We start from the raw sequence: 72,089 nt of genomic DNA, 5'->3' as shown, positions 1-72,089 counted from the left end.
GACTTCTAGGGGTTGTCAAGCCCAAGGTTCATTTCACATTCTTCTTTTCCTAAATAGTTGATCCGTTGACCAACCCTATAAAACAATTAGTAGATCATACCTCCACTTGCTAATCCCCCACAAAGGGATTAGTTCCTCATGGCTTTCATAGACAATATGAAATCGATATAAAGAGAAGCATGTTAATTAAATCGAAAAAATAAAGTAAATGAAAGAGCCTGATTGTATTGAAATTCAGCAAAAATCCATAAAGTTTGAATGCTTCCACAATTCAAATCTCTTGAAATCAACAAGAACAAATAAAATAAATTTAAAACCTAAGAATGAAAGAAAACTAAACTAAATTTTATAGAAAGAATCTAGTCTAAAGGAATGATGTTTATAACAGGTGACAAATGAGGCTATTTATAGCCTTCATATGGTTGTTCTCCTTAACCCTAGGTTAGCTAACCTACCCGAGCTTAAAGTTGGGTTTTGCAAACCAAAATACCCCTGCTTCTTATTTTGTTTCTGTCACAAAGTCGATGTCGCAACACACCAGGACCTGTGTTGTGACATAGCAATCAGTATACTCATCTGCAGCTATCTTCAGGGGTATGTCGCGACACCCTCATGTCGCAACATTGAAGGCAGTCTTAAGCTTTCTCAGTTCTGCTCTCTATGTTGCGATATCGAGTCATCCATGTTGCGATATAGCAACCAGTATTTGTTTAGTGTACATTTTAATGGTCTCTTACACACTTACAAAGTGCATTAGCTCACCCTTAGGCCTCATTCGGCCCCTAGGATCAATAAAAGACTCGATTTACATAATTTATTAAATGTAAATAAAACTATGAAAACTTAAATAAAACATAACGAAAATGCTTGTATTCAAGATCCTTAATGTGAAAACTAGTTTAATCTGCTACACCGAATTACGGCAGAACCCACTACAAAGAATCTGGTTGAAGCATTGCCAGAGTGGAAGGCTAACTTGATTCTCCATGCCCAACTGGCCAATGGTCCTTTGGTCTTGAATCGAGTAGACTTTATTTTCCTACGATACCTTTCTACCAATTCTTTATGCTTCAACATTTATAATCCTAAAGGTAGGTCATGGGATGAATTTCAGACGAAGTAGAAGCACATAGCAGGTTTCTTCATCCCTGACTCACTTGAAGAAGAAGGTAGAGAGGATCTTGAGGACCTCAATAACCCAGAGTAGTTTTTGAAAGATACAGAGCCAATAGGAGGTTACCGTCGAATCTACCGGGAATAATTCAAAAGGGGCTACTAAATTTTCCCTATCCTTTCTTTTACTTATTATCTTGTTGACTGGTTAGGTGCAAGCATATTAAAACAATGAACTTATATAATAATTTTTAAAGTTCAGTTTTAATGCAAGCGTAAAGGTCAGTTGTAATATTTATAATATTACAATGAAACACTGAAGTATTCCAAGGACCAAACCCAAAGGAAAAGGCAGTTGAGAAAAAAAAACTAGCATACACAATAGAGTTTAAAGGGCTATTAATATGATTTTATAGGAGGTCGTCCATAAAAGATTATTTTTACAAGAACATTAATTATTCTAGCTGAAGGACTAAATTACAAGAAATGCAAACTAAAGGGACTATCCAATAAATAACTAATGGGAATTGGTTAACTTCGATGTGGTTCACCAAATTTCGGACTCGGGACATAAATCGCTTAAATTACTAAGTGGGTCCATTTTATTTTTTGATCTCAATTTTAACAACTTAAACGAATTAGGTCCAGCTTATCTTTCAACCTCACCGGTTAACCCAAGATAATGAATGGGTGCATGACAAGATTACCTTCCGGTCTCACTTTATCTTAATATTAATTTAGAGGCGTCACTACCTAAGTTCTTAGTTCTATTCAAATTAGTCAAATTTATTATGATTTAGTCCTTTGTCCAAAGAGTTTAGTTTATCCACATCTCTATCAACCAACCTTCTTAAAGGTTTAGCTACACATGCTCAAAATGAAGAAAATAAATATAGAAATGGAAAACAATGCAAACATGAAAGTAAAGCTTCAGAAAAATATAAAAATTGATATTTTTATGCAAGAAAACTAAAATAGCATGAAACCAAAAACATTTAACAGAAAAATCTAAAGCAAGAAACATAAAACAAGCTTTGACGGATTTAAAGTCAAATAAACTAAAATACATTAAACTAAAGCTTAGAGAGTCTTAAAAGAGAAGTACAGGGATTGGAAATATAAACAAATCTTAGCTATAGTGTTCACCAACTTAACTAACATAAAGAACAACAAGAACAAGAGTTAAATGTAAAAAAAATAAACTCTAATATAAAGTAGAAGAAGAGAAAAATAAAAACCCTAGAAAAAGTGCAAAGGAAACTAAACGTAAAACTAAGATAATGTGTGTATCTCTCTTCTTCATTAATGTTTAGCTATTTTGAAGTGTATTCTGATGACTTTTCGATGCCAAAAATGCCTCTACACGGGCCTTGTGTGGTTGGTGGGTCGGGTAGACAAAGGTTACCTTTTTTTCCAAGTTTTTCCCCCGACGAAAGTGATCTCGTGATATCTCAAACAGTGTTGAAACTTGGTGTCTTCCTTGGGAGGTGTATATCATGATACCCAAGGGGATATTGCGATACCCAAGGGGATATCACGATACCGCTAATGGTAGTCCTTGGTCTTCTACACTGTAGGAGGTATTGCGATCCCAAGGGTTGGATATCGTGATCCTCTTGCCCTCAATGTCGATCTCACTTGTTTTTTTACCTCTGACATGTCCCTACCTTCAAATGGCACTAGCGGCTAATTTGAGTAAAAAAAAAAGAGACAAAATTGAAACATTTTCACTTATCGTCCAAAAATAATGAAAATAATGAAAAACTACGCTTAAAACTCTATTTTTCTTAAGAAAAAGCTCTTTAAGTGCGTCGAAAAAGCCTAATTTGCCACGTCGATTTGTGGCAGATCAACTCCCCCACACTTAAGTCTTTGCTTGTCCTCAAGTGAACACACAAAACATGCAAAAAGACAACTCTTAGACTATATTAGGTAATTAAGTTATATAGTCGTACAACATCAAATTTGTATAAAAATTACTTCACATGTAATTTAAAAATGATATCTAGCTAATTTACTAACTCCTAATGTGAACATTATTAGTTCAAGAAGTTAAAGTGTTAATAAAGGTAGAGACAATGCAAATGAACATATGTAGGAATGTTATCGATCAAAATAAATTATATAGATCGCTCATAGATATTTAAAAAGAATTATTCATGCTCGTTCTAACAAATGCAAGCTATATACAAATTAATGTGTCAGTGACTTATTCGGGTCCCAAAGGACTCTTGAGCTTGTAACGTTCTGAGGTTAAGGTTGGTACAGATTCAAAAGAAGTTCATCTCAAAATGGTTCAAGCATTATAAATAGTATAGCAAACGACATTGTTCCCAATTCCCCCCAAATGTGATCATTACATCTCACCACATTATTTTTCTTTCTCTCATCTTCCTTATTTCTTCAATAATGTGGAAGAGAATGGTCAATATTAGCTCATTTTTGGTGCACTATGATGTCGAGACTATTTTATGCTCCTATTTTTTTCTTGTTTTTGAGCATTTTTATACTTTGTTCTTTTCCCTCACAATGCTTTTGATCCTCACTTTGATTTCTTTCAAAATTTTCTTTTCTTTTTAAGCACTATTTCTAGAAAGAATCAATTACGAGCTAAATTGACCCCTCTTCACTAATCACTCAAGTACATTTTTTTTGAGAGACCTCTGTAATGTTCCTACCTAAGCCTCGATGTCAATGGCCTGACGTCCATTCAATAGTGCATTATAAACTTCAAGGGCTATGAATAGATGAGTTTCAAACTCAATTCTGGCTCAAGGTTTCAAATATAAAAGTTCATTAAAAGGGACAATGTAAAGCTCAAATTTGGGAACTAGGGATAGTATCATGTTTAAGGTTGGTCCTTTAGGCTCAAGGCTCTACAAACAATGCCTAAGGTCTTTCTCGGATTAGTCACCTAGCAACAATCTATTAAGCATGCATCTCTTTAAATGAACAATTAGCAATTCAAATTATTTACTGATCTGCCACAAATTGATGTGTCAATTTAGGCCTTATTTTTTAATTAACGAGCTTATTTTTAAGTGTTTTTAATGTATTTTTCATACTTTTTACATAATTCCAGTTTTTACAACTAGATTTGTGAAATCGCCTCTTTTCCTCATTTTATAGTCCAAAATGGTTATTTGTGCCATTGGGGAACTTAATGGTTGATTGAATGTCGTAGGGAGTCATCGAAGGCCCAATTGTGAGTGAAAGCATCACTTAGAAGGGGGTATTGCAACACTGAAGCATGAAAGTCGTAAAATCTCTGACAGGACAAAAATGAAGAAGAGAAAGATTCCTCTACAGTGGTATCATGATACCTACCCTTGGTATCACAATATCCACCACAAAAGGCCCCTTACTTGTAAATTGTTGTGAGTATCGTGATATCATTATTTGACGTGGAGAAAAATTACTGCAGGGGTTTTTTTTCCAACCAACATGGTAAGTCGTAATTTTTACATATTTTTATCCTATTCTTAGCACATTTTTTGATGAATTATCATTAGATTTGTGGAATTCGATGCTCCTAATTCCTTAATTTCATGTATTATACTTAGGTGAGCATAGGAGAGTAAAAAGAGCAAGAAACGGGCCAAAAATGGAGAAAGTGGGTCAACATAGGAAATCAACACGGCCTGGACTTCCCCTAACAGGTAGACCACATGCCCGTGTCTATTTACCAGACTCTAACACAACCTAAGCCACCCCACACAGGCGTGCCCCTGTCAGGCCCAAGTCTAGTTTTATTCGGAAAAGGGCACTTTTGAGGGTTTAGAAGCATTCTAAAGCCTATATAAACACCCTAGAAGGGCACCTAGAGGACACACAGAGTAGAAGGCAAGGAATTACTCGAAGAAATCCAATTGATCCATCTCAGAAGCCAGATTCTCCTTCAAGACTAAAGATCTCCCTTCAATTTCCTTCAGGATTTTTGGGTTTCTTTATGTTTTGTTATCATTATTCTTTTGAGATGTTTTCTTTTACACATATGAACTAAATCCCCTAAATACCTAAGGTGAATGAAACTTAAGATGGATCTTGTTATTATTTTCTAAATTATATGATAAATACTTGATTTGTTCTTAATTATGTGTTCTTAGTTCTTACTTTAATATTCCAAGATATTGATTCAAGTATTGATGTGCTTATTCAGAGGAGCAAAAGTCATTGTCTAAAAGTAGATCTAGCATAATTAAGCGGAGTTGATTGCACCCCTAGACATAAGGCGACATAAATCTACCGGATTAGGGTCAAACCTAATAAGGGAATCCATGCAACACTAGGGGTTTTAATTAGAAAGAGATTTCAATTAATCAACCTAGGGTTAGACGTTGTTAGTCTCTAGAGATAATAATATAAATTAGGGATTTCTACGGATCAAGTCAAGTGAATAAAGTGTCTAATTCAGAGTCAAATAACAAGTGAAGTCTAGGTGAATTTTTCCTTGGGTATTGTCTAAGTCAATCAATTTTCCCAAAAATATTTCCCCAATTTACTTCCTGTGCATTCTTAGTTTAGTTAATTAGTTTAGATAAAACAAACCTCTTTGTTTTTAGGATAGATAAAACAAACATTAGTGCTTTTAGTTCCTGTGGGTTTGACATTCCGGTCTTACTATAAGCTATACTATTGTTCAATAGGTGCGCTTGCCTTTATTGTGATAATAGTTAGGTTTCAAGTACGATCAATCATAAATATAAAACTTATCACGAGACATTCCATCAAGTTTTTGGCGCCGTTTCTGGAGAACTAAGATATTAGGAACACTTAAATTTCATTACTTTAGCCATTTATTTTATTGCAATTTAAATTTTATTTTAATTTTGTTTTGATTTACTAAATTTTCTTTTATTTTCTTCTGACAGGTTTTATAGTTTATGACTAGAAGAAACCCGTCGGGACCATCACTTTTTGATAGTGAGATCAAAAGCACAGCTTGTAGAAACTAAAGAGAAATAAGGCGAAACCTAAGAAACATAGAGGAAGAGTGAGAGGACGATATTCACACCACAACCGAGGAGATGGCTGAAAATCAGGAAAATCCACTACCTCTTGTGATTGCTACTGATTTAGTAAATCAGAATCCTGCTCCTCGTACTATGTATGATTATGCTAAACCTACTTTAACAGGAGTCGAATCGAGTATAGTTAGACCTGCTATTGCGGCAAGTAATTTTGAATTGAAACCTAACACGATTCAAATGATACAACAGTTTGTTCAGTTTGGTGGTTTGCAGGAAGAGGGTCCAAACACTCATTTGGCAAATTTTCTGGAGTTTTACGACACTTTTAAGATTAACGGCGTTTCTGACAATGCCATACGCCTTCGGTTCTTCCCATTCTCATTGAGGAACAAAGAGAAACAATGGTTGAACTCGTTACCACGACTGTCAATCACTACTTGGGAACAAATGACCGAAAAAATTTTATTTAAATATTTTCGCCGGCTAAAATAGCTAAATTGAATAATGATATCTCTTCTTTTGTGCAGATGGATCTAGAAACTCTTTATGATGCATGGGAGAGATACAAGGACTTATTATGAAGGTGCCCTTACCATGGGTTACCTTGATGGCTGCAGGTTCATACTTTTTACAACGGTGTGAACCCCTCAACAAGGCAACTTATCGACCCAACCACTGGTGGAACTTTAAACAACAAAACACCTGAAGAGGCTTACGAATTTATTAAAAAGATGTCACTGAATAACTATCAGTGGCAAGTCATAAGAACAAAGCTGACAAAAGCAGCTGGTGTTTTCAACCTCGACGCGGTTACTATGCTATCTAACCTGGTAGAACTTTTAAATAAAAAGATTGACGGTTTATGTGGTTCTACTCAAGTACATCCAGTGATGAGGTGTGATTTAAATGGAAGAGGAGTACACACAGAATATCAATCTTTCAACCATAGCACCGAGGAGGAACAAGTTCAATATATGGGTAACAATAATTCTAGACCTTAAAATAACCCATACAATAATACTTATAATGCAGGTTGGAGGAACCATCCCAACTTCTCGTGGTGTTGTCAAGGAAATCAAAGGCCACAACATCCCTCAAGCTTTCAACAACCACCTTACCAGCAGGAAAAGAAACCGAACCTTGAGGAAATGCTAATGAAATTTATCTTGGTGTCAGAAACTCATTTTCAGAATATCGAGACAACACTTAAGAATCAACAAGCATCGATCCAAGGGCTCGAAACTCAAATATGCCAGCTTGCTAAATTGATTTTTTAACAACCACAAGGTAATTTGCTGAGTAATACTGAAACTAACCCAAGGGAGCAATTTAATGCGATTATCGTTCAAGCTGAAGAAGGGTTAGTTGAACCTGAACCAAAACCAAGGCAAGGAATTGTGGTAAGTAAAGGTAAAGGTGAGATGGACCACAATGAGCAAAAACCGGTAAGTAGAGACTACAAACCTCGTGTGCCATACTCCAGTGTGACAAGGAAAGACCACACAGATGAACAATTTGGTAAATTCCTTAAACTATTAAAGAAATTACACATTAACTTATCGTTTATTGAAGCTCTTTCGCAGATGCCAAACGTAGTTAAATTTTTAAAGGAGTTTTTAGGAAACAAGTGGAAGTTGGATGAGGCGTCGCATGTAGAGTTGAACGCAGTTTGCTCAGCCATTCTATAGAATAACTACCTAACAAGTTGAAAGATCCAGGGAGTTTTACGATTCCTTGTTTCATTGGTATTTTAAACGTTAACAATGCTTTGGCTAATTTAGGGGCTAGTATTAATGTCATGCCCTATAAAAGGTTTAAAAAACTAGGTCTTGGGAAACCCAAACAAACTAGGATGAACATTCAATTGGCAGATAAAACAATTAGATTTCCTAGGGGTATTATTGAAGATGTACTTGTTAAAATTGACAAATTTATATTCCCAATTGATTTTGTTATTCTAGACATAGAAGAGGATAGTAACGTGCCTTTAATTTTAGGAAGGCCCTTTTTAGCAACTGCTAAAACTATTATTGATGTTGGTACAGGTGAACTCACACTTCGTGTGGGTGATGAAACAATCACTCTTCAAGCTCGTAATTCTACTAATACTGATCATGTGGTGTAGCCTTCTTTGCAGGAAATATGTTCGAAGAGCATATATGAGCCATGTTCAAGTAACAACAAAGGACTCAACTATGAAGAACGAAGGCTACAGATAAAGGAACTAGATGAATGGCGTACACAGAAACCGAGAACACACGATAAACCAAAACCACGCCATGACGGACTCAATGTTTCACCAAATCAACTTAAGGTTGGAGACGAAGTACTATTAGATGTAGCAGTCCCTCGCATTCCCACTTCTGAACCTAATGGAGCAATCCCTTTTACGGTACTTAACATTTTTCTATACGGTACAGTCAAGGTAACTCATTTCAAATTCGGCACGTTTAAGATAAACAGTTGTCACCTAAAACGTTATTTTGATAAAATTGATAGCAGGAATGAGGAGTGTACACTCCTCGCACCATTATGACCACACAACAGAGAGGTAAATCGAGCTTAAACTCTAAATAAGTGCTTCTCGGGAAGCAGCCCGAGCACTAACAATGTTGATTTCCTTAAATTTTAGTTTTTAACATCTAGATCATTAACTGAGTCATTGAACACAAGTTTTCCAAATCCATATGGTTAGGCACACGGACGTGCCTTAGGCCGTGCTCATACCAAGGGAGGCGACACAACCGTGTGATACGACGTGTGAAAATAGAGCAAAATTTTTCCCCAACACGGGATTCGATACATTGCCACGGTCGTGCGACATAGCAGTGGGAAATCCTACCAAATTAACACGGGCGGGTGACACGCCCGTTTCTAGAAGCCATGGTAGAAACTAAAAAAGTAACACGGGGGAGCGACGCGCCTGTGCCCACCACCTGTGGTCGAGACTGTCAAAAGAACACAGGCGTGCCCATATATACACGGGCATTGGAGAAGCGAACCACATAGTGCACGGTCGTGCGATATGACCATGTGACCACACGGCCTAGACACACAGGCGTGTCCTTAGGCCGTGGAACGATTCCTCATTTCGTGATAAACATGGGCTGGACACTACCCACATGGCTGTGCATCTTTTTAAACTTATATTATTTTTATTTTTACTTTTATTTCTATTTATTTTTGAAGACTCATGTTTATATTTTTAAACTCTGCTTATCTTTATAATTATTATCAAATTATTCCCTTAATTCTCTTTCACAGTGGTGTCTTCTCATTTATCCCTCAGAATCATGCCTTTCCTTCAGCTTTATCTTCAATTCTCGTTCTCGCTAATCTAGGGATTTCATCCACAATTTCAGGGCAGTTTCACTTCTCTCCCTCTCTTTTGATATTATCTTTGTATATTGAGGATAATATACATCTTAAAGTGTGGGGGGGTTATTTATATCATTACCAGAAAACCCCAGAATTTTTATCTTGTCTCAAATAATTTTCTCATATCATTATTAGAATAAATTTTGATTGACCCATGATTTTTATTGATATGTTTTGAATTAAATCATAAGTAACTGTGCATTGATTGTTTAAACTTTAAGACATTAGGGAATCAAATATGATAAGTTGAAATTTTTTAGCATTAAAATTTCTAGTTTGTTTCCCTGAATTGAGGTATTATCTTAAAGTTTTGAGTTTACAGGTTTGACATCAAAAAGCCATAATTTTTGTGAGCTCTTAAGCCTTTAGAGCATATATTATTTCTTTCATTCTCACTTTTATTGTTGCTATGAGTGCATCAATATTGATTTGTTATTCTAGAACTTGCTTCGATTATGCATGTCAAGACCACACCATTGATTTGATATGTTGAGATGATAAAGGCACTTAGGTTTAACCCACTCACTCCATAAAAGTCTACCTTCATAATTAACCCTTAGTGAACTCCCTTGAGCCTAACAAGCCATTCATTGATTTACCCTCAATATTAACCCATAACCCATTATTGTTGAAATCCCCTCAATTAATTTGATCCCCATTTTTGTCGAGATTTGATTTGAATAAATTGCTTAGCTATGTTTTATTTTTAATAGTTAGCAAAGTTCTATGTTACTTGATTTGTTCTTAAAAAAATGAAGTTGCTGCAACTGAGATGGTCTAGCTTATTACGAAATTATGTAATGCTTGGATTAAAACGATGTTATCCATGAAGAAAAGCTCAATTCTAGGATCATCTAATTTGGAATGTAATTTGTTAGTTTTAGTATTTTTTTAGTTAGGTAATTTTTCAATTCAATCTCGATTCTAAGCTTTTTTTTCAGCTTGTGACCACACCCCCTAACCAAAGCCAGGTTACAACCCTCTAAAGACCTTTTGATTGATGTATCACCTTAATATATAGTGGTAGAGATTTGATTTTCACGCAAGCCTATGGTAATAACTTTTCATATTGACTGATGAGTGCTTAATTTTTTGTCCTTAAACACCTTGAGTGATTTGAGTGAATATTTAGTGAGGATGTTGAATTCTGTGATATTTTGAATCAAAGGTGATTACTTAGATGAGGGGAGACACTTATGTTTTCGTGATAAAATGCTCAACTTGGAATGTTTGGAACTTTATTGTTCTTCTAGTTGAGTTATCAATGTATGATTACTAATGGATTATTTTGAGATATTATTGATAGGAATTATAAGCTGAGAAAAATGAATTTTTAATTGTGAATTGAGGATTTTGCGTGAGGACAAGCAAACGCTTAAGTGTGGGGGTATTTGATAAGTCGTAATTGATACATATTTTTATCCCATGCTTAGCACGTTTTTGGATGAATTATCATTAGATTTTTGAAATTCGATGCTTCTAATCCCTTAATTTCATGTTTTATAATTAGGTGAGCATAGGAGAGTAAAAAGAGTGAGAAACGGGCCGAATGGAGAAAATGGGTCAACATAGGAAATCAACACGGCCTGGACTTCCCCACACAGGTAGACCACACGCCCGTGTCTATTTAGCAGACTCTAACACGACTTAAGCCACCCCACACAGGCGTGTCACACAGGCATGCCCCTCTCTAGCCCAAGTCTAGTTCTACTCGGAAAAGGGCCCTTTTGAGGGTTTGGAAACATTCTAAAGCCTATATAAACTCCCTAGAAAGGCACCTAGAGGACACACGGAGTAGGAAGCAGGGAATTACTCGAAGAAAGCCGATTGATCCATCTTAGAAGCCAGATTCTCCTTCAAGACTGAAGATCTCCCTTCAACTTCCTTCGGGATTTTTGGGTTTCTTTATGTTTTGTTATCATTATTCTTCTGAGATGTTTTTTTTCTTTACACATATGAACTAAGTCCCCTAAATACCTAAGGGTAATTAAAGCTAAGATGGATCTTGTTATTATTTTTTGAATTATATGATAAATACTTGATTTGTTCTTAATTATGTGTTCTTAATTCTTGCTTTAATATTCCAAGATATTAATTCAAGTATTGATGTGCTTATTCAAAGGAGCAAAAGTCCCTGTCTAAGAGTAGATATAGCATAATTAAGCGGAGTTGATTACACCCCTAGACATAGGGCAACATAAATTTGTCGTATTAGGGTCAAACCTAATAAGGGAATTCATAGATCAAGTTAATGCAACACTAGGGGTTTTAATTAGAAAGAGATTTCAAGTAATCAACCTAAGGTTAGACATTATTTGTCTCGAGAGAGATAATAATATAAATTAGGGATTTCTACGGATCAAGTCAAGTGAAGAAATTGTCTAATTTAGAGTAAAATAACAAGTGAAGTCTAGGTGAATTTTTCCTTGGGTATTGTCTAAGTCAATCAGTTTTCCCAAAAGTATTTCCCCAATTTACTTCCTGTGCATTCTTAGTTTAGTTAATTAGTTTAGATAAAACAAACCTCTTTATTTTTAGGCTAGATAATAAAAAGAAAGTTAATACTAGTACTTTTAGTTCCTGTGGGTTTGACGGTCTTGCTATAAGCTAAACTACTGTTTAATAGGTGCGCTTGCCTTTATTGTGATAATAGTTAGTTTTCAAGTACGATCAATCATAAATATAAAACTTATCACAAGGCATTCCATCACAACACAAACACCACTCAAAATTCAAAATCTAGGGGCATTTTGGTAACTAAAAATTAGGTTGTAATCAGCTATTTAAAGCCATTTTTGCCTAAGAACAAAAGAGATGGTGGTTTTAGGTTAGAAAGCTCTTTGGTTTTAGGGTTTTCTTTCATCTTTTAGCTTAAGAGTATGGTAGTTTTCTTCTCTATAGTTTTAGGGATTTAGTTTATGTTTCTTTCTGGTTTTATTTAGTTTCATAATTGTTAGTTAAGTATGTTTTTGTTGTAGCTTTGTTTTATTTACATGTTAAAGACTTTAAACTTTGTTGTAATCACACTTTAATCTTTGAGTTAATGCTATTTAAGTTTTCTTTCTTCTTATATGTTAAAGCTCTCATCTTTAGTGTTCTTGTTTCTTTATCTTTATGTTAGATTCTTTTCGTTTTAACTTTATCAAGTTAAAAATCAAAAATTTCATCTTTTTGTTCAAGTTTATGTTAATGGCTTCCATAGTTGTTTCTTTCTTGTTTGTTAGCTTTAATATGGTAATAGGTAATTAAAACCAAAGCGGTTGGTTGATGGAGATGTGGGCAAGTTGATTTTTGGACAAAGGATTAAATTGTAATAAATTAAACTAAATCGAATAGAACTAAGAACTTAGGTAGTGACGTTGTAACAGCCAGTTTTCTAGTAGTGTCGGAAACAATGGTTTTGGGACCACAAATTTGACGAGTGAGTCTGTAAATATTATTATTTAATATTTACAAGTCAAATATGGTAATATATAGAATTTTGATCTAATAGACTTTAACTTATTGAACAAATAGTAAAAATAAGTTGTTTGTCCCTAAGTCAAGTGATTTAAAAAATGAGGTATCGGGACCTCATTTCTATAAACCGAGCTCATAAATTTTTTTATTAAATGTTTAGGAAGTGATTATATTGTTGTATTAAAATTTGGTTAGATAATTTTGATGTTTAGATAGTTAATAAAATAAAATGACTCAATTGTAAAAAGTGCAAAAGTTAATTAATATTAGTTTAATTGAGTCAAAGAGATGGAAAATCATCATGATAGGAATTTATATGACAATTAAGCCATTTCTAATTTACTAGACGATATGTATGTATGTATGTTTTAAATTAAAAATATTTTAGTTAATGCCATTTTGTAATTTAGTTAAAATCATAAACAAAGTAAAAACAAAATAAAAGTTATCATATTTATTCTTTTTCTTTTGCAAAAATAGAATACACCATGGAAGCACCTCCAACCTTTTGATCATCATAGTTACTCTTGCGTCGTAAGGAATTTTAAACCGTTTTTCATGATTTTTATGGTTTTGATATTGTTGTAGCTTAATCTAGCTAGTACAGGGACTAATTTGTGAAATTATCAAAGTATAGAAAATATACCACTGATGATTTTAAATTATTTTTATGTTAATTGGTAGAATATGATGTTTGGGTGTTTGATAGAAATATTTTGTTAAATGATTTTGCATAATTTTCAAGTTTAAGGGTTTAATTGAAAATGAATTAATTTAGACATGATTTTTCTTGAAATTTGAGCATGTGAGGACTAATTTTGGATATTATAAATTTGTTATAATGGTTATAAAGTTTAATTTTAGAAATAATTATGTTTTGGTCTTAGGAACCAAATTGAATAAAATGTGAAAGTTTAGGGTTAATGTGAAAAATTGTAAATAGAAAGTTATATGTATTAAATTGAATAATATAGGAAATTGAGGCTAATAATTGAAATAAATTATATTATAGATCAAGAAACAGTAGATAATCGAGGAAAAGGGAAAGTTGTTGAATAGTCTCTAAACTTTTGTTATCTTTGCAATTTAGCCCTGGTAAGCTCATAAGATTTAATTTAGAATAATTTGCAATATTTTATTGACATGTGATTTGATGATGTATTGAATAATTATATATTTAATGAAATAATTATAAAGGTGATTCAAGATGAGAAATGTAATTGAATTGTAAGTTATTATGCTGTTTTGTATATTGAGCCCTAATGAAATATGATAGGATACAATTGGCATGTCAATAGGTTATATTGCGCGTTGTACAAGTCTGACTTGAGATGAGATGATGATTCCTGATTTATTCTTGTCCACTGAATATATCGGAGTCCAACATTTGTTGTAGATTATTGTGTTATATTTACAGTGTTCCTGGCGTGTTACTAAGGGCGAATGTAAAGCCCTTGGGCTTGGCACTTGGTGCCGAGGTGTGTTTCTAGAGGGATGTTAGCGTATGGGCTAGGCACTTGGTGCCAAGGTGTGTTCTTGATTGGTTTGGCTCGTTGGAGCATTTTGGTATGTTTCAGTGGATAACCGCATATCCATATCTATTATATTATATCTTCGGGCAGATTTTTAAATGGTTAATTGACTTGCATATTGAATTGTATAAAGGTTCGCTTGATTTGCAATAGTATATCATGATTTCATATTGACTGAATTTGTATGATTGAATCAATTATATAACTTGTATATTGGTATAACTCACCACTGATTGATTGAGGTTGATAGGAATAAAATCTATTAACATTGTTATTAAATGAATTATTATGTTTATTTGGTAAGTTTTATCATTTTAACCTGTGATGTAACACCCCATACCCGAGTCCGTTACCGGAGTCGAACACAAGGTGCACACAGACTTAACTTAATTATTTTCACAGCCCATAAAAAAAAATTTCCGCATGTTGGTTATTGCATCACTGTCGCCTTAAAAATCATATCTTGAGTTTCAAAGCTCGAAAATCAGTTTCGTAATTTTTCCCTGAAACTAGACTCAAATGTCCATCTACATATTTTTTCTATAATTTTTGGTTGGGCCAATTAGTACAGTGTATTAGTTAAAGTCTCCCCTAATACAGGGTTCGACTACACTGACCTTCACGCATTACGAATTGGATATCTCCCTGTACAGGGATTCAATACTGATGCCATTTGTTTCTATAGAAACTAGACTCAAGGAGGAATCTATACATATATGGAATGACTCCTAATTATCTCTGGTTAATTTACAATGAATTTCCAAAGTCGGAACAGGGAATCCAGAAACCGTTCTGGCCCTGTTTCACGAAAACCTAAATATCTCTTAACATACAACTCATATGACCGTTTCGTTTCTTCCATATGAAAGTAGATTCATCAAGGTTCATTTACACAATTTATTCACTATTTAATTCCATTCCTGCTATTTTTAGTGATTTTTCACATCCACACCACTGCTGCTGTCAGCATCTGTTTTCAAGGTAAACTTTACCTATTTCGTGGTTTCCATGGACCAACTAGAGTTTTGTCATACATAGGTCCACATATGATCATATTTAGCCATTCCAAGGGCTGATCATTGCCCAACACTTCCATTCCAGTCCATAGTCACATCATGAAACCATATATACATACATAAACACAAATGGTCTAATGCCATACTCCACTTCTACGAGCCATTTTCGCATGGCCGTACACACATACATCACAAAAAGTACTTGAAAAACAACAAAGGGTAGTCCTATACATGCCATATCCAGAGTTCAACTAAAAGAGTACCAAAAGGGCTTTGATAGTGTGGATGACTTCGACTTCGATGATCCCGAATCCGATAGCTAACGAGCAAAATCTATAAAACAGAGAACAAAGAAACGGAGTAAGCAATTTATGCTTAGTAAGTTTTGAGCAAGGGATTCCAGCACAACAAAAGCATAGCATTCATATAGCTAAACGGATAATTTCATATGCACACATTCTCAATATCATACTTACTTCACATTACCAACCCTTATGTTCATACACAAAGATCAACTTAGCCAAAGGCCGGTAGCTCGTTTATCAACTGAGCGAATACTTACTTGTAAGGGCTCAACTAATTCAAAGCACATACGAACATACCTCATTGCTGGAATTTTTGCAAGCGTATTAACTGAAATTTTTTACAGCAAGATTGCTCATTCCCGAATCACGTACCTTCGGAATTTAACCGGATATAGCGACTCGCTCGATTGTCTTCGGGACATAGCCCGGTTATAGTGATTCGCACAATTGCCTTCGGGAATTAGCCCGGATTTAGTAACTCGCACGAATGCCTTCGGGACTTAACCCGGTTTTGGTAACTCGCACAAATGCCTTCGGGACTTAACCCGATTTTGGTAACTCGCACAAATGCCTTCGGGAATTGACCCGGATTTAGTCACTTAGCACAAAAGCCTTCGGGACTTAGCCCGGACACCATTCGAATAAACATGCACATTTAACACTAAATCATGACACATTCGTATTTCATTTTCATTAGCAAAACTCAAATACAATACACTTAACACTCTTGCACATTTCGGTTCAATATCCACACACAAAGAGCATGATTTCGATTTACTTGAGACATGATCTAATCAAATCATAATTTAAGCTCTATTACTCAAGAACTTACCTCGGATGTTGTCGAACGATTCCGATGGCTATTCGACCACTTTTTCCTTCCCTTTATCGGATTTAGTTCCCCTTTGCTCTTGAGCTTAATTTAACAAATAAATTGATTTAATCATTTGAGCATCGAAAAGAGGAATTCAAGATACTTAGCCCACATATATTCATTAGACATTAAAGTCACATATGTACAGATATCATGAATCAAACTCAACACATTAGTTAGTACTCTCCTTAGCCGAATTTTCTAAGTCAAGATAAAGCCTTCAACATGCTTACCTATGGCCGAACAACACATCAACCTATGTACTCAATCATGTGGCCGAATATGCATGTTGATGTTGAGGCCAATTACATGTTTAATACCACACATGAATGGCATACATTTTACTAACTAATGCATTACATATTGTAGCTCAATACACATCTATCATTTACTTCATAACCAAACATCATCATAAGTAAATATATACCTTGAGATAGTATATATGTCATACCAATACATCATGTGCAAACATATATACATATAGGTGCAAGGGCGAATCTCAAGTTGATTATAACCAAATATAAACATATATCCAAAACACAAATCTTACCTACCATGCAATAAGCATAAAGCATTCTTATGGATATACCATGGCGAATACTTCACAACACCATACCATTTCAATTTTGGTCATGGTTAAACAAAGAACTTAATGTCTCACTCAAAATGCTAAAAAGAAAATCCAAGAGTCATCAATCCACCATCACATGTATCATTATCAAGCTTCATATTTAGCATGCAATGGCATTAACACAAAATCCACCTTGGTCGAATATCATCCCCATGACATAGCAAAGATTTGAACTATGGGCTAATTAGAACTCAAGCTAGCAACTAAAATCATGCATGAATCTCATGGCACAACCTCAAACATACCTTAATCTAGACACAAGTATGGCCAAACCTCCTCCTAATCCTCTTCCAAACCAAGCATGAAGCAAGAACTCCTTCCTTCTTCCTTAGGATTTTCGGCTCAAAAAAAATGAAAAAAGGATGAACAAATTTTTTTTTTCTCTTTTCTTCAACTCACGGCAAAGGGGGGGGACACTCACCATTCTCTTTTTTTTTCTTCCCTTTCATTATTCAATTCCCATGCTCATTATTTTATTTTTTTCTTACATACACCATTGTCACAACATGTTTTATGACATGTTTTTGCCCATAATCCCTTGTCATGGCCGGCCACTACCAATTAGGGGGGGAAATTTGACATGCAAGTCCCCCCTTTTGATTACATGCACTATTAGGTCCTTATAGATTAGCCTATCACATTTCAAAAGTGTCACACAAGTCCTACTAACTGAATTCACATGCAATCGACTAAATCAAAGCTTGAAATTTTCACACATTCATAATTACATATTATAGACAACAAATATTACGTTCAAACATTTCGGTGACTTCGGTTTAGCGGTCCGAAACCACTTCCGACTAGGGTCAATTTTGGGTGTCACAACTCTCCCCACTTAAGAAATTTTCGTCCTCGAAAATCTTGCCGTAAATAGGTTTGGGTAACGCTCTTTCATAGAGTTCTCGGGTTCCCAAGTAGCTTCTTCCATCCCGTGTTTGAGCCATAACACTTTTACTAACGGAACCCTTTTGTTTCAGAACTCCTTCACTTCACGAGCTAGGATACGAATCGGTTCTTCTTCATAACTCATATCGCTTGAATTTCGACCTCGATGGACTAATTATGTGCGATGGATCGATCTATAGCGTCAAGCATCGAAACATGGAAGACGTCGTGAATCTTTTCGAGTTCGGGGGCAAAATCAAACGATACGAATCGACCAACTCGTTCAAGATTTCAGATGGCCCAATGAATCTCGGCTCAACTTGCCCTTACGGCCAAATCGAGTATCTTTTTCCAAGGCGAAACTTTAAGAAATACTTTATCTCCCACCGATATTCAATGTCTTTTCGTTTCAAATCCGCTGCGACGATTTCGACGATCCGTGGCGCCTTCAGACTTTCACGGATTACCTTTACTTTCTGTTCAGATCTTTAATCAAATCAACTCAAAATTTTACTTTCACCGAGCTCGGTCCAAAACAATGGTGTACGGCATTTACGACCGTACAAAGCCTCGTAAGGTGCCATCTTAATACTTGATTGAAAACTATTGTTGTGCGAATTCAATCAAAGGTAAATACCGCTCCCATGAACCACCGAACTCGAGGATGCAACATCTCAACATATCCTCAAGTATCTCGAATTATCCGCCGATTGACCATCGGTTTGTGGATGAAAAGCGGTGCTAAAATGCGCTTGGTACCAAAAGCTTCTTGCAATTTCTTCCAAAATCGCGAGGTGAATCTCGGATCTCTATCCGACACAATGTAAATCGGTACCTCGTGTAATCTCACAACTGAGAAACGTACAATTCAAATAGTTTATCCAATGAAAAATTCAGACGACGGGATAAAGTGAGCCGACTTAGTCGGTCTATCAACAACCACCCAAACCGCATCCTTCTTACTTGCGGACAATGGCGATCTGGACACAAAGTCCATTGTGACTCGATCCCATTTCCACTCGGTATCTTGATCGGTGAAGTAATCTCAAGGCACTTGATGTTCCGCTTTCACTTGTTGACATATTAAACATCTCAAACAAAGTCGGAGATGTCTCGTTTCATACCATGCCACCAAAATTGACGTTTCAAATCGTTGTACATCTTCGACTCCCGGGTGAATTGACATTCGGCTACAATGGGCTTCGTTCGAATCATCGAAATGAGTTCAATTCCTTGGAACACACAAACGACTTCGAATCTCAAACAATCATCATCATCAATTTGAAACTCCGATTCCTTGTTCGAACACACTCAAATTTCGCTTTGCAACCAATTCATCATCGACTTTCTCGAGCTTCACGAATTTGATGAATCAATAATGGTTTGGCTTTTAATTCACTACTAACACATTGTCGGGTAGAATGCACAAGTGTACATTCAACCTCGCAGCGACAAAGTGATTTTCGCTTAAGGCGTCCGCAACCACATTAGCCTTTCCCGGGTGATAATCAATGACCAGCTCATAATCTTTCAACAACTCAAGCCAACGCCTTTGTCGTAGATTCAAGTCTCTTTGAGTCATCAAATATTTGAGACTTTTGTGATCCAAAAATACATGGCACTTCTCACCAAATAAGTAATGTCGCCATATTTTCAAGGCGAATACGATGGCAGCTAATTCGAGATCATGGGTCGGATAATTCTTCTCATGTGGCTTTAATTGTCTCGACACATAGGCCACAACTCGACCCTCTTGCATCAATACGCAACCTAACCCAAGTAGGAGGCGTCACTATAGATGACAAACTCTTTGCCCGATTCGGCCGCACTAAAATTGAGCTTCCACAAATAAGTTTTCATTGATCAAAACTTTTCGACATTTTTCCGTCCATTCAACTTAACATCTTTTTGAAGTAGCTTCGTCATGGGTGTAGCTATCATCGAGAATCCTTTTACAAACCGTCGGTAGTAACCAAGTCCCAAAAAGCTCGAACCTCAAGAATATTTCTGAGGCTTCCAGCTAAGTATGGCTAAAATTTTGCTCGGTCGACTCGAATACCCGATGCAGATACCACATGACCCAAGAAGCTAACCTCTCTTAACCGAACTCACACTTGCTGAACTTAGCATATAACCGCTTATCCCGTAAAATTTGCAACACTAATCTCGTGTGTTCAAAGATGTTCGGTCTCATCTCTTGAATAGACCAAGATGTCATCAATGAACACAACTACTGAACAGTCCAAATCGTTCAAGATCCGATTCATCAAATCCATAAATATCGCAAGGGCATTAGTGAGCCCGAACGGCATCACTAAGAACTCAGAGTGACCGTACCTCGCTCGAAAGCAATTTTGGGTACATCCAATCTCGAATCCAAGAATCGATAATAACCCGATCTCAAATCTATCTTTGAAAACACCGAGGCTCCCTTTAGTTGATCAAACAAATCATCAATACGCTGTAACGGATATTTATTCTTTACCGTCACTTTATTCACCGACGATAGTCAATGCACAACCTCATGGTTCCGTCCTTCTTTTCACAAACAATACTGGTGCACCCTAAGGTGAGAAACTTGGTCGAGCGAAACCTCTATCCGTCAATTCTTGCAATCGAGCTTTCAACTCTTTTAACTCGGTTGGTGCCATATGATACGAGCTATCGAAATCGGCGTAGTCCTGTACAAGCTCAATACCAAACTCTATCTCCGAACAGTGGCAAACCCGGTAATTCTTCTGAAAACATCCGGTATTCACAAACCACCGCACAGATTCGGTTTTATTTCTAACTCCTTATCATCAAGTACATACGCAAGGTATGCTTCGCACCCTTTCTTACATATTTCGGGCCAACATTGATGATATTACAACCGGCAACCCTTTAAGTCCGTAGACTCAACTCGGATCATCTCGTTATTTGCGCACCTCAAATCAATAGTCTTGCTTTTGCAATTCACAACCGCATCATGCACGGTCAACCAATCCAACCCAAGAGTAACATCAAATTCATCGAACGGCAAAAGCATCAAGTCCGCGGAAAACAGGAACCTCGAATTACTAGGGGACATTTCTTACACACTTTGTCGACTAGCACGTAACGACCCAAGGGATTTGACACCGAATTACGTAAATCAAGAGACTCAATAGGTAAAGTCTTACCGGATGCTAAGGTTTCGCATATATAAGAGTGAGTAGAACCGAGGTCAATTAAAGCAATCACATTAGTATCAAAGAGAGTGAAAGTACGGTAATAACATCCGGCGAGGAAGCATCCTCGCGTGCGGCAGATAGCATAAGCCCTAGCAGAGTGCGAGCCTCGGATCCGGTCGTAGCATCTCTAGATCCTCTCGACCACCACTAGCATTGCCCGTATTTCCAGATGGTCTACCTTGAGCAGTGGTAGCACCCGGTTTCCCACTCTGATTTATATTCTGTTCAAGCAACCTCGGGCAATCTTTAATAAAGTGGTCGACTGATCCGCACTTGTAACAGGAGCGGTCACGAAACCTACAGCTTCCAGAATGCCATTTGCCACAATACTGGCATTCCGTTCTATCTCGACGATCATTTCCAACACTGGCGATCGAAGTGACTCGTGTGCTCACAGGGGGTCGATCGCGATCTCGTCTAAAAAGGCCCGAAGTGCCTCTAGACCAGCCCACATCATCACGAAATTTCTTCGATGCCTGTTGAAGAGACTTTCCCGAGGATCTTTTACGAAACTCTCCAGTTCCCACATCAACTTTTTGTTTTTCTTTTCTAAGCTCTTCTGCTTTACAAGCTCGCTCGACAAGTACTACGAATTCTCGTATTTCAAGAATGGCAACGAACATTTTTATATCTTCATTCAGCCCATCCTCGAAGCGTTTACACATGATAGCCTCGGACGAAACACATTCCCGAGCGTATCTACTAAGTCTAACAAATTTTCGCTCAGAATCGATGAATCGATAGAACCTTGCTTAAGCTCAAGAAATTCCTTCCGCTTTTTATCAACAAATCTCGACTAATATACTTTTTCCAAACTCGCTTTGGAAAAACTCCCAAGTTACTTGCTCTCGGGGCACAACAAGTCGAGTACTCCACCAATAGTAGGCGTAATCGCGTAGCAAGAAGATAGTACACTTTAGGCATTCATCGGTGTACAAGATAGCTCATCGAAAATCTTGGATAGTGTTGTCCAACCAAAATTCAGCTTGCTCGGCATCGTCGCTATCCGTAGCTTTAAATTCAAGAGCCCCATGTTTTGGATTCATCAACTGGGGCTTATTTGACCTTATTTGGTCGATTCATCGGAGGTATTGTAGGTGCGGGGTGGTATTTGTCGGGAATGGAGGTTGTGGAATACCAGATTAGTTCGAATGTATTGGTTGAACCAATCATTCATCACGCTATAAAAAGCTTGCCTAGCCTCATCATTCGGATTACTAGCATTAGGTTGAGAGTCCGCCATTGCGCTGTCCCTTGTGCGGGAGCAGTGCCACACTCTCCACATCATCACTATCGCTTTCGGTTGGGATCGGATCCATTACTATAAATAAACACAAATTCAAATGTCGAAATCACCACACTATCAATTAATCACATAAAATGGCATGTATAGCTAGACCCAAACGCATTACGGTAGTCTTAGAATCGACTAAACCGTAGCTCGATACCAATAAATTGTAACACCCGTGCTCGAGTCCGCTATCGAGTCGAACACAAGGCACACAGACTTAATTATTTTCACAAATCCATAAAAAAAAATTTCCAGACAAGCTGGTTACTGCATCATGTCGCCTTAAAAATCATATCTTGAGTTTCAAAGCTCGAAAATCAGTTTCGTAATTTTTCTCTGAAACTAGACTCATATTTCCATCTACATATTTTTTTCTAGAATTTTTGGTTGGGCCAATTAGTAGAGTTTATTAGTTAAAGTCTCCCCTAATACAGGGTTCGACTACACTGACCTTCACGCATTTTGAATTGGATATCTCTCTGTACAGAGCTTCAATACGGATGCTGTTTGTTTCTATAGAAACTAGACTCAAGGAGGAATCTATACATATATGGCATGACTCCTAATTATCTCTGGTTAATTTACAATGAATTTCCAAAGTCGGAACAGGGAATCCAGAAACCGTTCTGGCCCTGTTTCACGAAAACCTAAATATCTCTTAACATACAACTCATATGACCGTTTCGTTTCTTCCATATGAAAGTAGATTCATCAAGGTTAATTTACATAATTTATTCACTATTTAATTCCTTTCCTTCCATTTTTAGTGATTTTTCACATCCACACCACTGCTGCTGTCAGCATCTGTTTTCAAGGTAAACTTTACCTATTTCGTGGTTTCCATGGACCAACTAGAGTTTTGTCATACATAGGTCCACATATGATCATATTTAGCCATTCCAAGGGCTGATCATTGCCCAACACTTCCATTCCAGTCCATAGTCACATCATGAAACCATATATACATACATAAACACAAATGGTCTAATGCCATACTCCACTTCTACGAGCCATTTTCGTATGGCCGTACACACATACATCACAAAAAGTACTTGAAAAACAACAAAGGGTAGTCCTATACATGCCATATCCAGAGTTCAACTAAAAGAGTACCAAAAGGGCTTTGATAGTGTGGATGACTTCGACTTCGATGATCCCGAATCCGATAGCTAACGAGCAAAATCTATAAAACAGAGAACAAAGAAACGGAGTAAGCAATTTATGCTTAGTAAGTTTTGAGCAAGGGATTCCAGCACAACAAAAGCATAGCATTCATATAGCTAAACGGATAATTTCATATGCACACATTCTCAATATCATACTTACTTCACATTACCAACCCTTATGTTCATACACAAAAGATCAACTTAGCCAAAGGCCGGTAGCTCGTTTATCAACTGAGCGAATACTTACTTGTAAGGGCTCAACTAATTCAAAGCACATACGAACATACCTCATTGCTGGAATTTTTGCAAGAATTAACTGAAATTTTTTTACAGCAAGATTGCTCATTCCCGAATCACGTACCTTCGAATTTAATGGATATAGCGACTCGCCGATTGTCTTGGGACATAGCCCGGTTATAGTGATTCGCACAATTGCCTTCTAAATTAGCCCGGATTTAGTAACTCGCACGAATGCCTTCGGGACTTAACCCGGTTTTGGTAACTCGCACAAATGCCTTCGGGACTTAACCCGGTTTTGGTAACTCGCACAAATGCCTTGAGAATTGACCGGATTTAGTCACTTAGCACAAAAGCCTTCGGACTTAGCCCGACACCATTCGAATAAACATGCACATTTAACACTAAATCATGACACATTCGTATTTCATTTTCATTAGCAAAACTCAAATACAATACACTTAACACTCTTGCACATTTCGGTTCAATATCCACACACAAAGAGCATGATTTGATTTACTTGAGACATGATCTAATCAAATCATAATTTAAGCTCTATTACTCAAGAACTTACCTCGGATGTTGTCGAATCGATTCCGATGGCTATTCGACCACTTTTTCCTTCCCTTTATCGAATTTAGTTCCCTTTGCTCTTGAGCTTAATTTAACAAATAAATTGATTTAATCATTTGAGCATCGAAAAGAGGAATTCAAGGTACTTAGCCCACATATATTCATTAGACATTAAAGTCACATATGTACGAGATATCATGAATCAAACTCAACACATTAGTTAGTACTCTCCTTAGCCAATTTTCTAAGTCAAGATAAAGCCTTCAACATGCTTACTTATGGCGAACAACACATCAACCTATGTACTCAATCATGTGGCGAATATGCATGTTGATGTTGAGGCCAATTACATGTTTAATACCACACATGAATGGCATACATTTTACTAACTAATGCATTACATATTGTAGCTCAATACACATCTATCATTTACTTCATAACCAAACATCATCATAAGTAAATATATACCTTGAGATAGTATATATGTCATACCAATACATCATGTGCAAACATATATACATATAGGTGCAAGGGCCGAATCTCAAGTTGATTATAACCAAATATAAACATATATCCAAAACACAAATCTTACCTACCATGCAATAAGCATAAAGCATTCTTATGGATATACCATGGCCGAATACTTCACAACACCATACCATTTCAATTTTGGTCATGGTTAAACAAAGAACTTAATGTCTCACTCAAAAATGCTAAAAAGAAAATCCAAGAGTCATCAATCCACCATCACATGTATCATTATCAAGCTTCATATTTAGCATGCAATGGCATTAACACAAAATCCACCTTGGCCGAATATCATCCCCATGACATAGCAAAGATTTGAACTATGGGCTAATTAGAACTCAAGCTAGCAACTAAAATCATGCATGAATCTCATGGCACAACCTCAAACATACCTTAATCTAGACACAAGTATGGCCAAACCTCCTCCTAATCCTCTTCCAAACCAAGCATGAAGCAAGAACTCCTTCCTTCTTCCTTAGGATTTTCGGCTCAAAAAAATGAAAAAAGGATGAACAAATTTTTTTTCTCTTTTCTTCAACTCACGGCAAAGGGGGGGGACACTCACCATTCTCTTTTTTTTTTCTTCCCTTTCATTATTCAATTCCCATGCTCATTATTTTATTTTTTTCTTACATACACCATTGTCACAACATGTTTTATGACATGTTTTTGCCCATAATCCCTTGTCATGGCCGGCCACTACCAATTGGGGGGGAAATTTGACATGCAAGTCCCCCCTTTTGATTACATGCACTATTAGGTCCTTATAGATTAGCCTATCACATTTCAAAAGTGTCACACAAGTCCTACTAACTGAATTCACATGCAATCGACTAAATCGAAGCTTGAAATTTTCACACATTCATAATTACATATTATAGACAATAAATATTACGTTCAAACATTTCGGTGACTCGGTTTAGCGGTCCCGAAATCACTTCCCGACTAGGGTCAATTTTGGGCTGTCACATGTGAACTTACTAAGCTTAGTAAAGCTTACTCATGTCATTTTCCTATTTCCTTGCAGATAACATTTTGCGAAGTTGGCAATTGGATCAACGCGAATATCACACTATCCAAATTCCTTTGGTAGATTTTGAAAACATTTATTTTGGGGATATGTCGCATGTAATAGGAGTATCTCATATATGTTTTAAGTACTTACTACAAGTGGTATGTTTATACTTGTGTGATGAATGTATGCTTTAGTTAATATTTTTCTTGATCATGGTTTGGCATAAAAATACAAATATGGTATGAAACTTGTCATGTAATAGGTTAAATTGTGTAATTTTTGATTGTGTCATATATGTGGTTATGGTTAGATTTATGAAATAATTTTTGTGTGGTTATTTAGGTGGTTAATTTATGGTACATTTGAATGTGAATAGATGAGTAGAGGAAGGGTAAGTTTTGTCTTGAATGTAAGGTTGTTTATGAGCTTATGTGCTACCATTTGATATATGCTTATGACGTGATAACATAGCTTTAAATTTTGGATTGTTTAGATGTTGGAATTGTGGTGTCAATGATGGCATATTGGTTAGGCACATAGGTTGGTTGTTTTGGGATATTTGGAATATGTTTGATTGTATTTTGAAGTATTGTAAACATATATCTTTGGTATGTCTTGGAACCTGGGAAAATAGGTTGGAAGTAGCTTGTTTTAGGGGTAATCTAGGCAACATACGGCCTGCGACCCGAACTATCACACGACTGTGTGCCTCACACGGCCACCCTATACGGTCGTGTGTCATTATTGTTTTATGTGTAGGTTTCACATGGCCTGTGACACAGCTGTGTGTCTCAAGTCAGTATGTAATACGGCCTACAATACGGCCATGTAACCCAACCTCAGATACACATGGTTGGGCACACGGCCTACAACATGACCGTATGGCGCTATTTAAATTATTCACACGAGTGGATGCACGGGCTAGGACACGGCCAGGTGTCCATACTTTGAGTACTCACACAGTTGAGCTATGTCACATGACTTGGTCACAGTCGTGTGACCCCTGTTTTCCAAATTTTCCAGATTTTCCTATTTTGTTTCAAAGTGATCTCTGATTGTTTTTAAATTATTTTTAAGGCATTGTAGGCTCAATTTAAGGTTCATAAATGTATTTCTACCTTGATTTATATGAATTATTAGATGTAAGATAAACTGTATAAACTGTATAATCCACCGACGGAGATGGGTTAGGGGTGTTATAAACACCCCTAAGGGAATATCAAGATAATGTAAGAGCGAGAGCTAATCTTTTCACGCACCCATTCGTTAGTCTCAGCTTAACCTAAAGGATCGAGAGATAAATCAGACCTAATTTGTCTAAGTCTATAAAATTGAGATCAAGGATCAGTGAACCACATCAAAATCAACCAACCACTATTGGTTATTTATTGCATAATTTCTTAGTTTTTTATTCTTTACAATTTGTCTTTGAGATAGTTAATTTAGAAATTAGTATTAAAAATCTCTATTTATGCTTTGTCGTACATAGAAATTAGTAAGTAGCTAGCTAGGCTCCTTTCTTGCATTTATTTTTCAATAGAAATCTTTCAATCATCGACTCCTTTGGGTTCGATCTTTGGAATACTTCGGTGTTTCATTGTAACACTATAAATATTACAACTGACACTGCACGCTTGCAGTAAAACTAGACTATAAAAATAGTTTCATAAATTTAATGTTTTAATGCACACACGTGCAGCCGATCAAGTTGTTGGTTTTATTGCCAGGGAATCGATGTAAGATTCAGTGATTTTTGTTTGATTATTGCAGGCTCATTAAGGAGATAATTAGAAAAAATTAAATTTATAGATACAACACTTTTTTTATTTTATGGTTTTCTTGTTTTTGTCTTGTTGATAGTTGTGATAGTCATGTTTAATGACGATTATAGGTGGCCCGAAGGTCTGTTCGTGTCTAATATGGTTGGCGCTTCAATACTTAGCTGAGATTATTACGGACCTTCTTCAAAACAAGGATAAGACTTCGACTATAATTGGTATACCTACTCGTATCTGGTTGCTAGCAACAACCAGGATTTGGAGGTGCTTAATGACAATCACGACCAGATCCATTAGGATAATGCTTTCGAGAATGGAATGTCAGAATACAAATAAAACACGGAAGCTATCAAGAACCAACTGGGCCAAATACTTGAACTCCTTTAACACCAAGCTAGGGAGCAAGTTCTAGTGGACGAGTGTGTCTAGTTGGACAATATTGAAGTGGAGGAAAATGTCCCTTATGAAATTATTGAGAAATAGAACTAGAAGATCAATGTCCAACAAAGATAGAGGTTGGAGACTTGAGTGAAGTATTAGGCGTTAAAGAGGAAATCTCCGACTCTAGTGAGGTAAGTGTAGAGGAGCCACCACACTTCTTGGACGTTTTAGAAGGAATCCCACGACAAGAACTGAATGAGGAAGTGCTCCAATAGAGGCATGCTCAAATGGAGGTGAAGAACTCAGAACATGTTAAGTTTGTGACCCCAACATTGATGGTTCTTCTAAAGGTGCAATGGAGTGGGTTTAGTTTCACTAAGAATTGGCTCAAAGTGCACATATCGACACGACCTAATTCAAGGCAAGTTTGATATTTTCATTTGCTGAAAAAGGCCCTTATCAACCCGAAGATGAACAAGAGAAGGGAAAAAGTCTCCAGGACTTCGTGGAAGTTCCACTTTGAAGCATGAGGTATAGTCAAAGAGTAATTTTATGTTCAAATTCGTTTTGTAAATAGTTAAATTGATTTGAGCATAGACTCCATTTATTTTGCTTGTGTAGATTAGGTTTAAATTCATGCAATTTTCATTTTTAGACTTAGTAGATTTAATTTTGCATGTTCGGGGTAAAAGATGAAGTTTTCCAAAAATTTTGGGGCTTCATCCAATGGTATCGTGATATCCAATGGGAGATATCGTGATACCTCCAAAAATTTCAACTGAAAGGCCAAAAACCTTATGGATATTGTTATACCCAACCTTGGTATCTCAATATCCCTTAAAATTTCCAAAATTATAATTTTAGGGGAAACACAGTGGTATCATGATATTCATCACTAGATATCACGATACCATCGACAAATTCAAAATGGAAGGTTCAAAATTATCAGGATATTGTGATATCCACCCCTGGGTATCGCGATATCCAAGTCAACTCATGCCAAAATGGGTCTAGGTATCACAATCTACTTTTTTTTTGGTTTTAGCCCTCAAAAGACCCCTAAAACTCCCAAATCAATCATTCTAAGCCCTAGCTGCCTTAATCTTCCCCCTTCTTCATCTTTTCTCTCAAATTTTTGTCAACTCCCTTTCGATCTCTTTCCATTTTTTTCTTGCTTTTATTCTATTATTTCTGCTTTATTTGTCTTTATTTTTCAGGTTTTCTACTACTTTCTTGGGAATGATGCTCTATCGATTCATTCCGCGATACCAACAACAATTCCATATAGTTTGAATTTTCTTTCTTTTATTTGCACTTTAGTTTATTAGATTCAATTTTTATTGATTGTGTGTTATTGTTGTTAATTGTGGATTAGTTGGTTAGTATCATAGTATTACTTGGTTGTCATTGAAAGAGGAAGAATTGGATTAAAATGCCACCAAGAATTCCCAAATGAACCCGTACCCAAATTGTGCTTACCCAGTCATCAGTATATAATAGCGACAAATTTATTTCTGAAGAGGCTAAAAAAAAAATTTCAATCTACCCATAGTCGATTGTTCATTTGTGAAGGTGGTTTCAACTTAGCCTCTAAAGATTGTCGTGAAATTTGAGACATTGTTCATTTCCATTGGTGGAATCAGCTTGTTGTCTTACCTATGGCACCTGCGGTCATACCCGTCATGTTGGAATTTTACTTCAACTTGAAATTTACGGTAGATGATCGGGTTTACATGAGGCGCTAATACATAGACATAGCCCCTGAGTGTATTTGTGAACATTATGGCATCCCATTTTATCCAAATAATGACATTTAAGATATAGATTTAGAACATTTTACGAATGTTGATATGGATGTCGTATTAAATTTTTTAACTAAAAGTTGGAGCGAAAGGAAACATGAGGGATATAACAATTTTCTTCTTTCTTTTATACAAGCCATAATGTTCCCCATGGTTAAGATGTGGATGCAATTTGTTTGTACATGTATTAGCCAATTGCTCAACACTAATGCTATCAATGTATTTCGAATTGTGCTTCTGTATTCCATTTTCCAACTTAAGCGGGTTTCCCTAGGGCACTGGATTTACTGAGGGATGAAAAAGTGTGCTGTCGGAGTGTAACATCCCGAATTAAGGCCTAGTCAGAACAGTGGTTTCGAGACCATAAATCTGAGATAAAAATAATTATTATATGATTCTTATGAGGTCTATGATATGAATGCATGCTTATGTGAAAGTTTCATGAAGAAATTCTATGCATAAAATGTCTAATTGAATTTTAGGGACAAAATTGAATAATATGCAAAACTTGCATTCTAGAAGCTCAAAGCATGAAATTGCTTTAGATTATGAATTAGAAGGTCCTAATTAGCAATTTGACCAATTTTTATAATTTTGGACAAAACTGGGCATGCATAGGAAAAAGTTGAAAGAAAGGTACAAAGGCTATTTTGGTCATTTGGTAAATAAAAGAATAAAAAGGGAAAAATAAGTATAAAATGTGCTTATCTTCTCCAAGTGATAGCCGAAATTTTCAATAGCCATAGCTAGGGTTTTGTTCAACATTTCAAGCTTGATTGTAAGTGCTCCATAGCCCTGTTTTTAATGTTCTTCGTATTTTTGAAGTCTTTGAAGCATGATCTGTGACATCCCTAATTTGACCCTAGTCGGAAAGTGGTTTCGGGACCACTAAACCGAGTCTTATAAGTAATTAAAAGTTATATTCTATGTTTATGATATTAGTAAATGCATGTGTGAAAGTTTCATGCATTAATTTGATCATTTCTATGTGAATTTATTAAAATGGACTTGTATGAAACATTGTTGAAAGGTGATAGGCTAATCTTACAATGGTCTAATAGTACATGCATGCAAAAGAGTGGTTTTGCATGTCAATTTGCCCAAAAAAGGGAAGAGTGGCCGCCATGACAAGAATATGGGCAAGGGAACATGTTTCCAACATGTTTAGTTAGTGGATTATGTAGAAAAAAATAAAGAAATGAAAAAAAAATGAGCATGGATTGCCCCCCTGTTGCCGTGAGTAGAGGAAAAAGAAAGGAGAAAAAATTTGTTCATCCATTCTCAAATCTTGGCGAAAATACTAAGGGAAAAAGGAAGGATTTTTGCTTCATGCTTGGTTTAGAAGAGAACTAGAAGGAGATTTGGTCATACTTGTGTCAAGATTAAGGTATGTTTGAGGTTGTGTCATGAGATTCATGCATGTTTTAGTTGCTAACTTGATGTTCATGTTAGCCCATGGTTCAAATCCTTGTTATGCCATGGAAATGGTATTTGGCCAAGGTTGATATTGTGTTAAAGCCATTGCATGCTAAATGTGAAGCTTGTTGATGATGCATGTAATGATGGATTGACTACTCTTGAAATTTCCTTTAGCATTCTTGAGTAAGACATGGAGTTTTCTTTGTTTAACCATGACCAAAAATTGAAAGGGATGGTGTGGGATGTATTCGCCATGGCATGCTCATAAGTGCGATTTATGCTTGTTGCATGATAGGTAAAATTTGTGTTTTGATATGTGTGTATATGTGTTTGTACATGATGTTACAAATGGATGTGAAAATATATGCTAGATTGGGAAAATTTGATTAAATGTTCATGAGATGAAATTAGGTGATTAAAAGATGTTAGTTGACATTGTACATATATATATATATATATATATATATATATATATATATATTCGGCCATTAAAGTGAGTATGTAGGTAATGTTGAATCAAGTTTTTGGTGCATATTCGGTTAGGTGTATAATCGACCAAATGGGCGATTAGTAAGAATGGTTGCGAATATACAAGCATACATATGCATGTGTAGTTGAATTATGAATGTTTAGCAAGATGGTTAAACTAGTGATTTATTGATTAAGCTCAAGGAGTTAAAGAAGGAGAATCAAGCAAGGGAAAGACGAAGGTCATCGAGTAGCCGACTTGGAACTATTTTACCCAACACGAGGTAAGTCATTAAGCATATATTTGGTGTTGATTTGAATGAACATAATATATATGCAAATGTGTTTAAATGAGTTGATGTGTAAATGGAAATGTATGTGTATGGAATGATGCCATTGTTGAATGTATAAAGGCAGCAAAATGCATAAGGTATTGGTCTCGGCACTAAGTGTGCGGGTATAAATGGACACGGTGACAAGATTGGCACTAAGTGTGCGGGTTTAAAATTGTACAGACACTAAGTGTGCGAGTTTGATTATATAGCACTAAGTGTGCGAGCTGAATGTATATAGCACTAAGTGTGCGGATTCACTATATGCTCTTGCATTACAATTGGCACCGAGTGTGCGACATTACCGAAGTTAATCCGGACAATGGATCGGTAAGTACCTTGAGCTCATGACAAATAGGCAATATGTTCATGCTCGGGTTGAGCTTGGTAAGCTTTAAATCTATGTGATGATTGCAATTGTATGATTGTGGTGAAAATGAGTTGGTGTGTGAAAATGCCTCAAATATCTTATTGTATAGAATATGAAATGTGGATGTATGACTTGGCATGAGATTGTACCGAAAGGTCCGAGGAATTATAGTATAGTTTCGATATGGATGGAGTACCTAGCCTCGTTTATCGTTTCATGTTGTGATAATTTTATTAATGGTTGGTTGATGAATGCTTATGACTTCATCGAGTTATAAACTCACTCGGTGTTTTCTTGTCACCCATTTTAGGTCTCTTGGACTCGTATCGTTTATGTGCTCGGAACCGTCGTTGAAGTCATCACACCGCTGGAAATCTTTTGGTATTGTCTTCGTAGTTGAACTAGGAGAGCATTTGGCATGTATAGGCTATTTTGTTTTGTTGAATTGTGGGTTGTAAACTTTAAGCCATGCGAAAATGGCCTATGTGGTCGGTTGAGTGTGATTCTAAAACCTATGGTCACGAGCCTTAGAAACCTTAATTTTGATAAGGTGGCCATAGTTGCATTACGTATGATGAAATAGTTGGCCATGGAAGAATTATGAAATAGTCATTGTTTGCTTTAGTAATGATGCTGCCAAAGAAGCAGAGGTGAGATGGAAAAATCACTAAAAATAGTATAAGTAGAATTAAATAGTGAATAAATTATGAAATTGAACCTTAATGAATCTATTTTCATATGGATGAAACGAAACCACCATATGAGCCGTATTTTAAGAGATATTCGAGATTTCGTGAGACGGGACCAGAACGGTTTCTGGGTCCCCTGTTGCAACTTTGAAAATTTACTATAAATTATCCAGAAAGAATTAGAAGTCATGCCTTATATTTGCAGATCCCATTTTGAGTCTAGTTTCATTAGAAATAAAAGGCACCAGTATTAAAGCCCTGTACAGAGAGATATTCAAGTTGTAACGCGAAGGTCGAGTGTAGTCGACCCTGTAACATGGGTGACTTTAACTAATAAACTGTACCAATTGGCCCAACAAAATTCTAGAAATAAATCCATGGATGGATATATGAGTCTAAATTCAGGAAAATTTACGGAATCAGTTTCCGAGTTTTGGAACTCGAGATATGATTTTTAAGACGACAAAGGACGCAGCTTTTCCACTTCGTCCGGAAATGCCAAATTGGTCGGTACTTTAAGAGGATTTGTCTCGTTAACCCCTCGTGTCCGACACCGGCGATGGTCTCGGGTTCGGGGTGTTACATGATCTACCCATTTCTAGCTATATTTTGAGCTAGGGTTCATGTATGAAATTGTACCCATGTGCAACATGTATGTATTTTGATGATTAATGGATGAATATGAATGTTTGATGCATGAAAAACATCTTTTACTAGGTGATTTTTAGTGAAAACACCAAAAAGGGGGACTTGTTTGTAAAAGTGTCAAAGTGGGTAATATGTGAAATAAAGGAAAATATGGGCTGATATGAGCATGGTATAGGTTTGGATAGACTTGGGTAACAAAGAAAATGCATGCATCTCATTTTACGAGCCTGGGGACTAAATCATAAATAAGTGAAAAGATAGGGGTAAAAAGGTAATTTTACCTAAGCATGAATTATGGATTGATTTGAATAATGTGATTAATAAACAAGTTAAATTTGGCATTATAGATCAAGAAAAATGTGAACCAGGTCTTGATCGAGGAAAGAATAAAGTATACAACGATTAGGCTCAATTACCATCATTTTGTACCGAGGTAAGTACATGTGTAAATAATGTGACAGTGTATTATATTTTGATGTGTTGACATTATGTGATAAATGTTTTATCAATATTATGCATGCTATGCCTAATGATAACCTTGTAAGTATGAATGATATTGGTCATTATCCACGATGTTACGAGCAAGTACGATAGAGATGTTATGTGTATATGAGAAAGAATCTCGTTTGAACCTTAGGAATAGTTTAGGATACAAGTGACATGTCACTAGGAATTAAGAAATCCAAACTCATTGAGTCGGTCTGGGTTCGTGATATATATGAGGCATCCGAGCTCATTGAGTTGGTCCGAGTTCATTATGAAAGCGATACATGTAATTGGGTTCCGGGCAATGGTTTTGTGTGTCCTACCGGTGGCTAGGTAATCCTTGAGTGGGTCAGATAGCTGACAGCTTATGTGAGCAGGCCGTGTAGTTACACCTTGATCAATAGCTTATATGAGCAAGCCCGTGAGTAGCTCCTTTATGAGCGTTACTTGTTATGAGGTAGCCTTGGCTACGTATGTGTAACATCCTTATTTTCGGGTTTTTCGTGATTCTCAAGATTTTGGTAAAGTTTTTAAAATTTGGTATTTGGTTGTCAAATTCATAATTGAAGTATGTAATTGGGCTTATAGAAGGCCCATGTGATGGCCAAAACCCTGTAGAATTTTTGGATTTTGGACTTAAGGAGTTAGAGGCTTTGGATAGGTGGCCTTATTAAAAGGTGTGGGTAAAATGTAACACAAAAGATCCCCTAGCAATGTGGCTAATTGACGCCACTAAGGAGCTAAAAAGGTGGCGTGTAAGTGGTTGGGGGAAAGCCAGGGTTCGATTCACTATGATGGCAAATGTGATGTTATTTTTATGCCTTGAGCATGCAGAAGTTGAAGCCGAATGGAACTCTGTTGGAGAGAGTTGGAATCAGTTGAATGGTTTAATTAAGGAGTGATAAGGGGAGAGATTTTAGGGATTTGAAGGAGGGATTAGAGTTGGCCGAATAAAGGGGATTAGGGAGGACAAATCAGCTTGGGGATTTTGAGGGTAGTATTCGGCATTAAGCTATAGTTGTGCCGGTTTTCCTCTGTTGGAACACCATAGAGCCATTCTTTTCTTCCTTTTTCTTCTCTAACCAGAACTATCACCCTTTCCATTCATCTTTCTTTATTTTCTTATCCAAAACCAGTCTACTATTCCTTTCTTCCCATCTACTACTCTCTTTCTCATCATCACTTTTGCCGAAAAGCCACAAAAGTCGAAACCTGTGAAGCTTGGTTGTGCCGATTTCTTGTTGACCAGCAACCTTCTTTTTCTCTTCACTTTTTGGTGGCCAATTCCTTCATCTGCTAAGTTTTAAGCAGTACAAAAAAAAAGATTGTGGTAAGTATTCATACTCCAATCGATTCAGTAGTATAACTGTTTACAAAAGTCGAAACCCCCTATAGTTTAGGGAGGTTGTCGAATTGAGATATAGGCTTTATTGGGCTTCTTCATTTGATTTTTATGGTTTGTATAGTGGAATAGATAACTTTGGAGGAGCAGCAAGGCTTGGAGTGTCAGTGTTGGGTAAGCTTGAATCATATCGTCAGACCCTATGAAGGTAAGTGAACTATGGCCATTAGGGGTTCTTTGGCCGATTTTGGTAAGGTAAGATTTGGGTTGATTAGCATGAACTGTAGACTAAGAATGGTGGTGAATAATTGTAGGTTGTTGTGGGAGACTTCGTTGGTGAACGTTACAAAACAGGTGTGTAACGAACCCTCTTTCGTAGCTTAACTCGATATATGCTGAAAAGCCAAAATGCCGAAAATTCTGGCATTTCGAGGACTCGTGAGCATGCGAAAGCTCATAGGTTAGCTAGATACTCTAAGTTTGATGATAGGGATCGTTGGAACAGGTAAGGGCACGATTTGCTGCATCACGGTAAGTTGGGCCTCGAGGGGCTGAAATCAGGCCCAAAGGGCTTTCGAGCCCATTTGGGTAAGTTTGGTAGAAAATGGAATCCAGATAAATAGCACAGTAAGACAATTAATAGCATTATGGAATATATGCTAAATGGGCCTAGATGACTAGATCGGTCATGCAGGGCCCATTAGGGGTTTTTGGCCCAATAACTCGGTTTTGCTAAAATGGGCTAGAATCGTTGATTTAACACTTGAAATTATTGATAATTGATAATGAGCATGGAAAACCCTAATAATTGATAGAGAAATTAAATTACCCTTACAATGTGAAAATGACCTTTTTGCCCCTAGGTGAAAATGACCATTATACCCCTAGGGTTATGTTATAATTAAGATGCATGTGATACATGCTTTTGTACATGATATGCGTACATGATATGCCATGATATGCACATGATATGCCATGATATATTCACATATGCATGGGTTGGGTTTTATATGAACGGAGGAAGTGCTAAAAGGGCTTTGCCCCAGTTTACCGAAAAGGGCTTTGCCCCAGTTATTAAAAGAGGCTAGGCCTCCAGTTATATGATAAAGTAGCTATGCTGCCAGTGGAGAGTTTGGTTGGGTGGGTTGAGTTATTCCCCACATGGAGAGCTTGGTTGGTACGGGTGGAGAGTAACGGTTGGTGGGTTAAGTAGTCTCCCCAAACGAGCTTGCATACATCCATTAATATTGCATGTGATATTGAAATGGGCCTATGGGCCATACCGATTACAGTAAAGGCTTTGGCCCAGTAACCGTTAAACGAAAGGCTTCGGCCCAGTATATATTGAAACTGAACTTGGGCTTAGGCCCAGTATGCTGATATTGGTTGGGATCTGAAAGGGGCTTGTTGCACACTGAGTTTCCAAACTCACCCCTCCTTCCTTATCCTTCCAGGTGAGCCTTGATGTAGGGACTTGGAGCCAGAGGGGATTCAGCGTGGCCACGGTGATCGCTCTTGGACTTTACAACAAGTAACCGGTTTCCTTTAGTTTATCTTAAATACTATTTATTTTTGGGTTGTAATAAGGCCATTTTAAATATTTTTCTGGGATTATATTATTTTTAATAACTCTAAATATTTCTGATAACAATTCAAATGGGCTAGACTTAGGGCGCATTTACAAAATGATACTCGTTTTCAAAATAACGCAACGACACGATTAACCGGTTTATCAAAAATATCTACTCAAATGAATTTCAACTCGTTTATCAAAGTGTGGCGATGGTTGTGGGCATGTCTAGGATTGGATCCAATCGAGAGTCTGGTACTTAAGTAGCCTTCATGGCTCACCTCCTCTGTTTCGGATACCTACCAGGTGCACAGCTTCCATTCACTTTGTTAACTTTGCAAAAGACGATCTTTTAAAACACTAATACGAGTAATTAATATATATATATATTGTAGCTGTGCTGGCCATCCAGCCAAGTCCAACCATGTAAAAGGTTCTTTCTTTGCAGGAAAAACTGCAACCCCCAGTCCCATGAAAACAAAACAGTAGCCATTTATGTCCTGCCTTCCCATTATCCAAACATCCTTCCTTTCTCTGTCTAAAATGGTCCAGCCAGCTTTTACCATTGTACTAAACAAACCCCCTAAATATTCAAAAAAAAAAAAGAAATATGAAAAGCTAAGACAGATAAAGAAGGAGATATGTCTTCAATTGTCCTCCAACCACAGAGCTCTCTCTCTCTATTCCCCAAAAATTAAAAATATGAACTTTCTTAATTCCCGCATTTACCCTTCTCTGTACCGCTATCTTCCCATCACTCCTTCAACTCAAAGTCTTTCCATGTTCTTCTTCATGGGCTTTTTTGGGTTCTCACATTCTCCATCCAGTTTCAGAGAAAGTTGTCTTTTCTCTCCCCATCTTCCTTATTATTTCCTTTTTCTTTATCTTTCAATAAAAATTCCGCCTTGAACGGCGTCTTGCTTTTTCTTCAAGTTTTGATTTTTCAATTTGAACAAGTTAATAAAAACAAGTGCTTTTTTGGGTTCTTTGGATTTTCTTTTTTATTTCTCCTAATTGGAATGGGATACGGTTTTCTGGGCTATAAATTTTAGGGCAAAAGATCATCTCTTTTTGCCTATATATATTCTTGAGAAAGGTTTATTTAAAAAAAAGATAATTGGGTTTCAATTTTAATAATTAAAGATGAAAAGGGTTTCTGTGAACTCGGTTGATGAAGGAACTAGGGCTAGATTGAAGCATCAAACCCTACTCCAGGAATTCTTGCAATTGCAAAAGGTTAGTCCTTTGCCTCAATTACTTATTTTGTAGTCCTTCTATATGACAAAAACTAGGCCGCATTCTTTTTTATCATCAAACAGTTCTTTTATTACATCAATTCATTAGTTTTAGATTCTTGTTTTGATTCTGCAGCATATAGGATGTTGATATTGAGTTTGTTTCTGCCTAAAATTTTAGTTTCTGCCTAAAATTTTAGTTTTTTCTTTGATTATTACACCTGTTTTATGCACTTTAGTTGGCATAGGTTAGGCGTTGTTGTTGATGGTATAGAATATAAGGATCTAAACTTTCATATGTTTATGTGTCCAGTTATAATCTACCTGTTTTATGTACTTGAGTTGGCATAGTTTAAGTGTTGTTGATGATATAGAATATAAAGATCCAATTTTTTTTATGTGTTTATATCTCCAGTCTTAATGAATCTACCTGTTTTTGTGCACTAGGAATTTGTTTCAAAGAAGAAAAAATTGCAGACAGTGAACCAGAGGCGAGAAACCCTTTTGGCCGAAGTTCGGTACTGTATCTATTTCACGAATTTGTATGGATTTTTGCATGTTTTAGATAGTGATCAAGACGGATACTTGATAACCTATTAAGATTATGTTGTTTTTCGTCTCACTTCTAGATTCTTACGACAGAGGTACAGCTATTTATCAACGATCAAGTCTCGACAACCTGAACTAGAGCAAGATTCTGTTCAATCACAAAATCCCTACCTGCAAAGCAAAACGGTTAAGCCTAAGAATTTCAGTATCAATGAAGCCGGTGAAAGAAGACCATCTTCTCTTCCTGGTATCGATCCTTATGTGGTAATCAACTTGAAGCATTAAGCATTCGTTGGGCTATTATCTGATGTCATATTGGAATTCATTCAACTATCTTTCCAATTAGGCTCACGAGGAAAAGGGCGGGAGAAATCGAGTTGATGTTCAGGCCCTGTTGAGAAACGAGAAGTCGAAAAATTGCTCCATTAATGGCAAAAGAGTTAGGAAGAAAAAAATATCATGGCAAGATCCAGTGGCTTTGAAGGTCTGAAATCTAATTGATAATAATCTTTTCACACACAGTTTAGCGGTAAAAAAAAAAATTTGATTGGCATTGCTACAGATTATTACCATCAACCGTCTTAATATTTCTTTTAGAATTAATTGTAAATCAGTGGAAATTTGCTCAGTTTATAGCATATATGAATATAGTGATTGTTTCTCATTTTGACAACCTTTCTATGTGGTCTGTTAACTGTCAAAACCTTGAATGTCACAGAATCTCATTGTCAAAACTCTAGTTTATGGTGAGGAATATGTTTTGTATTAAAACTCTGTATTCTACAATGTACATCAAAGGATTTTGAGATGCTCCAACTTCCTTGATTGCCTGTGTTGCTTTTGGCATGAATTTTATGACATTAATATAATTTGTAGTCTCTGTCAACTTGTACAATTCGGTGCACTTTAGTTTCCATTGTGGTTCCTGAACTTGATAATTTTTCATTTTGCCATTATCACATGAAATTTTTTAAAAAATATCATAATATCACATCATCAAATTTTTAATTGAATTCAAGTTTTAATTAAAATGGACCTATTTACTAAGTGTAAGTTTAAGTGCTAAAGTAGGGACAAAATTTCAGTGAACCTAAATGTTAGGGACCTAACATGAACTGGTAGTGGCATTAACTTTAAGATGGAACCAATAACCCAAAGCATTGGATAGTTACAAACTGTACATGTTATTACTGAAATTGTCATAGTGTTATTTTCAGAAAAAAAAACATCACAATTTAATGATTCAAATACAAGAAACAAAAAAGGACATATATTCTTTCTTAATGTGTCATCAATTGCATTCCTGCTAAAAGCCATCTACATATGCATATCGGAATATTCAAGGAAAACAAGCAGGTCATCTGATCCTTCCGACAACGGTTGCAGCTACTAGTCTTGAGTTCCCTCTATCTCCAATTCATTGTCGGCTGATTTGGATTGGGAGGATTGCTCCTCCGAAGATGAGGCACACTTGATTGGTTTCTTGAACTGTACCAGGACCATGGTCATATTGTCGCAACCCTCACCGGTGGCTGTCGATGGTGCTAAGCACCTGTCGAGTACTCTCTCACAGACAACAGAAAGCTTGCTTTCCTGCATTTCGTGTGATAGTTCATACAAGCGTATGATCATTAGGAAAAAAAGGGTTAGACTGACCTTTTTACTCAAATTGACCTATCAAATTTGCATAAACAAGTAAGGGCTTATGTACATATTGTAGTTGTTCATGGATGAAATCTACTAGCGTCTGACTTGACATGCAATCCCTGAAATATAAAATCAAAATCGAGATGGGATTAAAGGCTAAATTCAATATCAATATCGAGTCTGAGTGAACCAATAAGGCATTGGAAACATATACCAGATTCCATCACATGCCAGCACAAGGAAGTCATCATCATCACAGAGCTCAATCTAATTGAAAATTTTAAGATTTTTAAGTTAGATGCCACAAGCTCCAAAGGTTTTTAGGATCGATAGTCACATATCAAAGCCAAGATGGTATAGTTAATGGTATAGCAATTCAGCGACCTTGCTGACAGAACTTACGGTGTTTATATCAGGATTAGCGGTTACAATTTGCTTTTCAGCGGGTAAAAACTTGTTCTGCTTGAATTCAACATCACCTGTGGGAAAAAAGGAATCAATAATAGATGTGCATGGATACATACACTTGATTGGAGATTATGGATGTATAAAAATGTTATTCGATTTAGGCAAAGCGATAGCACTTTGTGCCAAGTGGCATACTGCATATGTCTCTATCTTTAGAAAATTGCAATGACTGAAATGGTGAGTTCAATTAGTACCCTTTTTGTTTTTGGATATCAAAGAGGGAGGTAAATTACCTATAGCTCTTGCAAGATTCAAACAGCCATTGACACGTCCTGCATGTATAAAACCACCGGCTTTTAAAATCCTTTCTTTCTCCACCTCGAGATCTGGTTTGTGATCTCTAGAGAGATTGTATGCCTACAAAAGAAACAAGCCACATAATAAGAAAAAAAAAAATAAAGATAATTTATTCAGAAAGAGAGAAAATTCCCCATGGCTCAAAGTACAATAGCCCGTCCATCCACATATATATTGAAATTGATTAACACAAATAATCTCCATTTTAGTACCATTCAGAAGAAACTAGCTAACGACATCTGATTAATAGAACATTACCTGACCCTTTCTAGATATTACGCAACGAGAATCACCAGCATTTGCAACAAAAAGTTGATTGTTTCTTAGAACTGCAACACAGGCTGTGCTCCCAGATGTTGGTCCAGAAAAGTCAGAGTGAGGGCCCTGTTTACAATTTTAAGGAACACTTGCAAATTATACATACAAATTGTTGCAAAATAAAATTGTCTTAAGTTGCTCATTTAAATCACTGCCCCAACCAAAAAGTAAGTGAAGAGTACAACGTTAAATTTCAAGACAGAAGTATACTGTCCACCATCTGGGCTTGCATAGACACATTACACAAGCTAAGAGTCGGCATACATTAATGCAAGTTCTATTCTTCTTCCTCGATCTTGGTTTCCATCATAGCTTCCGGCTAACACCAAATTTCTGTTAGTTAGGGACAATAACATGGGTATATTTTCGTAAGTACCTCCTCGAAGGCCCAGTTATCAACTTGGTCATTACTGTTACCACTCCTAGGAGACCATATCAAACCTTCTATCATGCCAGAAAACTTGTTGAATTTATCACCCAAAATGGCTAATTCTCTCCATCCTCTTTGTCCACGCATCATCTCATCCATTCTGCAGTAAAACGTAATTCAAGTTGGAAACACACAAAATAAACAATGGGAGGAGTCATTTGAACTACAAAAAGGAAAGGGGGGAAAGATGGGAATAGATGCCCCATGGTATCTAATAAGTTTCCCCTTTCAAAATTTTCTGAAAGATTGAAAAAAGCATTTCGACTGCGCTGGAACAATACGAGATCTATAATCTAGATGAGATATAAAATTTGAAATAAAAAGTTTTAAAAAACATATTAAGATTATATAAGAAAAGAAAAGCACACTTAAATCACTGACACCATTTGTGTCAATTTACTTTTCAAGTTACTAAAACTGTAATAACAGCATAGAGATAGCATTTTGACATGTATGGAGAACATGTGAATACAATGTTTCTAGGAGAATTGAACATTGTGAAATTCATGGCAAATATTAGCAGACCTAAACAAATGGAAGGAAAAAGAAAAGTTACTCTCGCACTTCAAGTATCAAAAAATTAATAAAGATACAATATCACAAGCAGGAACTGAACACCAACTCTCCAAGTCATTCATGCATCAGATTGTTGATTCCTATAATAAGGCAAATATGGTGAACAACAACGATAAACTCAAGTTATCAACCTGAAAAATGCTCTCTGAACTGATGTTCCTATGTCCCCAGCAGCATATGCTTCATTCTTGAGAACCTGCTGGTGAAGGTATTTGGCACAGAACTTGGCAACCACCTTACCTACAAGTTATGAACTTGGATAAGTTGAAGAAAAATGAACAGAAGCCATCAGTAAGACACTTAATTCATATTATGATCAAAATTGAGCAAACTAGGAGGAGCAATTATGAGGACCTTTAAAGAGAAAAAGTTATGCATTCACTGACACCAAATCTAAACATGATTCAGAATCATTTCAGAAGGTAAAAGATTTCAACATCCTTCAGCCAGTTCAAGTTCTAAAAGGGAAAATAGACAAAGTACACGAATGAGAAGCAACAAAAACCTCAAGTTCAGATGGTGTACAACAAATGAAACCTGTAAATGGAACTGAAATAATCATATGAAGTACCCGAACCATCAAATTCTTACCTCCATGACCGTCATAGACACCAAAGAATGAAGTAGATGCATCGAGATCAGGATATGCAGCGTGCTAACAAAAAAAAATATAAGTTATAACATGAAATGGGAATTTGCAAGAGATAAAAAGATGATATAAGCTACAATTATAACATAAGGAAGAGACAAGACAGACAATAGAATGACCCACATCATAGATCAACAAGAACGTAAACTTTAAACTCTCTTAAAAACTCATTGATAGAAACTTAAAATACCACCCCCACATCACCCCCAATCTAGTTTCAATTTAGCAGGGTCCAAATGCTTAGGAAATTTGAAAATTAAAGGTGTCATTTGTACTTACAGCATCTTCCATAGTTGAACGCCATCCTTGCATTGATGCTAGACCATATCTAACTCTATCATTCTCACCATCTTCTGAGAATTTTTCAGTTTTGGGAGTGCTGAGATATACACCCATCTATCTCTGCAATTGCATGAATAATGTTAACTCAGCTTCTAAAACTCAAATGGCACTCAAAACAAAGCGAGATTTATTTGACCTCCCCAAGTTTTGCAGCTAAAAATTTTTAGAATCAACAGTTTTATTGCTGAAATATACGTGGAAAATTGATCTATTAATCCAGACATTGTCAAACCAAGCAACAGCAATCAGATAAGATAGTCTCTAATCACAGAAATACAGAACCTCCCATGCTAATTCAAAATTGAATCTTGAAAGCAATAAAAAAGTAGGTTGAAAGAAGACAAATAAGTTAAAATAAATAAATCCCAGGCCAAGATCCTAGATTGAATGCTAAAATTTAAAATATATATATAAATATATAACTCGCAAGTAAAATCCCAGCAACAAACAAAAATATCACTGCTTGCAAAGATCCAATTAAGGTAAAGCAACTAAAATACTCTTAAGATGTGTTTGGTTGGGTGGAAAAGTGGAGGGAGGGGAGGAAGGAAAGGAAAAGTGTAAAGAAAATAAATTTTGTGTGTGCTTGGTTGGGAAGAAAAGTGAGAGGAAAGAAAATAGGAGGGGAGATCATTTTGCATCCTAAGGCATAAAAAGCAATCCTTCCAAATTGGAATGATTGAAGGAGAGAAAATGAGAGAGATATGCATGTTAGTTCAAAATTATGCACTTTTTTTCAAATGTTTTATTTTCTTTCCTTCCATTTTTCACCTCTACCAAGCAATGGTTCAAATGTTTTATTTTCTTTCCTTCCATTTTTCACCTCTACCAAGCAATGGATGAAAATAAAATGCAATTTTCTTTCCAATTTTCCATCTCTTACCAAGCACAATTATGGAAAGAAAAATTATGTTTTCCATCTTCTAGTTTTCTATTCCTTCAATTTTCCATCCTTCCAATTTTCTTTTCACTCTACCAAGTAAAGGCTATGCTAATTCAAAAGTGAATCTTGAACAGCTAGAAAAAGAAAAGTAGGTTGGAAGAAGACAAATAAGTAGAAAAAACTCAAAGCCCAGATCCTAGATTGAATGCTAGTATTTAAAGAACATAAGCATAATTCACAACTAACAAGATCCTAAACTAAATTTTGGTGCATGCAAAGATCAAATTAAGGTAAAGCAACTAAAATACTCTTAAACAACAACTAAAATATTCTTAATATAGTCTTTAATCAAATTCACACAGAAACTCCTATGCTAATTCAAAAGTGAATCTTAAACAGCTAGAAAAAAATAGGTTGAAAGAAGACAAATAAGTAGAGAAAACCCCAAACCCAGATCCTAGATTGAATGCTAGGATTTAAAAAAACAAACATGTATATAACTCACAAGTAAGATCCTAAACTAAATATCAGTGCTTAAAAAGATCAAATTGAGGTAAAGCAACTAAAATACTCTAAAAACTACTGAAAAGGATGCTAATTTGATACATCAAGATTAAAGAACACAAGTTCCAAAAACAAAAGGGGACTGATGGTGTTATTGTAGAGTTGTAAGTGAGTCTCCTTACATGTCCAGCTAAGAAATCAATTTAGGAAGAAAAGGGAGGAAAACTAACAGAAACCCAAGCGAATATCTTGGGAAGTCAAGCAGGAAAACAAGGAATTATTGGGTGATAGAAGCGGAAACATTCAAAGATAAAAAGGATAGGCACATAGAAAGAAAGAGAGAGACTTTTTTGAATAAAGTTAAATCTTTTGAATAAAAAGGGCGTTTGCTGTGACTAACAGTGGACTTTGGTGGGCAGTTTCAAGTTTTCCACCATTTCTTTCTCTCTATCTATCTATCTGCTAGATTTATTTCAAGGTAGTTTGAGAGGGTCATCTAAGTTCAAAGCATTAGCAACAACGTTAGTTGCTTAAAAAATAAAGATAGAAATATCATTTTATTTATATATATATATATGTTTAATTTTGTTTTCAGCTCTTGTACTTTTTTGAAATTTAAAATTAGTGTCTTTACTTTTAATTTCGAAAATTTAGTCCTTCTGTTTGTTTTCAACAAAAATTAAATAACAATGTATCAAGCAAGTAAAGATATAATTTTTTTGAAATCAAAAGGATTTGATATGAGAAAAATACTCACTTTTCTCCATTTTTGAAAATTGAAATGTGATTTCAACATTCCTCTTCTTTTATTCGCGGTCTAAGGTATTCATTTGTTCGTGGTATTTAAGGAATATTTCTTCTCTCACGTTTATTACTGTTTAAAATAATAAAAGTATGATAAAAAATTATTAATGTGTTTATAATTAATTTTAAATAAAATACTTTTTATTCTGGAAAAACAAACATAGTTTCTATGCTATTAATATCAATTTTTTTATAGGTGAAATGGAAAAGTCCTAAGATGATATAAAATTAATTTATCCATTTAAAATTAAAAATAGTAAATTATTAAAATGATGAAATTGTACTTTTATTATTATACAAATATATAATTTAATTTCGATCTTTAAAAAAATTAATTTCACCTCTGCCTCCTTAAGGCATAATTTTAATTCGTCACTATTAACAATAATATCTATATCAATTTAATTAAAACTCAATTAGAATTGTTATATTTTTCTTCAAACATGTTCTGCACTTATCTGAGGGGATATCATTAAAATATTATTTATTTTCTGATAATTCTTCAAAATATTTATTTTAATTTTGTATTGTATGTAGATCATGGAGAGACATAACTCCAAGGTTCTATTGTGCCATTGGTCCAAACAAATGCAACTACCAAACCCACGATTAGAGAAAATTAATATTAATATCGAGATTTTAGTTTAAAAGTAAAGTACACATATGGAAAATTAAAAGATGTATGGGTTTCAGTTTTATGTATGTTTAGTTTTTTTATATATATAAAAGATATAAAATGATAAAAATATTTTTTAAATAATATAATTTATTTTGCAAAATAAGGGTAGTTTATTTTTTTTAAATTGAATTGGTACTTGATTAACTTGTAATACCAATTTAGCCATGAGTTTTATAATAAGTATAGATTACAAATATGAAGTTGACATTTTTTTATTTTGACTCTTGAATTTTTATCCATATTAGTTAAAGAATTTTGTAGTTTTTATTTTAATTTGGTCCTTATACTTGAATACTATCAAATGCAATAATGTGGCATTTTAAGATTGTATCATGTTATCACTTATAGATTTTAATTCTTTAAATAATTTATTTATTTTTTATTTTAAAATTTTATATAATATTTTTAAAATTTTAAGTGATGACACCATCCCACCTTAAGGAGTCAAAGTTTAAATATCAAATAACAATAAATTGCCAACCTTAAAAACTGAAGTGGAAAAAAAACTTAACAACTAAATTTAAAAAAATTATCCAATTCAAGTAGTTAACGATGTTTTCATCCTTATCTATTATTATTCATCATTTGTAGCTGCTAAAGATTCCCCAAAGTTGTACAGGCTCTGGGAAACCTTAGAGTTGACAAACAAAATTTTTGTCCAAATATGACAAAACACATAGTGGAATTAATTAGCATAAATACCACAAATATTCAAAGAAAATCAATAATGCTTTATAATCAAGGACTAAATTACCATAAAAAACCATTTTTTTCAAAAATACAAGAATATGCCACTTTTTTTAACATTGATGGAAATGGGCCATTTTTACTATAATACGCTTAGTTGATGTTGTTTTTAGGAGAAACTCAAAAAAGTGCATCTAGGTCAATGCGTTTTCTCCTGTATTTTTTAGGATTTTTATGACTTTTAGGGTTTTGAGTGTTTAATTAAGATTTAAGGTTTATTAAATTAAGGTTTTAAATATTATTATTTTCAAGTATTTATTAATTAGGGTTTTAGGATTTGTTAAATTAGGGTTAAGGAACTTATTATTATGGCCATTAGTGTTTGTTAATTAGGGTTTATGGGTTGTTAAATTAGGGTTAAAGATTTTATTATTAGGGTTTTAAGGGTTATTAATTTAAGACTATGGATTTTTATTATTAGGGTTTTAATTGATTAAAATTTTAACGTAATAATTGTAATAATAGAATTTGATATTTAAAACATTTGTATTTATACTAATCAAATATTATTTTTGATTAAAAATCGAAACTCGGATAATTGAAAAAATAATTTTAACGAGATGGGTTCTAAAAAAATATCTTGGAATTCCCGGGATATCTAAAACGTTTCTGAAAATGCCCCGAATAGTAGGGGTTGAAATTTGTAGAGAAAAAAAATGCTCTAAGCAAGATGTACTGTAAGCAAAAGTATTGAAAACACTTCTAGTTGGACGCCCTTTCTAGTACTGCTGCTGATAGTAAGTCCCGCCTGGAACGTTTTTTCTCTACAAAGTTCAACCCTACTATCCGGGACATTTTTTTAGAAACAAGTAGGATGTTATCCATTGGGTTATAAATTACTCATATTTCAACCTTTGGTGGCATAAACCATGGAAATAAAATTTGAAGAAGTTAAGAAGAATAGAAGTTCATAGACAAGGTATAACTTGGAGCAACGATACTATTTCTATAAAAAGTAAGCATAAGCATTGACTTTTCGTGTTAATATTTTTTTGAAGCATTATATTTTTTGCATAATGTTTTTGTTTCGAACTTTTCTTGACAAATAATTTGGCTAAAAATGAGTGGACGGATTACTGTTATTATTTATTACGATGGTGAGGTCCGTGACACCCAGAACAGGATGGTTTTTTTATTGGAGAACATAATGCAACTGGCTTTTAACCAGAACATAGAGTTGTCAGAACTTTGAAAAAAAATTCTGCGAAAAATCGATGGATCTACAACAATGAGAGTATCGTCTATTAAGTTGTGCTTCGATTAATCCCGTGGGATATGATGCATTCGATATTAAAAGTACTTGAGGCTTGGAGGCGATAGTGCAGATGCACATCGACAGTAGATCACCATTTCTTGAGTTATATGTGGAATTTTCAATGCCATATGAAGGCATTCGGTTGTCAATATATCTTCCTATTTGAGAGGCGAGAACGGTTGAAAATATCAATAGTCCAACCATTTTGTTAGAAAGTTCCCATTATGATATCCTGGAATCATCAATAAAAAGACACTCATCTGTCTCGGCCTTAGATTTCAATCATAGGAGGAAAAACACCGAACTATCGGGTTTTGGTGGTAGAACAAAATACACGACCCTTGCACGACACTTAGTTGTGGATGGGCCATGAACCTCAGTGGGTCGATGTTCAATGTTGGGAATACTTACTTGGGAATGGCAGAAACTTCTATTAGCTGGCAATTGACATGTGATTTTGGACATTCCAACACATATACAAGAAGGGATGATGTACTCCTTACAACGTCCTTCGATGAGGGACCTCCAACAGGCAGATGTTGATAGGTCTGAAAATGAAGATGGCAATGAGTCCGATGTTGATCCAATCCAGGAGCTCGGTGCTGATAGTCCAGAAGTTGCATTATTTTTTGAACCATAACCTGTTTCAACTAGACCGAAAGATAGTGAATGGGGTGAAGATGAAGAAGAAGAAGATCCACAATTCAAGGCGTACTCGCCTTCAACTGACATGCATAATGTTGATCTATCGATAGAAGATGCGTTGGAGTTTGCAGAACTACCACACAAGAGGCTTGGTCACTCAAGTTCTTCGTTGAATTCGAGTAAATTGGAAGTGGGCAGGGATTTTTCTACTAAAGATGGTTTTCTCACTATAGTGAAGTGATATAGAATCAAGAACGGGGTTAATTTCCACGTGGTTAAATCCAAATTTGAGAAGCTCAAGGCTAAGTGTGCAATGCGAGACAGTAGATTCGTATAGAAAATCATGGCTTCTGTTAAGAAGAAGATAGGGTTTTGAGCGATAAAAAAGTTCACTCGTGTAACACCCCTTACCCGTATTCCGAGCCTAGAATAGGGTACGAGGCATTACCGAACTTAATATGATCAATTATGTAAAAATCAGCCATAAAACTTCTTCTAAATTAAAAACTTTCATACATATGTTTAACGTCCCTTATATGGGTCTACGGGGCCCAAAACATACATTCAGGGTGGTTCGGGACCAAACCGTAAACATATGAAACTTTTGCAACACTTAGAAAATTTTCACACTTTGGAGAGTCACACGCCGTGTTTTCAACCCGTAACTCTCTGCTTATAACTTCATCACCCTTGTCATCAGATACCTCATATAAATAACAAGAAACGTGTATGGGCTCAATTCTCATTAAATTTCTCATATATATATATATACACAATTTCACGTTATATAATCATACAACATATATCAGCCATATCTCCGTAATCTAAATATATTTTCATAACAACTTATCTTGATTTCATACTATTTCATATTTAAGCTTAATTAACCAAAGTATTTGAAATATCATCTTTATGCAAATAGTACACATGAGGTATATAATTCCATAATTATGAATAAACACATTTATCAAACATTTTCCATATTCATATATCAATGTCTCATGTCTTCATATATCAATAACCGTCATTTTCATGAATTCCAAATTCAATTTCATAATTATTTTCCTCATGTTCAATTTATTCCATGTCGGAACTTTATTCATTAAAACATTTGACTTATCAATACATATGGACATTACATTCAATATGAACAATTATATAATCACAAATGAATTCATTTATCAAGTTCTATACTCATATCTTATCAACTCGTACTTCCTTGTATCACATAATTCCATGTAACACTTACCAAACTTTGTCAAATTAGTGAACGTCTTATGGAATTGAGTATTTCGTTTTCTCGATGCCATAGTTCAACTATGGTCTTATACATCTTCACATAATGATGCCATAGCCCAGCTATGGTCTTACACATATTCATATATCGATGCCATAGCCCAACTATGGTCTTACACGTAATCACATATCACATATCGATGCCATAGCCCAGCTATGGTCTTACACGTAATCACATATCACATATTGATGCCATAGCCCAGCTATGGTCTTACACGAATCACATATCTCACTGATGCCATATCCCAGATATGGTCTTATACAGTAGCATATATCACACCGATGCCATATCCCAGATATGGTCTTATACGGAAATCACTTGTCACTTGTAGCCGTAGCTACTACTATTCACTGATCAGGTAGCCGAAGCTACCACTTTTCACTGATTAGGTAGCCGGAGCTATCACTTTTCACTGATTAGGTAGCAGAAGCTACCACTTTTCACTTGTCATTTGTCTTTGATCAGATAAGTGTAGCCAAAGCTATCACTTATCACTTGTTGCCATGGTCCAACCATGGAATTTTCCTTCAATTCATATTGTCACTGAACTGAAATGCTCAACTTGATCATTTATTCAATTTTCATGCTTTTACATTATTCACGATTTTATCATCAATACATATGAAATAACACATCATGAAATTCATAAAATTTACAAGTAATCACTAAAATTTAGCCATATAAACTCATAAGTTCAATTTTTGTATTATACCGATAATCACAATTTTATAATAAATATTCCAAATAAAACATTATATCATTTCTAATCCAACACTTATCTATTATAATCGGGAATGTGACCAATTTATACACGAGTCATTCATATATTTTTCCTCCTCCTCCTCTCCATCCACATCCTTGGTATAAATGACACACTTGTAAGTAACCTTATCCATAATTTTCACTAATTACTTATGTGAATATTCAGACTATCCACCCGTGTCGTAGTCACTAAATTATTTATATCTGGAGCTACGGAACTCAAAATTAAGATCTGCTAATTTTCCTTAAAACTATACTCACATATATTCTTACCATAAAAATTTCTAAATTTTTGGTTGGGCCAATTAATACAGTTTATTCATTGAAGTCTCCCTATTCGATGTCCGATAGCCCAACCCTTCTTCACTAAAAATTAATTATCTCCTCGCATGTGATTCAATGATGTTCCCGTTTATTTATCTTGAAAAGAAACTCATTAAGAATTCTAAACATATAAATTTAAGCCCCTAATTATTTTTATCCAATTTTTTATGATTTTACAAATTTAGAATAGGGGAACCCAAAATCATTCTGACCTTGTCTCACAAAATTTATCATATCTCATGATTTACAATTCCATTGCTTACATCATTTCTTCTATAAAAAAACTAGACTAAATAATATTTAATTTCATATTTTATTCATCCTATAATTCAATTTCTACAATTTTTGGTGATTTTTCAAAGTTAGACTATCGTCTGTCTAAAATAGCTTTTAGTGCAAAATGTTGATTTCATTTTGCCCCAAATTTCACAATTCATACAATTCAGTCCTTGCTCAATTAACCCCTCAATTAAGATAATTTTCTCAATTAATACTTTTCATAACTATTGAAATCCATAATTTCTACATAGAACTCTAAATTTAAACTCTTTTACAATTAGGTCCCAAACATTCACTTCCTATTCAATTCTTTCAATAAAATCAGCATATAAACAATTTAAAGCTCTAATTCCATTCCAAATCATCATATACTTCTAGAAAATATTCATATCAACTTTCAATTTCTTTCATAGAATCAAAAACTAATGAATTTAACAAGTGGACCTAGTTGTAAAAGTCACAAAAACAGAAAAAAATCAAGAAACAATCAAGAATTGAACTTACTTGAAGTAAAAATATGAAAAACCAGCTTAAGGGAACTCTTCCATGGTGTTTTTGCTGATGAGAATGCAGAAAAATAAAGAGAAATCTAGATAATTCCACTTTACTCCTAGCTTTATTAAGTAAATTTTGCAATTTTCCAATTTTACCCTTAATTCTACTTATTTTCTTGCTGATTTCATGCCATTGCCGTCCAGCCCAAAGAGACCTTGGGTCTATTTCCATTTTAAACCCTCTTCCTTTTATCATTTAAGCCATTTAATTATTTCCCAAAATTTTGCATTTAATACAATCTAGTCCTTTTTGTTCAATTAACTATCAGAACTTTAAAATTTCCTGACGAAACTTTAATACTGACTTATTAACACTCCATAATTATTTATAAAAATATTTATGGCTTGATTTAAAATTCCTGAGGTCTCGATACCTCGTTTTTTATTCTAATTATTTTAATATTTATTTTTAGTACACTATTCACTACTTCAAAATTTTTCCTAACTTCACATTTAAATTATACTCACTAAATTAATAATATTTCCTACTCATTTGTCGGATTTAGTGATCTCGAATCACTGTTTCGACACCATTGAAAATTAAGCTGTTACAACTCGTCCGCATATGTGTGTTGCCACTGGTACATTATCACTGGGTTTTTAAGGTTTTATTAAATAGGATTTTAGGTACAGTTCCTTTTAATTTAACATACTCGTTGGGTTGTAGGTTTTTCACGGGATCATCCAAAGTTGGATTCAGATATGATCACGAGCATAATACTATCGATGGTGAAAGTGGATCCGAGGATTGCTGTGTCAATTTTAATTGCAAATATTCGTAGCCAATTTAACTACATGCCTTCGTACCACAAAATGTGGATAGCAAAGTACAATGCCTTAGAGAAGATGCACAGTGGGTGGGATACGTCAAACAACGAGGTATGGCAGTGTGTCAAGTGCTGGAGAAGTACGTCCCATGTGGCATAACATATCTTAAAATGGAGCCTGCATACCACAACGATCGATTGTTCCATAGATGCTGAGTGTTCCACCATTTGTTCTGGATCTTCAAGCAATGCTCGCAAGCATTCCAGTACTACAAGCCATTGGTACAAATAGATGATACTTTTATGTATGGTAGATATACCCATCAGCTGTTATTGGTTGTGGCATAGGATGGTAATCAAAGGATCCTTCCAATTGTGTATGCAATAACACCGGGGGAGGCAGCAAACGACTGAGATTTCTTTCTGTCTAGGTTGAGGAGCCATGTCTACCCCCAACTTGATATATGCATCATCTCAGATCAGGGAACTGGAATACTATCCGCAATTGAACGACAGGGAAGCCTCTGGGACTGCTCATATCATCAGTACTATCTAAAGCACGTTGCATCCAACTACTACCAAAAATATCCCTCTACCGCTGAGCTATTACAAGTGACCAACATGGGTATGCAATTGCCACAAATATTATTTGGTTTGTAATATTCCATTTGTTTTTTATATTCTTATGTCAATTTTTTTAGGTGAATTTTGATCTATACCAATTTGTATTTATAAGTGAAAACATATGAATATATTATTTAATATTTAAATTAATTTTAAAAAATTATTGTAATTGTTAAATCTTTTACCCGACAAGGAAACGTAGTACCATGAGAGTATATTTAAGAGACATTTATAAACCGTTTTCCGTCATGCATCACTTAGCTCCCCATTTGAGGAGTACTCAGATAGTCCATTATTTTACAACACTTGGCTGGTCACCCCAGGAGCATCATCATCTTAGTCACCCACTTTTAGCGGGAAGGTACTCACTTCTAAGAAGGGACCACTGAAGGACCACTAGAAAGTAATAACCTTGTACTATTTTAGCCAAGGGAATGTCATAGCAGAACCATACATAAAGATAATCGGCCTACCACTTAGCTGCCCACATAAGCGGGCCACCACTCACACTGTCAATGACGTGACACTACCAACCAAGGGGTTCTTCCCTTTATAAATACCTTCCAAGATGATGAAGAAGGGATTTTTAACTTTTCAGCAACCCAAAGTCTTCGCCTACATACACTCTCCTTTGCTCGCGTAATCCTCTCTAACTTATCTCATTTTCTTGCTCTTTGCCTACTCAGGTGAACCAACCCTCCTTAGCACAATTACTTTCTCTTCCTTATCTCCTCTTTTGTACAATTATATCAATAATAACTTTTTTTTATAATTACATTAAAAACATAAAAATGTCTATTTTTGAATTTTATCCATTTATTTTACGAAAAATGAGAAGCCAACCATTCTTCTTTAATTTGTCAAAATTTAGTGCTTCTACTTTACTAAAACTAAGAATTTGATCTAATTTGTTGGTAAACACATGAATATAAACTATCATTTTTTGCTAATATCTTGTATATAAATTGTTAAACTTTTAGTTTTTTTGCTAATCTCTTACATATAAATTGCTAAATTGTTAATTTTCATGACAATGTTTGAAAACAAGGTTTACAATATTACTGTAACATCCTGATTTTTGGGCCTAGTCGGAACAGTGGTTTTGGGACCACAAATCCAATGAGAAAAAATTTATTTTTATTATATTTTTATGGTGTACGATTTCACGGAATGAATTCGTGAAAATTTCGTTCAAAAATTTCGACGTTTGGGCACTCAATTTGGTTAAAAGGACTAAATTGTAAAAAGTGTAAAAGTTGAGTTCTACATGTTAGAACTGTCTAATTAATATGAGTTTTTAAATTAAAGGTCCTTAAATGGTAATTAGACCATTTTGAAGTTTGTGGACAAAAATGGACATCGTATGATAGGTTTTTTAAAAGTTTTTCATTAAGGGCATTTTAGTAAATTGGTAATTAAAATGAATTAAAAATGCCAATATAAGCCAAATTTGCTCATCTTCTTCCTCATGGCTGAATTTTTCATGAAAAACACCATGGCTAGGGTTTTCAAGCTTTCCAAGCTCATTTGTAAGTGATCCCGAGCCCCGTTTTTAATGTTCTTTACATTTTTGAAGTCCAGGTAACATGTTCTAGCTATTTCTACCATTATTTTGAGCTAGGGTGTGTGTTTAAAAATTTATCCATGAATGATATGCATGTATTTTGATGTTTAATGGTAGAATATGAAGCTTGAAATTCTGTTAAACAACTTTTGCTAAGTGATTTTACGTGAAAACGAGTAAAACAGCATAATTGGTAAAAATACCTAATGTTCATAAGTACATGTTAGAGTGAGAATTTGATGTTTCCATAGAAGGGAAAATGGTCAGCATGTCATAAAACATAAGAAAATAGGATGAAGTTTAATTTCCGAACCTTGGGGCAAAAGTGCAAATATGCAAAAGTTTAGGGGTCAAAATGCAAATTTGTAAAAATATGATTTTTGGACCCGTATGAATAATGTGACTAATTATTAGGCTAAATGTGATATTATAGATGAAGGAAATCGAGATTCGGGCTTAAATCGGGAAAATACAAGGTTATGGACTAAAATGGTATAACGCCGCTTCGGATCGAGGTAAGTTCGTGTAAATAATAATGCAATACCATGCATGAATTTTAATTCTCTATTTATATGGCATAAATTGCACGAGTTAATATGTTTAAGAGAAGTTGATGGATGGTATGTATGATATGGAAAATGTAATGCTTGTTGTGACATGTGAAATTGAATGGCAAATTATTGTTGCATGAATTGAGTGTTAAATTACTATTACAGGTTGTATGAATTGCTACACGGTTGTACTGATGAGATTTCAACAAGTTTGTACGTAAATAATTTATCGATTCTTTTATTTTATTATTTTTGTTATCATATGAAATGTGGTCGCCTATAGAATGACTATTTGTTGTAAATTGCAAATTGAAAAATGACTATGAATAAATTTGTAACATGTTGGAAAGTGAGGAATTTCCTGGTTGAGCCTTCGGAATAGAAACGATACGAATGATCTATTGTGAGGTCGCATGTATAGTACTAAGTGCAGGCTACTATGCGTACCCGATAACTTCGATCACGTGTGTAGTACTAAGTGCAGGCTACTACGTATACTGGATAATTGGTCGCATGTGTAGTACTAAGTGCAGGCTACTATGCGTACCAGATAGCTTTGGCTATAAGTGTGAAAATATGTGTAGGCATCTGAGTATCAGTTATTATTCCGAAGGGTTCAACGGGAAAATCGATTAAGTAAAAAATACATGTGAACATGATTATATGATGAATAAGTGCAGGTATATGTTTAAGAAAATTTTGAGCAATATAATCGATATTTGAGTGAACTTCGATAAGACAAAATGGATAAAGTGAAATTATGTAAGAGTGAATTTTAGTAGTAAAACAGTGTTGGACATCAGCAATTGTGTGAATTTGAAAATTTACCAAAAATTATGTAAGTTGAATTAAATTTCAAATAAATTATGGAATTAAAGCCTAATGAGTCTATTTTCATATAAAGAAACAAGGGGAGCAAAAGAGTTGTATATTATGTGATATTCTAATTTTTGTGAGACAGTGTTAGAATGAATTCGAGATCCCCTGTTCTGACTTGGAAAAATTGTTAAAAATTGTAGAAAACTAATTATTGGTTATAATCTATAGTCTTATAATCTTTGGTGAGTCTACTTTTAATAAAAACAAACAGGAACATTATTCGAGTCTCGTACTATGAGATAAATGAATTTTAGTGAAGAAAGGTCGAAGCTGTTAAACAGCAAAACAGGGGAGACTTTGAATAATAAACTGTACTTATTGGCTAGACAAAAAAATCTGAAAATTTTATGGTGGAAAGATACATGAGTCTAGTTTCTGAAAAAAATTACGAATCTTAATTTGGAGTTCCGTAACTCTAGATATAAATGATTTAGTGACTATTACTCAAGAAAGCAGCTTAACCAGAATATGTGTAAATGTACAATTGGGTTAGTTTTACTGAGGAAAGCATGTTACGAAATTGCTTATTATTATTTCATGTGAGCTTACTAAGCATAAAGCTTACCCCCTCATTTCCATTTCTTTTAGTGTTGTCAGGTTAGCTCAGGGTTGGAGATCGTCGGAGGCAGCATCACACTATCAAGCCAACACCTTGACAATATAAACACATATGCTAGAATTATCAAGTGAGTGGCATGTATAAGGACCTAGTTTTATAACATGTATTATTATAATTTGGCCAAATATATTGGTCTTTAGTGAGCTAATGATTTTGACTTATAAATCTAGCTATTTATGTTATGTTTGATATTGGTGATGTGCATATGCATGGTTGGTAATAAGTTGTTTAAGTTGTTTAATTAATGAATTAAGTCCGTTAACACCTCGTGTTCGACTCCGGTGACGGTCTTAGGTACGGGGTGTTACATTTAGTGGTATCAGAGCTATGGTTTAGTCGGTTCTCGGACTAACCTAGCATGTGTAGAAGTCCAACTATACATGTCACCGATCCGTGATAGTGTGATGTCTCCCGACGCGTATGAGAGCCATTTTGTTTAGACAAAGGTACTCTCCAACCGAACTACACTGACCATGTTGAATGTGATGCTAAAATATTCGAGTAAAGTATAGTCATAACGAACTAAAACTTGGAAAGGTACGAAAGAGGATTCATGAAATGTGTACATGGTGAAATGAGTTTATCTATGATTAATAGATAATTCCATGATGTATATGATCGATTTATTTGAACAAATGCATGTGTTTGAGTAACTTACCAAAAATATTGATAAGATGAATATTCATGCATATTGGTTGGGGTGATTATGATTGGTAAGCTCGTATAACTTGAGTAAATGTATTAAATTGCTTGGACTGATATATATGATTGTAATAATATGTATATGATGATGTAAGATGAAAGTTTAAACTGTGATATACTCATCCATGTTTGTTTGGCCCTTATATGATATTATGTGCTTGACTTGTCTGATTTAATGAATACATAAGTAATATTATCTAGGAAACATTGAAATACATGTATAAGTACACTTGTTTAAATGAGATAACTAAAAAAGTGAGTGTAAAATCAATATGAATGTTAGTTACTCGAAATGAATGACATGATTGAAATATGATTGCTATGATGAAAACTGTGTTACATTTGTATATGAGAGTTGAGTCAGAGGCCCTACGACCCCTCCCCCTTACCAAAGTGGTGATTTATAAGGGAAATTCTTGAGATTTATGTTGAATGAGTTTTCAGGTGAGAAACCAAAGAGTTCAATGATGGAATGGTTATAAGCATGATTAGAGATTGAGAATGGGATGATAAGTACAGACATGAGCTAGAAAGATATCGGATTGACCGAAAAATTGTTTAACTTTCACAACATCGTAGTTAGCGAAAAAGTTAATTTTGGTAAAATGATCTATCTTGGTATGATGTCGAGAAATGTATTGATTGTAATTCCCCCATGAAATAGTTAAAGGAATAATGTTTGAAATAAGGAAATGTTCCCTGATCTTAACGTTAGACGAATGTGTTGTTAGTCTAATTGGATTATAATCTGCATGGTTCTGTTTTTTCTCTGGTATTTTGTTATATTCCGCCTGTTGGGAATCGATGAGAAATTGTGTATGGTGTCAAGATTCTATTTCTACCGATCATTGCTCTGATTGATTTTATATATATATGAGAAGAATATAGTTCTGGTCGTATTTGTTGTCAGTGGTTTGGAATGATGTTATTCTGGATTTTTTCATTGAAAAACCATTGGGGTCTTTCATATTTTTATAAGTCTGGTTCTCGGTCTTCTGATGCAGTACTGTAAATTAGATTCTCGTATCTTGGATTTCTTTATTCTTGGCTTCTTTGTTTCAGATTTCTCTATCTTGGTTTTTCTGGATATTTTATCTTGTAACTTGTTGGTCATGGCTTGCATTTAGAGCATGACCTTCAGCTTGTGATTGACGTATATAAAGAACAAATATAACTATACCTCTGAATTGATCCTGATAATGTGGTGAAATTTCAAGTCCCAATGTGTATGGTGGATTTCTTTTCTCAAGTAAGTTAATCGAGTTAATGTATTCGATTGAGGTATCGATATTACTTATGCTAATGCATTTGTTATGGTCTTCGATTGGCATGATGAGTGAATTTGGAATGATGCATGTTGAATCGCTTACATTGACTAGAAGAGAGAATTTCTTGAAATATCAATTACGGATGAATAAGGTCGACTTGATTGTTCAACCTGTATGGAGTATATGTCTAGAATTTAATGAGATGTGCATACTTGAGAATAAGATTTTATTTCTTCACGAGTAGAAAGACAAATAGTGTAATTAAGAAGTGTATGTTTCCTAGAAGAATCGTATACAATAAGAAGATCTGATATTGATAATGTGAAGATAATCTGGGTATTAAAAAAAATGTTGAAACGATCATTGTTTATCTTTGAGTACAAATTCTTGAAATGTTGAAAGTTTAAAGATGTATAGCAAGAATCATCAGAATTATTTTTGCCGTTTTAGAATTAGAATGGAAATAGAAAAGATTAATATGGATTTTCTTGTTTGGATCATTCCTGTCCTTGAAAGAGGAAAATGATATGTAGCGTTGTTAAATGTCTTAAGATGTGTAAATTATGCTGGTATACCCGAATGTCTGCTCACCAGATTTATAGAATTTCATGTCTTTATGAATGTTGGATATCATGGAATTTTAATATCCACAAATCGGATTGAGATCTGGGATTCATATCATGATTTTTTTGTGAAAGCCAGAGAAGGCTTTGAAATGAAAGGTAACTAAGAGTTGAATTGGATTGTGTGGAATTATAAAGAGTATGAGGCCGAGATGAACTGACTAGTTTTGCTATTTGAATCCGAAAAGATTCTGGTGCGAATGTATATGTAACATGATGGTTTGGATCAGAATTTTGAGTACATGAGCTTTCTGGTACAGATTAAGTTTTGGTGAAAGTATTGTAAAGTGAATACCACTTACGATTTTTGTATGTGAAATTTAAAAAGATAGGTAGTAAAAGCACAGCTTGAGTGAAAGTTCTTTGATATCGATTATAGGATTGAAGAATCCAAGTGAAAAACCAAAACCACTTTCCTGGTAAGATTTTCGAGGACGAAAATCCCTAAGGAGGGGAGAAATGTAACATCCTGATTTTTGGGCCTAATTGGAACAGTGGTTTTGGGACCACAAATACGATGAGGAAAAATTTATTTTTATTATATTTTTATGGTCTACAATTTCACGAAATGATTTCGTGAAAATTTCGTTCAAAAATTTTGACGCTTGGGCACTCAATTTGGTCAAAAGGACTAAATTGTAAAAACTGCAAAAGTTGAGTTCTACATGTTAGAAGTGTCTAATTGTTATGAGTTTTTAAATTAAAGGTCCTTAAATGGTAATTAGACCATTTTGAAGTTTGTGGACAAAAATGGACATGGTGTGATAAGTTTTTTAAAAGTTTTTCATTAAGGGCATTTTAGTAAATTGGTAATTAAAATGAATTAAAAATGCCAAAATAAGCCAAATTTGCTCGTCTTCTTCATCGTGGACGAATTTTTCATGAAAAACATCATGGCTAGGGTTTTCAAGCTTTCCAAGCTCAGTTGTAAGTGATCCCGAGCCCCGTTTTTAATGTTCTTTACATTTTTGAAGTCCAGGTAACATGTTCTAGCTATTTCTACCATTATTTTGAGATAGGGTTTGTGTTTAAAAATTTACCCATGAATGATATTCATGTATTTTGATGTTTAATGGTAGAATATAAAGCTTGAAATTATGTTAAACAACTTTTGCTAAGTGATTTTACGTGAAAACGAGTAAAATGGCATAATCGGTAAAAATACCTAATGTTCATAAGTACATGTTAGAGTGAGAATTTGACGTTACCATAGAAGGGAAAAATGGTCAGCATGTCATAAAACATAAGAAAATAGGATAAAGTTTAATTTCCGAACCTTGGGGTAAAAGTGAAAATATGCAAAAGTTTAAGGGTCAAAATGAAAATTTGTAAAAATATGATCTTTAGACCCATATGAATAATGTGACTAATTATTAGGCTAAATGTGATATTATAGATGAAGGAAATCGAGATTCGGGCTTAAATCGGGAAAATACAAGGTTATGGACTAAAATGGTATATTGTCGTTTCTGGATCGAGGTAAGTTCGTGTGTAAATAATAATGCAATACCATGCATGAATTTTAATTCTCTATTTATATGGCATAAATTGCACGAGTTAATATGTTTAAGAGAAGTTGATGGATGGTATGTATGATATGGAAAAATGTAATGCTTGTTGTGACATGTGAAATTGAATGGCAAATTATTGTTGCATGAATTGAGTGTTAAATTACTATTACAGGTTGTATGAATTGCTACGGTTGTACCGATGAGATTTCAACAAGTTTGTACGTAAATAATTTATCGGTTCTTTTTATTTTATTATATTTTGTTATCATATGAAATGTGGCTGCCTATAGAATGACTATTTGTTGTAAATTGCAAATTGAAAAATGACTATGAATAAATTTGTAACATGTTGGAAAGTGAGGAATTTCCCGGTTGAGCCTTCGGAATAGAAACGATACGAATGATCTATTGTGAGGTCGCATGTGTAGTACTAAGTGTAGGCTACTATGCGTACCTGATAACTTCGATCACCTGTGTAGTACTAAGTGCAGGCTACTACGTGTATCAGATGGTTAAGCCACGTGTGTAGTACTAAGTGCAGGCTACTACGTGTACCGGATAATTGGTCGCATGTGTAGTACTAAGTGTAAGCTACTATGCGTACCAGATAGCTTTAGCTATAAGTGTGAAAATATGTGCAGGCATCTGAGTATCAGTTATTATTCCGAAGAGTTCAACGGGAAAATCGATTAAGTAAAAAATACATGTGAACATGATTATATGATGAATAAGTGCAGGTATATGTTTAAGAAAATTTTGAGCAATATGATCGATATTTGAGTGAACTTCGATAAGACAAAATGGATAAAGTGAAATTATGTAAGAGTGAATTTTAGTTGTAAAACAGTGTTGGACAGCAGCAGTTGTGTGAATTTGAAAATTTACCAAAAATTGTGTAAGTTGAATTAAATTTCAAATAAATTATGGAATTAAGCTTAATGAGTCTATTTTCATATAAAGAAACAGGGGGAGCAAAAGAGTTGTTTATTATGTGATATTCTAATTTTTGTGAGACAGTGTCAGAATGAATTCGAGATCCCCTGTTCTGATTTTGAAAAATTGTTAAAAATTGTAGAAAACTAATTATTTGTTATAATATATATTCTTATAATCTTTGATGAGTCTGCTTTTAATAGAAACAAACGGGAACATTATCCGAGTCTCGTACTATGAGATAAATGAATTTTAGTGAAGAAAAGTCGAAGCTGTTAAACAGCAAAACAGGGGAGACTTTGAATAATAAACTGTACTTATTGGCTGGACCAAAAATTCTGAAAATTTTATGGTGGAAATATATATGAGTCTAGTTTCTGGTAAAATTTATGAATCTTAATTTGGAGTTCCGTAACTCTAGATATAAATGATTTAGTGACTGTTACTTAAGAAAGCAGCTTAACCAGAACATGTGTAAATGTACAATTGGGTTAGTTTTATTGAGGAAAGCATGTTACGAAATTGCTTATTATTATTTCATGTGATCTTACTAAGCATAAAGCTTACCCTCTCCTTTCCATTTCTTTTAGTGTTGTCAGGTTAGCTCAGGGTTGGAGATCGTCAGAGGCAGCATCACACTATCAAGCCAACACCTTGACAGTATAAACACATATGCTAGAATTATCAAGTGAGTGGCATGTATAGGGACCTAGTTTTATAACATGTATTATTATAATTTGGCCAAATATATTGGTCTTTAGTGAGCTAATGATTTTGACTTATAAATCTAGTTATTTATGTTATGTTTGATATTGGTGATGTGCATATGCATGGTTGGTAATAAGTTGTTTAAGTTGTTTAATTAATGAATTAAGTCCGTTAACACCTCGTGTTCGACTCCGGCGACGGTCTCGGGTATGGGGTGTTACAATTACTTAGTCAGACTAATTTCTAAGTTTTAGTAAATTATGATGTATGATGAATTAAAATAATGGAGTAAATTCTCAATTTTTATAAACTAAAAAGGTGAATTTCGTAATTAAACCAAAACCAAAATATTATTAAATTAAATTATTGAATGTAATTAATACTTTTAAAACTTGTTTATAAGGGATGAATTCCAAAATATATATGAACTATGGTATAATATGCAATTGTATACATTAAAGTTTGATTTGATCCAATTCTTGTAAATTATTAACACAATTATTGATATAACATCATTTTATGTTTTTATATTGCATATATAAATAATTATATTTATCCAATATAAAATTGATGTATTTATGTCTTTAAATGTGTATGATTAAATCAAAATTAAAGTTTCAAATATACATTTGAATCTCAATTAAAGTTTCACTTGTACCAAATTAAAATACATGTACACAATTATACATCAAATCAAAGTTGATATATAATTTTAAAATTTATCCCATATATGAAAAAAAATTAAGCAATATCAATAAACTCAATATCATAACAAAACGGTATTCCTTGATTAAATTTAGTTAACAATAGCGGTAAGTAAACAACCAGTTTTCTGAATTTAAATAACCTCAATCTCAAATAATTTACTTTTAAAATACATAAACCAGTCTCACCAAATCAATTGATTTAAAGAATATTATAAAATATTTAAAAATAAAATATATTTCACCAATTTATATACTATAAAATATAAATATATTTAAAATTTCAATATTAAATTGACTAATTTACCTATAAAGGCTCGTTTCTAAGTATATTTACAGAAATGGGCCAATTTTTGCATTATATACCGAAGAGGGCCGATTTTGGCGAACCGTGTCCACGTAAGAGCATTTTAGGGTGAAATTTCATCAAAACGCTCCCTTGGGGGAGCAATTTTGCCATGTTAGCCCAAAATGCGCTGACGTGGCAAAATCGTTCCTCTAGGGGCACGTTTTGCTCCGTGTTTTTTTCCCCAACAGCTATTTTACTTTTTGACCGTTGGGGGGTCCAACGGTAAAAAAAAAGTATAAAACTCCCTCCTATTATTTCAAACAATATTTCTTCAAATTTTGACAAAAAAACTCTCAAATTTCTCCCTAAATTTCTCAAAGCTCTCTTTAGTTAATTTCTTGATTTTAATTTTTTTCTAAATTAATATTATTTTTTATATTTTTAAAAATATTTGATCATGTTAGCTTATTATAAACATATCTCCGTTGAACAAATGAAAACGGTAAGAGTTAATTTTAATTTTTGAATACTATTTTTTTTCATTTATGTAATTTTAATTAATTTGTATTTTATAATTTTTATAATAGTCAGTAGATCGGGTGTTACAATGTTATATTTGTAATATTTCTGGTCCTCCATCACCATTGATAGAAAATTACTTGAGGGAAGCGGGTTTTTGGCATATGGCCACTATAGGTCGGGGGTGCAAGTTGGACCCGAAACTCATCAGCGCGTTAATAGATATACGGCTCTTAAAGATATACGGCTTCTATTAAACCAAAGGTTGGAAGCGCAAGTAAGTATTAAAGAAAATATATATACATAAAATAGTCGTTTCATATTTAGTATTTAGTATTATGTATATAACTAATATTTTTATCACTTTCATATAGTTTTAATGAACACCATACGAGGATCCGGTAATTCGGGCAGTAATTTCGGATGAATTTTTTCAAATCCTAGCATTTGGCATGTTAAGGTCCCATTGGTCACCTATGTTACTTCGAGAAGCACCATACGGATAGAGTGTTACGGCAATTTGAATTCTGACAACTGATTCTCGAGGCACCTGAGGTGCTCGCTAAAGAGCACAAAATCGACTTACAACAAATGAATACGAATTGACTAGTATTCTTCTCGAAAAATATCAAAATTTGGAAAAATTGGTATGATCATATACCTACTCACGAATCGATCATCGTTCTAGAGTTAGCGTGCGCACCGGATTACATGCCATAGTTTAGGATCCATGGCAAGCCATATTTGCTGTTGGAAGGGAACGACAGGGCCCTTTAAATTTGTGTCGAAAGGGAACGACAGGGCCCTTTAAATTTAAAGAGAAGGAATGACGGCAAGGACCCATCAACAGCGCCCACACAATCATCGGGCCCAACGCCTCAACCGACGACACCCACATCACAGCCCCTTTAGATTATTCCTGATGCGTATCGTAGCCCTTATATGTATCCTAACCCTTATATGTTTTCATTTCCCGGTCCTCTGCCAAGTTGGAATGCATGATCCATTGCATCTCCTTTCTCAATGACTCCGACTCAACAGACGATATATAGGCCCTCGATACCAGAGGGATTGAACGAGGCACTATCAGGGAGCTCATCTCATTACCAATCCCCATTGCCTTATGGGATGCAAACACCTCCGCCGTGGGTGATGCAAACACCTCCACATTCTTTATTCTATCAAGGTGGGTCATCCTCTCAACACTCACAATCGGAGCAACCACAACCCCGCCCAGTGTAGATACAACCCCCGCCGAAAGCTGAACCAAGTAGGAATCCAGTGCCTAATCGTCGACCACCCCCATGTGGCACTGATTCTGGCCGACACATATATTGATTTTTTTAATATATTTGTACAAAATGTTTTTATATTGTATCATTTAATAAAATAAAAGTTTTTTTTAATATTTTAATAGTAAATTATTTTTATATTTTCAATAAAATAGAAGTTCTTTTAAATAAGGCAATAGAAATAATGCAATATAGTTTCATTACAGCAATTATCAACTATTTTAGTTTGGACATGATCGAATTGTATGACTTGGGTTCCTACACCATCCGCATAACTTCCGTTAGTTCGTTCTTTCCCGAATATCCATATTATTACTTATTCTACTATATTCTACTTGAGTAAGGTTGATTTTTTTGTTTGTGATACAATTCTTGTAACGACCCGAATTTTTATAGTTATCAGAAAAGTGTATTATAAGGTCTCCGTTTTAGAAAAATGGATTCGTAAATATTTATTAAAAATATTTACGAAGTTAATTGAGTGGTAAATTAAAGTTTAATGAAGTGAATTAGGGTAAATTAAATTTTAATGAAGTGAATTAGCTTAAATTAAGGATAATTGGATAAAAGGATTAAATTAAATATAGTGTGAAAGTTTAATTATAGAATAAAGAAAATTGAAGGGACTAAATAAGTAAATAAGCTGAAATGAATGCCAAGTGTGTGGTAAAAATAAAATACATGTGTAATAAATATTATACATGCATTTGTAATACATCTATGTATTTACTTATTATTTAAGTAAATATTATTATTTTATATTAATTAAATAAAGTAAATAAATAAATAAATAGAAGACAAATGTATGGTGATATATGGATAAATATGTACTAATAATATACACATATATAAATAATAAATAAGTATTACTTAGTAAAAATAATATAATATTATAATAGTTAAATAAAGAAACAAAAGAAAGAAAAAAGAATAGAAGGAACAAAATGTGGAACGAAAAACAGAGAAGGAAAGAAGGAAAGAAAGAAAGAAAGAAAGAAAAGGGAAAATTGGAATTTCAAGGTTTGGAAGTTTAATTGGTAAGTCAATCAAGCTTTTTTTTACTTAATTATGATGTTTTAGAAGCTTTGGAATAAGGTTTTAGTGAAATTAAGTTGATATTTTGAAAGTTATTAGATTTCTAGATATTGTTCATGTTGAATAAATTGAAGAATTAGGGGTTAAATTGATAGAATTTCAAGTTAGAAGTGAAATAAGGATTGAATTGTAAAATAATCATAAGTTTTGAATAGTAGGGACCAAATTGAAAGAATTTCAAAATTATGGTTTTATGGTGAAATTAATTTAAAGTGGAAATTGAATGGAAATATTGAGTTAAATGTGAAGAATAAAAGTTTGTCTCGGTTTAGGGACTAAATTGGAATTTAGACAAAAGTTGAATAAAAATTGAAATATTCAATATGAAAATTGAATGGTAATGTATTGATAATATTTAATTGATTTCCGTAGCTAGCATTGTGCCGGAAAATCTCGGCTAAGCAAGGAAAAGACAAAGTCAACGAGGGATAGCTCGAAAATTACGGTTTGTATTTCTATAATCCAAACTTAAATGTTGAATTTATTACTTGATAAGTATAGTAAGTATTTAAAGGTAAATATTTGAATAGAAATAAATATTGATTGGAATTAAAGAGTAAATTTTATTATTAATTGTTATATTTTGAATGAATGTTATGGTAAATAATTCAAGTGTGAATTATTGGTATTGTGCTTATTATTGAAATGAATTGACTTGAAAATATGGTGAAATAATTATGAATATGTGTTTATTGTGAATTTGATTATATGTTAATGAAAAGTGAATTGAATTATATTGAATTGTATTGATTTATTAAATTATGTGATTAATTGAAATATATATACATATTGATTGAAAACTGAAAACTGGTTAAATACCCTATTAACAGTATCGGGCTAAGTCGGATATAGTTGGCATGCTATAGGATTGGAAGTGTTTAGGGATATTCCGACTTTGTGTCGATGAGACATTATAAGTGTGGACTCATCACATCGTTCCGGATTCGTTCGATGAGGTACCACGTGTCTCGCTCTTTATATCGCCATCGTTACTATTATCATATCTTGTGTTATGGTGTATTTCGGCTCCAGCCGATGAAACGTTGTATGCTATCCCGGTGTGTGGGTTGGACCCGTGTATCCGTCTAGGTCCGAGTATGTTAATAGGGGGTAAATTATTGTACTGAACAATTGAATGATACTGACAGTTACTAAATAATTGACTGATACTGAATAACTAATTGTCACTGAACAATTGATTGTTACTGAATAATATTGATAAAGTGATTAATATTGAGAATACTGACTGTTACTAGAATGGATAAACATAAAATATTGATTGATCATTGAATCATTGAATAATATTTATTGATCTTGAATAGTGAACTGAAGTACGAAAAAGACACATGAGTTAAGTATCTCTGAATTGAATAAGAATGAAGAGTATTATTGTTCAATAGTTTGTGAATTTATTGTGAAAAGCTATTTCAGATTAATAGATAATACGAATTGAATTAGTTACAAGGAATTTATCTATGTATTGAATAATTATATAAATGTGAAGGATATATGATTTTTATGTAAATGTTGTATTTTCATATTATTAAATGCTCAGATTATAGAGATACCATTGAGTTCATACTCAGCGTAAGGTTTGTTTCTGTGCGCAGGTTAGGTTAATGTCAGACCGTTGAATTAGCATCTTAGGCCGATCCCGAACTGAATAAGGTAAAGCATGTTAATTATTGATAATGGCATGTACCTTGGATGTCTTCAAGTGTGTTATTTTGTGTTGTGATTGTAATAGTGAAATAAGTAAATTGATAATTCATAATGATACATGATAAGTGTTTTAAGTCAAGTATTGGATAATATATAAAATGTGTTTGTATTGGTTGTGGTTTAAAATTTTCAGGGTTGGCTAGTAAAGTGTGAAAGGCTCATTATTGAGTCCACAAGGTCTGGCACACGGGCGTGTGACCAGACCATGTGAGACACACGGCTTGCACACGGGCATGTTGTTAGGCCGTGTGTCCCCTGCACCTAAAATGTTACAATTCAGTATGTCCAGGTTTTACCACACGGGTAGAGACACGGGCGTATGTCTCAACCTTGTGGATGACACATTCTTAAACACAGGCGTGCGATACGGCCATGTGAAAACTGCACTAGATTCGAATTAGAAAATAAATCCACACAGGCTAAGTACACGGGCATGTGACTTGGCCGTGTGAAATCAATGTATTCATGGGTAACAAGTCAGAGAGCTCCACGGGTAGAGGACACAGGCGTGTCCAGGCCGTGTGAGCCACACGGTGTGCCCACACGGGTGTGTTATGGAACACATGGGCGTGTCATCTAGACCACACGGGCATGTGAAACGGTTCATTAAAGGAAATTTTAAAATTTTACGAAAAATCACTCCCGATTAAGTCCCAATTTATTTTTATCTTTTAATTCAGGTCTCGAGGGCCCATTACAGAGACAGTAAGGCAAATTCTTGAATTGCTTAATAATTATTTCTGTATTATTCATGTTTGAACTGTACTGACCGGTAATACTCTGTAATCCTGTACCGGCGACGGTATAGGGTTAGGGGGTGTTACAATTCTTTATCCGATAACAACTTAAACGGAGCAAGCGATGCAGAAGGTCAATTACGTTTATCTGAGACCGGTGGGAATACGTGTCTCCACACATTGTACATGTATTCTATTTTGTACACTTCATCGACATATCTTATGAGATCCAAATAGAGATTTTGACAAGCTGCAATTGTATGAGCACATGGATAACGAAGTGCGTCAAACGTCCCACAGTCGCAAGTCCTATTTCTTAGGTGTACATGATATTGCCCACCAGATACATTGGTTCGGTCTGTCAAACTCCGTCACACGAAACCATAGGTTGTCGCTATCGTGACACACTGTGTGCATGGTGTTAGCCCGCGCCTTTACCTTGTTAATTTCTTGCAATACCTTCCGAAACCATACAAGGCTTCCCTGCATTTGGCCTTTATAACTCGCTGTTTGCTTTGGAAATAGTGCCACCAAATGAAAATATTGTAACACCCCTAACCCGTATCCATCGCCGAGATAGGGTTACAAGGTATTACCGGATATTACACGTCATTCACATATATTTATGTATTCATTGTCGTAAACTATTCATAAACATTCACATTGCCCCTTACAAGGTTATACGAAACCTTAAACATTCTTTAGAAAGGGGTCGGGACTAAACCAAACTCATACAAAATTTTTCGAAACTTAAACATTTTTTAAAGTTATAAAGGTCACATGCCCGTTTGAATAGGCCGTGTGCCTCACACGGTATTAGACACACCTATATGTCTAGGCCATGGCAAAACAGGGCATACATATTGACTTCACCACGCGGCCGCAAGACACGCCCGTGTGCCTTGGCCGTGGTCAAAACTGACTTGGGTCACACGACCGACCACACGCCCATGTATCTAGCCCGTGTTCCCTTCAAAATGGCCACACACGCCCATGTACCAAGGCTGTGTGCCTCACATAGCTACTAGACACGCCCGTGTGTCTAGGCCGTGCTCGAAACTGACTTGAATAGCTAAATTAGAACAGACACACGGTCGAGACACACGCCCATGTGCTCAACCGTATGGGGTGAAATTAGGCTTGGTTTAAGCCACATTTCCCACCTATCTCAAGCATTCCAAAACCACAACATTTTAGCATTATTTGTATACATTCATAGGTAACCAAATCAACCAATTTATATACATTTCATGCCATTCAATTGCCATCCAATTCACTACTCAATTTTACAACCAACTTACCAAATCAACATTCCATAACTAATCTATCACATAAGCAATATATACATCATATAACTTACTTATCAAACACACCATTTAGGCCAAATTAAGAGGCCATACAAAACAACATTTACAAACCAAGTCTCATGGCTATAATCCCAAAACAAAACATACCAAAATCAAACCATAGATTCTACCATAATCTAGCCATATCATATGGCATGATATACACTTTACAAAACATATTCTCATACTTCTAGCCTATACATGCCATATACTATATATACAACTCTCAAAATGGTACCAAAATAGATGTCTGATAGTGTGATTGAGTCATTAACGATCCCCGGATCCAAGCTAGCTTGATAACAATGTAAAACAGAGAACATTTCACACAGTAAGCTTTAAAGCTTAGTAAGTTTGTGCTGAATATAATCAACTATTTAATATGCAAATCATCAATTAATAAACACTTAGTAACTTTCATTTCATTATTCAAATCTACTCTATGACCAATTAGTATGTATATACAAATTCATCAACTTCATACACATAGTATCAACTACCACAAAGGTATCATACGTACCTTTACTTTCCCATATTTATCTATTTCATTCATACCTCTTCGTTCATCACATTAATTCATTCAGAAAGCTTTCAAAGCTCTAAGCATTCACACACTTAGTGCATCAGTGATTAGCCGAAGCTGTAACAATATTGCACACTTAGTGCCATTTCAATAAGCTGAAGCTATCTCAGTATCACACACTTAGTGCCTCACATAACCGAAGCTATTCCAACTCGCACACTTAGTGTCATTTGTAACCGAAGCTATTTCGAACTTCACACTTAGTACCGAACATAGTCGATTATCATCATGCTCAAACCGTAATCAAATATCTATACAATTTATGCATTATCAAAGCATTAAAACATAACGATAACATCATTTATCACGTACGAACTTACTTCGTACTCGAATTTGACG

At 34.7% G+C, this 72,089-nt stretch overlaps 2 protein-coding genes and 1 non-coding gene across 7 annotated transcripts; 1 reads left to right on the top strand and 2 right to left on the bottom strand.

Annotated features, from left to right (window-relative positions):
* Positions 1 to 6,577: 6,577 nt before the first annotated feature.
* LOC128294686 (small nucleolar RNA R71) lies at positions 6,578 to 6,684 on the bottom strand. The gene has a single exon (XR_008284993.1). It is a non-coding gene; the product is annotated as a small nucleolar RNA R71 (small nucleolar RNA).
* Positions 6,685 to 37,886: 31,202 nt separating this feature from the next.
* Positions 37,887 to 40,624, top strand: LOC108486273 (uncharacterized). Of its 2 annotated transcripts, none has more exons than XM_017790238.2 (4): positions 37,887 to 38,706; positions 39,153 to 39,223; positions 39,335 to 39,501; positions 39,601 to 40,624. In XM_017790238.2, exons 1-4 carry the CDS (start codon positions 38,614 to 38,616, stop codon positions 39,633 to 39,635), a joined length of 366 nt encoding a protein of 121 aa, XP_017645727.1. In that variant the 5' UTR covers positions 37,887 to 38,613; the 3' UTR covers positions 39,636 to 40,624. The 2 variants fall into 2 exon arrangements, with proteins under 2 accessions (XP_017645727.1, XP_017645726.1); XM_017790237.2 differs by having other exon boundaries at positions 37,901 to 38,706; positions 39,335 to 39,518.
* On the bottom strand, positions 40,420 to 46,167 carry LOC108486272 (probable protein phosphatase 2C 60). Of its 4 annotated transcripts, none has more exons than XM_053029700.1 (11): positions 46,126 to 46,167; positions 43,919 to 44,041; positions 43,582 to 43,645; positions 43,122 to 43,230; positions 42,361 to 42,514; positions 41,925 to 42,050; positions 41,603 to 41,726; positions 41,304 to 41,380; positions 41,116 to 41,168; positions 40,966 to 41,020; positions 40,420 to 40,847 (listed from the first exon to the last, which is right to left on the bottom strand). In XM_053029700.1, the coding sequence occupies exons 2-11, from the start codon at positions 44,033 to 44,035 to the stop codon at positions 40,644 to 40,646; spliced, it is 1,083 nt and encodes a 360-aa protein (XP_052885660.1). In that variant the 5' UTR covers positions 44,036 to 44,041; positions 46,126 to 46,167; the 3' UTR covers positions 40,420 to 40,643. The 4 variants fall into 4 exon arrangements, with proteins under 4 accessions (XP_052885660.1, XP_017645724.1, XP_052885659.1 ...); XM_017790235.2 differs by lacking the exon at positions 46,126 to 46,167 and adding an exon at positions 45,551 to 45,913; XM_053029699.1 differs by lacking the exon at positions 46,126 to 46,167 and adding an exon at positions 45,471 to 45,907.
* Between the last annotated feature and the right edge of the window lie 25,922 nt (positions 46,168 to 72,089).

Source organism: Gossypium arboreum, chromosome 6 (genome assembly GCF_025698485.1).
Source record: "Gossypium arboreum isolate Shixiya-1 chromosome 6, ASM2569848v2, whole genome shotgun sequence".
Lineage (NCBI taxonomy): Eukaryota > Viridiplantae > Streptophyta > Magnoliopsida > Malvales > Malvaceae > Gossypium > Gossypium arboreum.
The sequence above is the reverse complement of the archived record's forward strand: the minus strand, read 5'-3'. Positions and strand labels throughout refer to the sequence as shown.

Bases quoted from the DNA above. Each gene is read 5' to 3' on its own strand.
- LOC108486273 (XM_017790237.2), top strand. From the start codon at position 38,614: ATGAAAAGGGTTTCTGTGAACTCGGTTGATGAAGGAACTAGGGCTAGA. The intron at 39,224-39,334 runs GTACTGTATCTA...TCTCACTTCTAG, and splicing joins ACCCTTTTGGCCGAAGTTCG to ATTCTTACGACAGAGGTACA. The intron at 39,519-39,600 runs GTAATCAACTTG...CTTTCCAATTAG, and splicing joins CTGGTATCGATCCTTATGTG to GCTCACGAGGAAAAGGGCGG.
- LOC108486272 (XM_053029700.1), bottom strand. From the start codon at position 44,035: ATGGGTGTATATCTCAGCACTCCCAAAACTGAAAAATTCTCAGAAGAT. The intron at 42,051-42,360 runs GTACTTACGAAA...AATTGTAAACAG, and splicing joins ATAACTGGGCCTTCGAGGAG to GGCCCTCACTCTGACTTTTC. The intron at 41,021-41,115 runs GTATATGTTTCC...TTTATATTTCAG, and splicing joins CTGGCATGTGATGGAATCTG to GGATTGCATGTCAAGTCAGA.